This window comes from Lipophrys pholis (genome assembly GCF_963383615.2).
Source record: "Lipophrys pholis genome assembly, chromosome: 1".
NCBI classification, from domain to species: domain Eukaryota; kingdom Metazoa; phylum Chordata; class Actinopteri; order Blenniiformes; family Blenniidae; genus Lipophrys; species Lipophrys pholis.
In genome coordinates, this window is record NC_137635.1 from 39959691 (window position 1) to 40021306 (window position 61616).

General features: G+C 43.7%; 1 protein-coding gene across 2 annotated transcripts; it reads right to left on the reverse strand.

Annotated features, from left to right (window-relative positions):
• Window positions 1-20371: 20371 nt before the first annotated feature.
• Window positions 20372-56699, reverse strand: ephb3a (eph receptor B3a). 2 transcript variants are annotated; one of them, XM_080487370.1, is made up of 16 exons: window positions 56173-56699; window positions 49745-49809; window positions 46846-47518; window positions 44576-44731; window positions 39799-40134; window positions 38957-39081; window positions 36238-36394; window positions 35934-36042; window positions 35584-35636; window positions 33193-33315; window positions 32214-32461; window positions 28287-28502; window positions 27731-27880; window positions 24731-24924; window positions 21948-22055; window positions 20372-21622 (listed from the first exon to the last, which is right to left on the reverse strand). In XM_080487370.1, the coding sequence occupies exons 1-16, from the start codon at window positions 56234-56236 to the stop codon at window positions 21526-21528; spliced, it is 2874 nt and encodes a 957-aa protein (XP_080343496.1). In that variant the 5' UTR covers window positions 56237-56699; the 3' UTR covers window positions 20372-21525. The 2 variants fall into 2 exon arrangements, with proteins under 2 accessions (XP_080343496.1, XP_080343497.1); XM_080487371.1 differs by lacking the exon at window positions 20372-21622 and having other exon boundaries at window positions 21891-22055; window positions 56173-56284.
• Window positions 56700-61616: the final 4917 nt, after the last annotated feature.

Consider the following 61616-nt stretch of genomic DNA (forward strand, 5'->3'; position numbering starts at 1 on the left):
AAGGAGCGCAGAGACAGCTGACAGCATTTGCCCACAAAGAACAGAAAGGTGCTTTGATCATTAAAAGGAATTATGTTGGGGAAACTTGTTTAAAATGCTGCGTGTCTAGTCATATTATAAATTTCTGTAATTGCCATAAATTTCCCTGAACCAAAACCAACCACTGCCTGTGTGGCCACACCTCGACTGAACAAATCTCAGGTCTTCATGGTTGCAAATCTGCAACCATGAAGCTACACAGCTACACTGTTGCACCACCTAACATGTCCCTTTATTATAAAAACTCTGAACATGGGCACAGACCTTTATTTTCAGTCATCGCTCATAGGCTGCCGCACATTTTCACTTGAGCACCAAATGTATGTTAATCCTCTGCTGAAAATAATCCTCATCAAACGCTCCGTTTACTCCTCCTCGAATAGCGGGCTGAAAACTGCAGAGCTCAGCTGTTTCAAACTTGCGACCCTTTTGTAACATGACCATGAGAGACATATTTCTGTTGAAGCATACCGCCTTCTTAAGCATCGTGAGCCCTGCTGGGGGTACGATAAGGCTGAATGCCTATTGTCTGTTTACATCAGTCCTGTAGATATGGACGGGGAGGGTCCCAGCTGAGTGGACTGGGGAGAGAAAATACATTGTTGGGGACGTGTAGAGGCCGAAGTAGTTATGACAGAAGACGATGCATATGTATTGTAACCCAATGTGACATTTTGGCATTTTCAATTGCTTTTTGCTGCAAGTGAGCATCCATCCATCCATCCATCCATCCATCCATCCATCCATCCATCCATCCATCCATCCATCCATCCATCCATCCATCCATCCATCTTCAACACCACATTATGTAATTTAGGGTCCGAAGTTCCTCCCAGCTGATGACAGGTGAAAGCAGGTTAAACCCTGGGCCCATCCATCACAGACAGATGCTCAAATGCTGACGTTCAAAAATATGTGCAGTGTAAAGTGACCAAATAAGCTCAAACCTCCTGTTTTACAACTGTGTATAGAAACCCGAGGAAAAAAAGCCTCACAGAGCGGCTCCAAACTGAACTCAAACAGGATATGTTCTCACTGTGGAGGAATAACACCAACAACCACACCTCTGTGTGGACCCCTGCAGGCCAGTGCAATCTTTTTCCAAGTCATTTTTGTGAAAGAGTGAATCTCTCCAGAGTGGTGAGGTCCAATCTTATTCCACCATCGTATGGTTTCGGTATTGTCCTGCTCAAACACAAATGAATCCACAGGATTAATCATCATCAAGCCAACAGATAGCGATTGATAATGTCATGATTATGTGCGTTGAAGCAGGGCAGCATACATGCAAAGCATTAGTCCATAATTCAACACCAGTGATCTAGTAAGCAAACTTGCAATTGCAGTGATTAACAGAAACTCAACAAAATTCTGAAATACCCGCAGACGCTCAGAAATAGTCAAAAACTCTACAGGGGTTCAATAATAAATGTATTAACACAACTGACCAAAAGTCATTGTACGCTTAACCTTATTTGAAACATCACCGATGAAGCAAATGGTGTTCCTGAAAGGAGGAAAGCTTTCATCTGCTCATAAAAATCATCACAAAAGCCATCACGAAGCAGTTTTATAATCTTTTGCGAGAATGTGTGTGGATGCTATCTTGCACTCACTGCAACATCAACAGCAACAAATCATCTTTGGACATTTTACTACAGTGAAGCGCCAGAAAATTGTTTTATTTATCAGTTTGGATTCAATAAACATTACCAGAACGACATGGTGTTATGTTTATGAAAGATAAACATTACATTTTATGTTGTTCTTGGTGTTTGATTTGAAGAATAAAACTCAAGAATTTAACTGAATAATTTCAAGCTGTGTTATTCTTGCAGCATAATCATTATATTGGAAGTGGTCGTGACTGAAAAGATCGCTTTATCTTCAACTTCCAGTCGTTGTCGCATGAGGTGACAGCAAATGTTTACTGCAATGGTCGCAAGTGATGGGCTTTTGACATTAAAATTGAGTTTATTCATCAAAAATTTTACTTTTGCTATGCTTTTAAGATAAGATAAGATAAGATAAGATAAGATAAGATAAGATAAGATAAGATGCATGCCATTGCACAATATTATACAATGAACTTTTGTTTGAAGACCTTCCTTTTCACAGGGAAACAGTAGCATGTTATTGACCAATGTCTTTGTGCAGAACAAAAGCTATATTACAACAAAGATGGACTCCTTGATGGTTTGTTCGTCTGCCTCCTCAGACGCAGCAGTAGTGTGTTCACATTGTCTCAGACTCTGTCTGAACATCATGAACTATAACTGAGAATAGCCGCAGAGGAGCTCCAACTCCTGTATGAAGCGCTAGAACTTAAAGAAGGCATTACGTTATCTTATTTCAAGCCGTTATTGTTTCAGAAATCTGAGTACAGACTGACCGGTCAGAACAGTAATAAATGCCCGCTGAGCCAACCACAAGGTGCCGGTGAGCCTGGCTTCCACAAATCCATGTTGCTGATAAGAATCACTCTTTTTCGACAGATATTATTTGAAGCAGGTGGATTGAGCACAAGTGGAAATGTTATCGCCGTCTATCTCGAATGAGTGGATAAATTAATACATGAGCTCAAGTCTTTGTTGCCTTGAGGATAAATGATGACATTTGTGTTAAACTACACTGTGTCCCTTTATAATCTACATGTACTTTTCGGTGACATGCCCCAATTTCCTTAACAGCTTTAATCATAGGTGTAACGTAATTGAGCTGCAACACCAGTAACTTGGGTATCGTTTAGTCGTGTCCCTGGCCGCCATGGCACTTTCTTATCTGATCGTACGTAGAGATCTGTTGCCTTCGACAGGGACAGACGGTACCAGAGCAGAGATAAATGATTACTACACTTGTTGGAATGATGTTAGAAGGCACCAAAGCCAGCGCGTCTTTGTATTGAGGGAACTTCAGTTCTATGCCCATTTGAATGAACGGAAGACCTACATTCAACACACTGAAAGCCTATATTCTCTATAAAACATCTATGTGTGTGTGTGAGATGCGATGAAAAAAGTCCTTCCAATCCTTTTTTCACAGAATGAGTAATATAGAACATATTAGAATAAAATGTCATTACTAGTGTAGCCTTTCATCAGTGCAATCAATTCATAACTGTGATATGATCGGATCATGATACATTTGAGCAATTAAAACAAAGGATCTGTTGGTGAAACCTAAGAGAGGTTTTCATGCATTCAGGCCCTCAAGATCATCATTTATCTCCATCATAGCAAATTTTAAAAAATAATCAGATTCTCCCACTTTGATCGCTTAAGCGTTGATTCGAACGACTGCGTTAAAATCTCCCCAGCAAATACTTTTTAATTAGAAGCAACAAGCGGATAGTTTCGTCCTTCCTCTGTTGATTTGTGTCTGAGGCTGATTCTATCGGCGTTCAAAACTCACCCAAGGGTATTTCATGCAGAATGATCTCAGTGTGTAAATTCACTTTCCCTCCACCCCACAGGAAGGTCGCAGGTCAGAGTCAGTGTTTGGATTTGGTGTTTTGCTTTCCAGCAGGGGACTGAATGTGGCTCCCGTGGTCCAGGGTCTGCTTCTGTATGTAATACCCTGCACTCCTGCCATCCTGCCCATATGCACCCAGCCATGTGGATTAATGCTACAAATTGCAGCACTCCACTGAAGATTTTCTTCGCACCAAAATTATTTTTATGGTAATGTTTCAGGTAAATTGCTAGTAAAATGAATGATAGCATGAAATCTGCTGGTGTCAGTGCTGAAGGGTCTGTTTTAAGAGAAGTGCAATCAGTGACTGTGGTGTAAAACACTTCAAAGTTGAATTAACTGAGGTAGTTGAGCCTTCATTTCATAACCATCCGCCATTTTCTAATCAAATCACTTTCATCAAGAGCTCGTCTAGTTGTTTTAAACTATGTTAATGCATTGAGATCCAACCCGTGTGGTTGCAATCAGCAAGGCTTTCATTACCGTATGTTGGGAAATAATAGGAAGCCACAGCAGAGGAAAAACAAGACAATTGTAAGTCAGCAACAGTGGAGCAAAAAAAAACCCAACCCCTCTCTCCTAATTAAATCCTGTGCGCCCTTCACTCCACCAAACTTCCCTATCTCGTTTTGATCGCGCTGTGACTGACGGTAACCTGCGCAAGACGGCTGAAAAATAAAGTCCCAGAATTAGATTAAACTCCGTTCCTTCCTGTTTTCCACCAGTGTCCCTAAATGGAAATCACTCAAGAAAAAGGTGTGTGTTTCAAGCGAGACAGAAGGTCGACTCGTCTTAGACCTCCGACTGGAAACTGCAGCTATGAGATGCAGACTTCAAATGAAAGCTTAACCGCTGTGCTTCCAAAAGGCTTAAAAACAAGTTAATTAATCCTGTTTTCAGCCCTTTGTATTCTGAGAAAGAAAAACTAGAGAGATGTACATTCTTTTCTTGGAATTTAAAAAGCATTGTATTGGAAAAGATCGTCAGAGGAGAATAAGAAAATCTCATTATAGGACATTTAATGACGGCGCTGCCTAAGAGAAGTGAGTCCACAATCAGTTACTTACTGAATCCAAAATAAGATAAAACCTTGATTTACTAATGAATTATAGTAAGTTGCCAGTGATTTATACAACCCTTCTATTCCATTAGCATGAGGACATAAAAAAACAATCTCTTTGTGGGTGGGTGTCTGTCAAGTGTCTTTGTTCGTGCTAGTAGAGATGGGCAGGTGACAGCTCAAAGGAAAAGATATCAATAAATGAAAAAAAAACAACACATAACCAATGCAGATGTTTTCAAGCAGCTATGCTGCTTTTGTAATGAAGACAGTTTTCATGCATGCTCGATGGCACGATTTAAAAAACAAAAAAACAACAACAACTGAGCTGACTCTGAGACAAAATGGCAAAAAAGACTTACTGTCTGTTTCAACTGGAGCAAAAAACTAAATGGACGTCAAGAATTAGATCTGTGGGACAGACATCAGTTCATAGGGTTGAAACTTATGATGGACAGAGCAGATTTGAGGTCTGTGAGGCTCGAGCATTATTTCCAATAGTGTATACTAGTGTAGTGGTCTTCAGAGATACGACCAGGTGAGTCTCTCCACGCAGATCTTCATACTGCCGGGTGCAGTACACACACACACACACACACACACACACACACACACACACACACACACACACACACACACACACACACACACACGCACACACACACACACACACACAGAACGACGCAGGCATGAATGCTTGACCCCCGCCATGAGAAGGATCTGGTGGCTCTCTCTTGCTGCTCTGCTTTAGAGCGAAGCTTCACTGCAGAACGATGCAAAGCTGTTTTTAGTGATCACCTTTATCCTGTGACGAGGCTTTTCCATCCCAATAGGTTTTTTTTTTTTTTCTTTCAGAAGGACTCTGCCTCCATTCACATTACACAAGCGTTCCCTGAAAGGTCTGATGAGTACGAAAATAGTGTGAATCACTTGCGAGGGCCTTCACAAATCTCACAGATTTTTATGGCGCATTCAAGAGTATCTAGAAAGTGGGAGGAATGGATGTGAACGTGGGGGGAAATGGGGGCGTCCCACTGGGAAAGCTTGAAGAAGTTGGTCTGATGTCAATGAACAGTGCTGAAAGTTCAAAAATGTACTTGCGTCATGCACATAAATGTTATTTTTCATCTTCATAGGCGTGAATTACATTACTTGCTTTCATTTATTCAGAAGAACAAGCTTGTCGTCTGTAACTACACAGCGTAATAGCAAGGGTTGTAATTATTATCAGACGAATCAACAGTAGAAAACAAAAGACTGTTCTGCTAATGTGCAGATCTGAAAACAGATTTTACCTCACGACCTTCACCAACATCTGTTTGTCTTTTTTCCTTATTTACTTCTTAATTAATTCATTCTTTGTCCATTTTTAACGTTCACTTTCTTCTCTCATGAGTATTTTAATCGGGTTTTTATTCAACTAGAGTTTAGCAGTCTTTTGCTACTGTACTGTCTTTATTCTAAACCCGGGATTGAGGCCAGAGGAGCGAAGCAGGTATCAGGGCTCATGCAGAAAGAAACACCCACAGCCAGTCAACCTGACGTACACGTCTCAAAACATCAAGACCCATGCAGGGAGAACATACAAACTCCACACAGCAAGTCCCTGAATTTGAACTCAACCTGTTCTCTAACCTGTGAGGCCACTTTGCTTACGACTAGACCACCACGCCACTCCCTTTGTTATGCCCTCTAATTTAATCTTGTTTATTACAGCTTGTCTCAGTTGTCTTATTGCCCTCACATGTTCGGTCCTAATTTAGTTTTTCCATCATCTGCGAGGCACTTTGAGCAGCTCTAACTTGAATAAATTGCGCCGTACAAATAAAGTTTGATTGATTGAGCAGATAAAAGCATCAGCCCAATGAATCTATTATAGTGCACTAAATGTTCATCCCGAAATTTCAGCTTGGAGGGCTCTCCAGGTCTTGTGCTTAGTAAATTCACTTTAATGTTTACATTATTTGATTGGCTCACCGAGCTGACCTGCACAGATCAATACAACACCATATTATGATTAAATATATGTACGTCTCTTGACTCTGGACCTCAAAATGTTTAGGATCATTACGAATATTTACTATAAGAAAAAAAAAAACATATTTATATCCTGCAACACACACACACACACACACACACACACACACACACACACACACACACACACACACACACACACACACACACACACACACACACACACACACACACACACACACACACACACACACACACACACACACACACATCGTCTCTCGGTTGCTGTTTCTCCATCTGACTGTTTATACCAAAAAACAGCAGGGAAGTTTTTTTCTTCTGCAGTCCTCTTAAAAATCACATGACAGAGTCTGAATTTCTGCCAACACTTTGAAGAAAACATTTTTCTTTTTTTTTCTTTTAGAACCTCATGGAGACAGAAAACCTCTTTAACTAAGCAAAGTTTAACTTGGTAGAAAAAGAAACTGTCTGATTGTGCAGAAAAGAACAAGTGTGCAGGCTTCAAGAGGAGAGAGAAGACGGCCTTTGGACCATCTCATCCACATCTCATCCAGTATGTAAGGAGAATGAACATCAAGCTCGTCCCGGCGAGGAGTTTACCCGGCCGCGTAACAATTGGTAACATTGTCATGATGAATAATTCATCTTAAACAATTAGAGTTGCTTAATTATGATCATTTAAGAGGTTTTCTGGCAAATTACTAATTGGCGTCTCCTCTTGTAACACAAAAAGAAAATTAACTGTGAGCATGACTTGCATTATGATATTTTCCAGCATATTATGCAATTTCAGAGGGCTGATCAGATTAGTTATTTGACCCGAGATGTCGTCAGCTCTTACAATGTGCTGGGAATGAGGATGAATATGCAAAAGACGAGTTTAGAAATGAACTCCGGGCTGCATTATTAGCGTGAATCCTTCCAGGGTGATCATGTTGTTTGTCAGTTTTTAACTCGTTAAGCATCGACTCGGCGCTCAGGTCTGCCACACAGACGACTGACAGACAAACGGCGGCGATGCTTCTCGCTCTGTGTGACATGCTTCATCTATGTGTGGACTTGTCGGCGAGCCATCGTTAGCCCGATTAACGCCAATTATCGTGTTGAAACAAACATAGACCGCATGAGAGCCGCATCCGAGCACGCTGACTGATTTATAGCGTTTCCATTTGATGTCTGTGTTCCCCGTGAAAACAGGAAGCCTCCCTGTGGACGTAGAAAGACAAATTTATTGTATTTTACCATTTCTACTTCGCCTTCTGGCTTCTATAGTTTATTTTTTGGGGAGAATTTACATTTTCATTAGCATAGTGAAAAGCTCATTTGCATGCTTTTTTTTTTTTAGTGAAGTTCGGCTTTCAAGTTTGTTGTGCTCGTTCATTTAACTTCCGCAGCTGAGTCAGTCTGGCCGACATCCTTAAATCACATTTACTGTTCAAGACTCCCTCACTGAACGAAATCCAAGCAATCTCTGCATCGCGGACTGCCCATTCCAATGCCTCTCTTCATTTTTTAAAATAAAAGACCTTAAATGTGGGTGTAAATCATGCATTACCGAGCAGGGAAATTGATGGCTTTCTTAATGCTTCTAACGGCCCTTGTAGGACAAGGTGTTGTTTAGCAAAGAACAAGTCCTGAAGTCGCCCTTCTTTCATGCTTTTCTCCCCACTTTTCATTATCCTTACAAATCTCCCAGTGTGCTAACAAGCCGCTACGCTCAGTGAGTGAACAGACGGAGCTCAGGGGGGAGAAGAGGATCAGAGAGACTTGGAGCTCTTGGGTTGGTGTGTGCTTAGAGATTCACATCTCTTTTTTTTTTTTTTTTTTACTCCCCCCCCCAACATACAGCTGGGGCTCAATTAGTGTCCATTTTTGCTAATTAAGTACACTCTGTCTGAATCAGTGGTGCAAAAACTAACGTTGTTTGTCAAATCATGGGCTGTATCCGGCTTGCTGCCCCTGAGGCAGGCTGGAGGCCCTTCTACTGTACGTTGCTCTTCCTCTTCCTTTTTTCCCTCCTCACTTCATGTGTTCAGAGACCAGGGAGAGGAAATCAGAAATCCCCCCGGTTTTCTGTTGCTTGAGAGTGTTTTCTTCCCGTCTTGTTTACACAAAATCCTGCTTGCAAGAAGCGCCGTTTTAACAAATTAAGGGAAGGGCTGGAAGTGTCCATATTTAATTTGTTGCTTTACATGATGGTGTGCATTTCAAACCTGAGCTCCTGACGCCGGACTTCCATTTCTGCAGGACAATTTGTGACTGCGGCACCGTGCTAAAGCCCAGCGAAAGGCATGGTAGTGGAGTTTTGTGCATATTTTCCTAACAATGAGAAGCAGAGTAAGCTTGGCAAAGCAGATAAATCCTAAAGGACTTGAAGAAGGGACCCACAGTCACAGACATTTACAGTGTGAAAATACCCTCACTAGTGTCTGAAGTTAACACTTTGTAGTATGATATGTGTTAAATTGCTCTCACAGAGAGAATCGAGTCCAAGACTGTCAATCTCTACACACCATCTGCGTATGGTATTAATTTCCCAGACAAGACGACGGTCCTTCTGCAGAAGGGTCAGACTTCTCCAAAATGATCTGTCAACCCCTTCATCCCCTGTCGCACTCTTATCAATGCTGCACACTTCCCTCGCCACTGTTGCTATGGCTACAGTTTGGCAGGGATGAGCAGTATCAAAAGCGCTCTGGAGTTTAGCGAAGACTCCTCTCCACACTTACCTCTGTTATGTAGCTCTAATCCCTTTCTTTTGATCTCCTTTTGATGGAGACATTAAACCTGGAGGAATTCAGGATGTACCTCGCAAAACCTCACGCTACTGTTTGACTGGATGAGGCGGCGGCGACGCGCTGCGAGAGGATGCTCTGGTCCGGCCGGGCTGCTCTTTCCCAGCGAACAGATACCGCCTCATTATCTGCAGTCCACAGATAGAGGAACCTCGAGCAGTCAGAGGCACAGCTTTCTTCTACTCCGTTCTTTGAAGCTGGTGCAAAAAAAAACCCAAACAATGAACCTCACAACTTCAGCTTGACGAACCCTGGATAAAAAAAAAAAAAAAAGTGACACTCTTTTTAACTAAATGATGACTTTAAAGTACTTTGTGGGCTTTTTTTTGAAGGAGGGGAAAAAAGAGATCTCATGTAATTTATTTGAATAAGGCCCAGAGTCTACAGTCAGTGTCAATGGGAGCTTGAAGGGGCTGTGGATGCTAAGGTCAGCATCCTGTGTCTGCAATTGGAGTTGAGCTGTTGGTAAAAGTGCTAACGAGGCCTAAGGAAAAGTCATTTAGCAGATATTTGGTCACAAACCAAAAGTACTGGACACATATGCGGTTATCTCATTCATTTGCCAGAGAGAAGCTTCGATTCAAAACAATTATTCCACTATTTCCATTGTAACACCAGGAAGTAGTTGATTAAACATTTCAACGCACCAGAAATTCATCGGTGAATTTTACGACCCAATCTTTTATGAACGAGTAGGAATTGTTTTCATTTCATTTCATTTCTTATATTCTTTATCATATTCAGGATCAGATGTTTGCACGAGGCACAGATAAACAGTTCATCATGTCCTTGTTCTCATTTTAAATAATAAGATACCAGTTTACTGAATACTGCCGTGGCTCTTTAATGCTAATGTCAATTAGGAAATCATCTTTCCGATTTGAATATTGAAAACAGATTTTATTTAGAGCAGGCTTAGCGTTGCTAAATGCCAACATGATTTTGTTTCTCACCTTATGAGCAGCAGCTCTGACGAGCGTCGAGGTTTTACTGCGTGCAGATACACAATTGGAAGAAGCGAAAATTTCTGCTCGAGTAAATCGTCATTTATTTCTTGCGAGGCACAATTAAACCGCTCATGAGAGCAGAAGAAACACGAAGAGCCGCTGTTCCAGTCATGATTACAGAGGACATAGTGCTGAATGAATGATGAGGTGGATGTCGGCATTTCACGCGTCTAGTATGGCCGCTCTCAAAAAATTGGGAAAAGATTTGAACATGCAAACGTGGACCACCATCTTTCAGATTGCGCCCGCCAGCAAAACCAGGGAATAAAACCTGGTGCAAGGCATTTTAACGTGAGATTATGTTGATTGCAAGTAGGACCAGTAGGATCTTTGAAAAACGCAGTTTTTGCTGGGATGCTCAATTATATATAAACATTCTTGGAATCCTTGAGGCTGACTTCAGACAGAATGAATTATTTTAGTCTTGATGATTTGATGCATCACGACTCAGCACAATAACAAACAATCAGGGGAGGTAAGTAACAAAGTATTTATTCAGATGTATACTTAGGTACATTCTTCAGGTACTTAAGTATTTGCGACCATGATTTTTGCATTATCTCCTTATATTCTGACACAGATACCTTTACCTTCTGTCCGTTCATACTCAACACCGCCTTGTTACTTCTTGTTACTCCTCTACCAATGAGGATTCAGTTCCAGTGAAAGGATTGATGTGGCTGTTACATCAATAACGGTTAAAAAGTAAGACTTCCTGTTGATGTTTTCAAAATGAAACTTATTCAAAAAGATAAAGGGAGTAAAAGTAATTCATTGTAATTAAGTCAAACAATGACAACAAAGAGATTTCTGTGCAGTGGTTGAATAATATGCTGAGAATAAACAGAATGGATGTTGATCCACATATTTCCACATCTCAGAGATGAAAAACCCCTCAGGCCATCACAAGTCACATCACAGAACCTGTGGTATCACACACCAAGGAACGTGAATGGCTGAATTCAAAAAGCACATGACACGTACTTACAAGCTGACACACACTCACAGGGAGCCAGTCTGACCCTCTGAAAGTGACCATCGTTAGCTTTCCAACCCCTGGCAGTGCATTAAAACAGTCTGCTTGTGAGGCCGCCCAGCCTCAAAACCCAGATCCAGCTCGTCTTCATCCGCCATGCCGTTACACAACCATCTGCTGATCATTCCTGGGAGGCTGCCACCTTGTCTGGGACTCAGCAGGTGAGTTGAAGTCGGGTTTTACGATACAAATAACACAAAGTACTATGAATTCAGGCACACCAAGGCAAGAGAGTGCTTCCATCAGTTTCAACTTGCATTGTTGATGCAGGCGTTTTCACAAACCTAAAGTGGCTGTTGAGACATCCATCCATCTACTATACATTTTTATGTCATGGGTTGCTGGATGTGATCTCAGCTGACTATGGGGGAAGGCGACGAGCCACCAAACGTCACAGGATGAACACAGAGAGACACACAGTCACACCTAAGGCCAATTTTGAAGTCAACCATTAACCCCAGACATGATTTTGTACTGTGGGAGGAAACCAGAGCACCAGAAAATGCAAATTCTGTAATTAAAATATGCAAACAAACCTTGCAGATATTTTATTAGGTAGGCAAATAGATGTTCTTGATTAACCACGTTAGTTCCTGAGCTGAAATACATGGTTTTAAACACATTCTTTGTAACGTTAGTATTAATTTCATTAACTGGATGGATGCACGCGCCCACAAAATCACTTAATTCTCAATAATAATAATGATTAAAGTCTTCTATTGAGTGTTCGTTTAAATGCTTTTATTGAGTTATTCACTTATCCTCCCCCCTTTATTCAACATTTGTAATCTGAATGTTATGTGGAGGTTTGCAGAAGAGGATTTCCTTTTTTCTACTACATCAAAAACCAGGAAAAACTCAAAAGTTGCACTGGATACTTTCTGAGGTATTTCTTTGAGTTTTCAAGTAAAGTTAGCTCCTGCTCGTCGATGAAAACATGACAGACTCACTTCACATCATCCAAATATTTTCCCTGGGTTCTCTAATTCACTGGGGTCTTTGAATTCTTTGGGATTTGAAAACTGTGCTGCTGATTGAAGAGGCACAAATGCTGCCTGGTCTGTTTGATGATGTCTTTGTTCTTCCTTGGTAAAAATGGCAAATGTAATGTAATGATGACCAGCTTTCTGCAATGGGCACCTAAAAACAGCTATGGCATAGAGTTAAATGGGCACTAAAAGGGGAAAGGGGGAACATAAATGTTTATCCACTGCAATATTTAACAGAGCAAATTTTTTTTGGCCAATGTCTAAACATGTTGAAAATCAAGATAAATGCTCAGATCTCTTTATTTGTCCCCAGGCTCGGTGGGAACGACTGATGAAGAGATGTGTATGACTACCATCTCACAAATATTTCCTCACTGTCCATCCTTCCCTTCATCCAGTGCCCTGTAGCCCCCTGTGAGAAACATCAATATCACTGACAGATGGTTGGAAACACAGCGAGAGTGAGGAGTTAAAAAAAAAAAATAGACAGCTACATACAGAGGGACTATTTGTGCTACATGTGCATCCTCGTTTAGCTTAATTTAAAGCCACAGAATTTCCATTTCTGCCTCGTGTTATTGCTTAATGAGGCTCTGATCCCTGAATATTCATCCACTGACGCCGCTGCGCACTTGAATGACTGATATAAACCACAGCGAGACGATGGAGTCAGTGTCATCTTAACAAATTCACTCTCACCTGTCACATTAACGCAAACGACCGGCAATTACCATTGAGGGAGGTTTGTGTGATGCAGCTCAACACGTGCGCACACACGGCTGACTCGTGGCGTAAACTTTAACGGGGGGAGGATTTAATTGTGAATGCGTGGCCATGCGCTGACGTGTTTTGTGTGGCTACTTGTCAGCGGCGAGCATAAAAAGTTGACTGTGTGGCTTGTTGTTGTGAATATGCTGGAGTTTATATGGGCTGCATGATGAATAGCTGGTGTCAGGTGTTACCATGGGGATGATTACTTGAAAGCAGCCAAGGCAGTATAAGCATTTGGGATTTCTGGCCAACCCATCAAATGCTTGGCAGGCCATTTATTTCAAATATACAGGTAGTTTCAGGCGATAAGAATCAGCTTTGTGTGTGTGTGTGTGTGTGTGTGTGTGTGTGTGTGTGTGTGTGTGTGTGTGTGTGTGTGTGTGTGTGTGTAGCATTGCGATATAGACAAAACGAGATCACGCTGAATTTCAAACAGCCTCTTCCCATTTAATTACAAACCTGCAGTGACACATATCACTGTCAACATGCACGCCGTTGACCCCGCTAACAGGACGAGGCAGAGCGGCACGCCGGCTCGCCTCCACCGCTCTCAGCTCAGGACGGCGAGGAAGTGTTTTTGTTCCTTGTCTCTGCTCATCTTTCCAGCGAACTGTAAAGCCCTGCACATGTAGGGGAGAGTCCCTGAAGCCGAGCCAGCCAGCCTTCTCACTCACGGCCTTGTTGCTAACACGCCCCACAGGCCACAACAAAAGAGGCTCTGAAAACAACCTCTCAAAACTTTGACTGGCAGCCTGGCGGTGCGATCCGCCCCGATGCTCCACACAGATACTTTGCAGATTTACAGAGATAGGAGTTAAGCTCGGGATCCACCAATCCCTTTGGTCTTCTTTTCTTTTCTTTGCCAATTTGGGACATCTGCTCTGAGACCACACCATCAACCCCCCCCACCCCCACCCCCTTCCACGTTTACTCAAAAGCCTAAAGTCTGTGTCTTCCTGCTCTTCTCTGTCCACGGCCTTTCCCCTCCCCTGGTGGGGATTTGTGATTCAAACTGGGCAAACTGGGGACCTAAACCCCTCTATCTCACCAGCAAACATACAAATGCATAATCTGTTCTTTCTCTCCATCCCATTCACATGCATGCTAATGATCTCTATTGGCGACTCTTTTCACACAGAGCTCTCTGCTTTGAGGGGCTTTGAAGCAAACACTGGCAGTTAGATGTGGTCTTTCAGATGCTGCACGGGGCTGGATTCTGGATTCTGTTTTATTTTTCATGGCGTACAAAGGACAGTGTAGCAGTGTTTTCACCCTCACGGCAACATAACAGTGGCCTCTGAGAGACACACACACACACACACACACACACACACACACACACACACACACACACACACACACACACACACACACACACACACACACACACACACACACACACACACAAAGCTGTAAAATGTCACTTGCTTGCTCGGCTGAAATCACAATTAGTGTCTAACAATTAAATATATGACATTTAGGGAGAACAGTTTCTAGTCAAACGTCACGTGAGAAGTGTGACACCCCTCCATGTCTATCAGCCACAACATTACAACCACGTGACTGATATAGTATCTGTCTCCCTTGTGATACCAAAACAGCCTTGAGCTGTTGAGGCCACAAGTCCTCCGAAGTAGAACAGTGATTATCGGCCACAAGAGATGGTGGGGTTTGATTTTCCAGCATGACTCTACTGAACTTCATTTCTCTGTGGGAGAATTGTGATGTGTGGACAGGGGCCAGCTCGCTCACCCTGACTGGTCTGCTGCTACACAGTCTCATAGGCAACAAACTTCACTGCATGTTGTGTTCTGACAACTTTTTATGTCAAAGCAGCATGAAGGTTTTTTTTGTTTTTTTTAACACTTTCTGGTACAGTCACTCGTGTGTTGGCTCTAAAGCCAGCTGTCATCCTCCACATGTATCACTGAATGTTTGAGCCGTCATCCTCTCACAGGTTATCCCATTCTCTAATACCTGGATCATAATCACAGAACATCACAGTTTATGTGTTTGTATGTTGGTCATATCTGATCCCCTTGATCCTGAGACCATCCTTGGAAGACCAACTGCTATATTAACCAGAAAAACCTGACTAATAAAGCACCTGCTTCACTCTGCTTTTCTGGTTTCAACACAAGGACTTCAAGAACTGTCCACCCTCTGCCATATATATATATATATATATATATATACCTAATATTACAAAAACAGTGCACGTCTTTCATAGTTTGAAACTTGCGCAGTCGTTTTTCCTTTGTCACAGCATAACTCACCAGTGCACTTGGGCTTTCATGGGCGTGTTAGCAGGTGGTTTATCAGTATATAGTATTGTTGCGCTGCTATCTTGAGGCAATGGAAAGCAGAAGTGCAATTTTACCAATTCCAACCAGCCACCTGCACACTGTGTTCCTCCTTCAATGATTTGTAGACCTGCTCACATGCAGATGAGTGGCCTAATTTACTCTAGTCTGCTTGTAACAAACAGGAGTTTTAATAAAACATTTCCTCCAACTGAAATTCTGCTTGTTGGTCTTGGCAGCTGTTTGCATGAATCTTTTCTTCTTTTTTTTTTGAGTTTATTGAATATCTACAGCAGGACTTTTAAATCAGAGCAGTTACAAACTCAGTTACCTTTATTTATCCTTGACAAGTAAAGAGGACTTCCTCGTCGTTCCAGCTGTTACTTTCACTACTGCTTCCCAAATCTGAGTGCAGCCCCTGTGAAATCATGTGCCAGACTTAAATAAAAAGCCAGAGTGGACTTTTAATGACATTCTTTGGGGAAAGTGATGAAAATAATGGGATTATCATTGTTAATTACTTCGCCAGTGATCAACTGCAAAACCAGAAAAGCTCATTAAAGCTCATCAGCTTGCTTACTAGCACTTTTTTTTTAAATTTTTTTTTTACTGTGCTCAACCTAAAGTGTTAACTCAAGTTTTTATCCTCCTGGGGTTACATGTCGGCTTTTAGAAATGGTTGAAGTTACTTTTGGGTGAGCCTCTGTTCACACAGCTCATGTAAGTCTCATGCAATGTCTCATTTAGCATTTCATCACAACATCCAGCACAACAGTCTCTGTAAGAACAGGGCAGCCTTTGAGGATTTTACCGATAAGATAATTGGTTACTTGGTGGGTTTACCAAGGAGAAAAACAATAGATTCATCTAAAATGTATTACAAATGTTATCAAAAATTCACCAAACCGTCTTGTAAAAACAGAACAACTCAGAACAGACTTCAACCCTTCAAATCTCTCATGGACTCAGTTTTTTGTTTTTTGTCTGGTCTGACCTTTAACCCTCGATGTCCCTCAGTTTGTGGAAAATGATCAAATGGAGTATTCTGGAAATCTCTCTCTCTCTCTCTCTCTCTCTCTCTCTCTCTCTCTCTCTCTCTCTCTCTCTCTCTCTCTCTCTATATATATATATATATAGATAGATATATACACAACGTCAATCTTGCCAAAAAGCGTGATTTTCAAACTGAACTACAAATGACTTAGTGTTGTTTTGACAACTTTTTGGTTTAGTTTGTGATCAGAAGAGATCACAGCCAGACCACCGAGCAGTTCCTCTCCCCTTGTTTTCTGTCTTTACGCCGAGCTAAGCCAGCCTGCTGCTGGATAAAGCGCCACACAGACCCAGACAGGCATGATAGTCGTATCAATCAAGTCATCTAACTCTCTGCAGTAGACTGCATAAGCCTGTTTCCCCAAACTGTTTAATACAACACGGCTCCAAACTAACAGGCAGCAGCGATTTATCCCCAATCCCTCCTCATCCTTACATTTCCTCCTCTCCTAATTCCTCCCTCGTTCCCTTCCTCCTCCTGACCTCATTCGCCACTCTGTCCCCGCTGATTCTCCTCAAACTGTGGTGGCTGTGGCCCAGAGATCAGCCGCTCTGGCAGCAACAGTAGTGTATGGGGCGGGGTGGTGACGGTGGACGTTGGGGGGAGCACGGTGGTGTGATGTGGGAGGTTTTTTGTTTTTTTTTCAGCTTGCAGGCACTTTTCTGACGCCCTGCATCCTGTCCTTCAAACCCAACAGGGTACTGAGACCCACTAATCAATGGCCGGAGCTTCAGAGGCCATTTATTGGATCGGATGCTGCAGAGCTCCAGCCACACACACACACACACACACACACACACACACACACACACACACACACACACACACACACACACACACAGAGCACGGGTTGGGGGCCCTGTGCACAAAATGCACTGTCATGCTAATCATCTGTGCTGCAACACCGGGGGCTTTTATGAGGAAAGTGCTGGGAGGTAAAGGCAAAATTGGAAAGCATTATTTACCACCACAGACGTGTGTGTGTGTGTGTGTGTTTATTTTTTAATTAAATGTGAACAAATCATTTGAGGGGAAAATTGAGTATTTCTGTAATGAGATATTTTGCAGCTCTCATTTATATTTTTCATTAGATGTGAAGCCTCAGTAAAGATTACAGCTGCATTTAGTGCACACAGAAATGTTCACATATAACAGTGGAAGACCCGGCTGAGGGAGTAACGGATTATCTTTAACAAGATTACAATAATCTGGTTACAAGAAATGGTAATCCATTAATTTGGATTAAAAGAAGGAGAGCGTCTCACAACTTTATTATGAATTATGAGCAAATTAAGAATTTATACATGTTCTAAAGGTCTTAATGGTTATTTAATGTTTTTTCTAAAAGGAAAATTATAATCATTTCTCCAAGTGAACAATATGTAAATATTTTTGCTTCTTTTCGATAATACAGTAACAGCTGCAGCAGTTAGATTTGATGGTTTGTGAAGGGGTGAAAGATTACATGAAGATTAACCGCAGCTATTTGGAAGACACTTATTCTAAATGCTTGTACTTCTGCCGCCTGTTAGTAGTCACATGATATGTATAATCAGATCTTCCAGTTCAGGATTTATACAAAGTAGACTTGACGGATTTTAGAGTTGGAGACCTTTTTAATAAAAAAAAAACAAAAACAAAAAAAAAGCAAACAAGAAAGAAAGAAATTGAACGCAAGACTGTCAAATGAATCAAAATGGATTTTTAGTGAAAAAATATGACATCTTAAAAGTGAAAAACATTTCCCTCGACTGTCATATATAATTAACTCGACATATCACGCTCTATGTTTCAGCACTGCTGCAGCTATCTTGTCTTCTACGCACTGTTTCCTTCACTTGCTTGCTTCACACCCTTGACACAGCGCTGTACAGTATCTTGGAATAATCAATTAAAATACAGCCCATTTTACATCAAAATTATTGCTGAAAAGACTTTGATTTCCATTTGTGCTTGCAGTGCAGAGATGCAGAAATTCCTCCGTGCACAGTGTGTAAAAGAACCAGAGACAACTTGTTATTGAGATTGTGTGTGTGTGTGTCTCTCCTTACAGTTTGGGCTTAGTGCTGCATGCGCTTCACCATAAAGAGGGTAGTTTTCCATTGATGAGCCGGTGCAGGCAGCTTCAGCACCACCAGCAGCAAATCACTACTCTGTTAAAAGGCCCTGATGCGTAGCAAACTCTCCTGCCAAGCCTCCTCGCTCCAAATCTGCCTGCTTGCAGACCCCCTGTAATTGGAGGCATTAAACTTGCTTTGGACAGGATGGCAAATGAGTGCTTTGAGCTTGGAAGAGAACTGACTGCTGCATTCAGAAGGAGTGCACGAGGAGATGCAGCTAAATCTGACAAATCACTGCCAATCCGGCAGGTCTGTGCATGAGTGTGGGGTGGGGGGGAGGAGTTGGTGGTGGTGGTGGCGGCGCAGAGATATGCATTTGCTTCTGTGGCGGTGTGCTTCATGGGTTTTGTCTTGGCTGGAGTTGGTGAGCGATTCCGTACGTCCAGTATAACGGCTGAGCTGCTGTTAATCTCAGGGTAATCGTCGGGATCACCGCGCTGATGAAGGGCTTCGATGCTGAACTGCGGCCCCCGTGGTCAGCGATGAGCAACCGGCAGCCGCAAAATAAAAACTGTCTGTCATCCTGCCATCACGTCCTCGGCTCTCCCTTCACCAGGCGCGCTCATTAAAAATCTCGGTGCGAAGGCGTCGCAGCTGATTTCTCATTACTTAATGGTCCGTAATACGATAATGAGATATTTTCCTTGAGGTTTGCTGCCATTTTGCATCATTTTTAAGCGGCAGCAGTGAAAGCAAACAGCCAGCTCTGCTACGATGGAGCAGCGTGCGCGTCTCGTCTCTGGTGATCAGCGAGCTGGAGCGGCCTGCTCGCTCGAAATGCATTTATTTAATGGTAAACAGGATGCGATTTCCCACTTTTAACATTGTGTCGGATCCCAGATGTAAAGACAAATGCCAAGAGAACAAGATTAGCTGTTCGTTCTGTCTGAAAATATTTTCTCAAAATATTCAGATTTTCACTGGATATGACTTACTCTCTCCTCTGCAGGGTCAAGCTTTCCATATACATATATCTGTCTTTTTGCGCAAACGGAGAAAAAAGCAAACGGTTTCCGGCAATGTACTTATCTACCATGTACCTACAAAGCTTTGACACACATGGTAAATGCCACGGGCTTATGTTGTGACCCAGTGTGTATATCCTGTGAGAGCAGGGCGATTAGAGAACATGTAGAGAACACGAGTGCCAGGCGGATCGTACAGCTGCTGTCTGAGCAGTGAATCAGAGATGGTTAAGTATGAACCCTTGCAGTCCCTCAACAGATGAGCTTCCGTTCACTCAATAAAAACAGGAGGTGACAGCTTCACTCATCTGCACTGGTATGGAGAGACCAGATTTATGTCCTGGCTGACAGATTAAAGCCAAACAACACTGACATTTGGTGCGAAGCCAGATTAACTTTGCCTGGTTGAAGCCTCTCCAAGCAGCAGCGGAGACTGAAATCCCCAGCATGGGCCCGGGGTGTTGCTAATTGGAGGGCTGTGTGGACCGGGCTTTGATTAATCTTAAATCTTAATGAGTCCATCTGAAGTTGCTGTGATATTCCGACTGAGGAGGTAAAGCACACTCTCATTTTGGTCTTTTCATCCCTCGGCCAGAGGAGAAGAGACCTGGAACTTCGGCCTGGTGAACCCACCGAGAAATCAAAGAGAATACCAGAGATCCATTTAATAATTTATTTGCATATGATTATCGTAAAAATACTGAAAGAGAAATGCTTATTTTTGTTCTAGTTTTCTGGCATTTTTTTTTTTTTTTTTTTTTTTACAATCTAATACACCTTTAATTGCACAGGAAAAAGTCTGCCCTAACAGACACATTTTCTTCTTTCATTGTGACATATAGTTTCAGATATGTAATGACCATTAAACTGTAATTTCTCCATTTGTTTGCTCCGCAACAATAAACAAACAGGCATATAAACGAGGGTCATAGAGAGGCCAAAGTCAGGTCAGATAGTTGTAAATGCTGAGCAGATTGGTCTAATACAAATATAGTATTATATACAGGCAGTTGTTTTAAATAGGAACTGCACTGACAGCTGGCGTGCTGAAGAAAAACACATGTGAGGAGAAATGAACCAATGAGTGATTTGTTCTACATCGGCGTTTGTAGGTCAGGTCAATATTAAGGTCATGACGTTATCATCTGGATAGTGACCTTTTAAATTCCTGCTGATCTGCAACACGTTTGCCAAAGTAAAATACACAACACGGCACTACCACGGGCGCTTCTCGTTAGAAAATCGGAAGGAAAGAAGAAGGAAAAGGCCTGACGGCGATCTGCACAATTTGAGCTCTGTGTCTTTAAAGGTGATTAGCTTTGTCGGAGCAGAATGTTTCCTTCTCGTTTCACTCATTCATGCCTGTCCAGTTTGTTACAGTGTGAAAAAAAAAACAAAAAAAACAAGCTTCGTGATAAAAAAGGTAAGCTCAGGTACTTGTAAAAAAAACACAGAAAACACCTCTTTGCAATAATAGATAATAACTTAGCATTCAAAACAATGCATATATGAATCAAATGAGATTAAGAAAAACATGGACGTTAAAGTCCATACAGCCAAAATGCCACCAAAGCAACAGGAAAACGTGGAACTTGTTTGTACTTTTCTGGTCAGGAAGTTTCCACTTTGGCATGCACATGTCGTGTCCCGCACAGTGTCAGTCACATCCCTCCTCTGGCGGAGAGACGGTGTGAAGACTCGGATGCTTTGTACACATTTGTAACACGTATATCTCCCAGTACATGTGGAAGACAAAGTATTTAAGAGGAAGCGGATGAAAAGTGTGTGTGTGTGTTTTATTTTTTTTTCTTGTTTCCCAAAAACAAAATTATATATTTGGTTGGGTCCAAAAAAAAAAAAAAGAAAAAAGAAAAAAGAAAAAGAAAGAACAGGAAAATGCTTGATTGGGTTGAAGGTCTACAGAGGTCGTCCAGAGTTAGTTTGGAGCAATAATTTGCTTCCTCTTGGCACTGTTGCATCGGCTATCGTCCGTGTGAGCTCGTCCGTCCTCGGTCTGAGGGTGAAAGGAAGGAAAGGCTGATCCCCAACCAGCAGAAAACACATGCAGACATGCAAACACAACCTGAGAGGGAGCAATAAGAAGTTTGGCTTTATGTCAATAGTCACAAATCCACAAGTGTCAAGTAATGAACACACACACTGCAATTGAAAGTTCTCTTTAAACAGACATTAAGTCTCCAGTGGGAAAGAAATCTCCAAAACGGTCCTTGTTCACTGCGTAGTCAGCGCTTCCACCTCTTCTTTTCCTTCTTTTTTATTTTACACGTCAGAGTTTCTAGGTAGTGTTTATTCGCTCCTGTATCCTCCACACTGCTCACACTCTGATGGGGAGGGTTTGGCTCATCTGTTGCCGAATGATTTCCTGACTGTTGTCCGGACTCTTCCTGTTGTGTCCCGGCAGCGTTCCTCCGAGCCGCAGCAGGTCCCTGCCAACACAAAGCCACACAGGTCAGCAGCAGGTTACGGCCACTTTAAACAAAAGGTACAAGCCATTATTACTCCACTAAGTGCTCTCATTGAAGGTGGATAAAGGTCAAATCCATTTGAGCGTCCATGTGGCTAAGCTCTGCCCGGCCTATATGCTTAAATCTCGTAGTTACAGACAATAAAAATACAGCACCAGGAGAATAAGCTGGAAACTGCTGATGGAGAACTTTATCCGCAATAAACAAAGTCCAACTCAAAATGCCAAGCCAAATCTATTCATCACATTTCCAGCTTTAATAAAAGTTCAACATATTTCTCGGCTATCTTGGAAAAGCGCTGCAGCCTCCGAGTGTCCTTTGTTCCCCGGCCAGTGTCCTTGTTTTTAAGGCACTCGTGGCAGAAGATACTCCACAGATAGCGCCGCATCTCATATCCTCTCTCTCCCTCCGTTATCTGCGCCGCCATCGCCGAGCAGCCAATGGCAGGCGAGCGGCAGCGAGCGCTCGCCGCCTCGGACGCGCTCGCAAACACGGGAGATGCTCTCTAAATCATGCTCTGACAACATGATCCTTTCTCTCTCCTTCTCTTCCTCCTCCATCTATCCCTTTCTGCCGCATACAGATGAGGCCATAAATTAATCATAGGCATGTCATCTGAACACAACGACAGTTTAACATGCGTGTACACACACACACACACACATCAACACACACACACAGACACATCAACACACACACATCAACAGACACAAACACACGTATCCTTTTCCGATTCGCCCATCGCAGCGTTGGGCGCACCCTCCCCTGATGCATTAAAAAGCTCATTAGCAACCTAATTAAACACATTCCTCTCTTTTAGCTTCTCCTCAATCTCCCTTATTACTCACACTTCATCACCTCCTGCTTTTCCACATCAGCAGCTCTGGCTGCTGTCTGTCCTATCACCTACATTCCAGCATCCAGCCAAGTGTAGGGGGAATTAAACCGAGGTCAGCCATTACATTTCCACACACAATTAGCTTCACCGAGCCCAAACCCTGGCATAGGAATTGCCCTTGGGGCTCGGCGTAAGAGCGGAACTGTGAGCCAAGGAGCTGGCACCAGACCTGCATGCCGCATGTATGAATTCTGCCTTATGCGTCTGTGGGAAGCAGGATATCATCACCAGCGTCAGAGACACAGAGTTGGGGATGTGCGCTTGATTCATTATACATCAATAAAGAGCCGGGGAGCTCGCGTCTAAACCGGCGCTAATCACGCTGTTGACTGGATGGCAGGCTAACAAAATTCACAACAAACGCATCGGTAAAAAGGCTGCAACATATCAAGTCACTGCGCCCAAAAAAAAAAAAAAAAAAACTAAGCTGAAAAACAAGTCGTCAAGTCGAGGACGGCTACCTCTGAATAAGTCAACTTCTGCACTTCCAAGGGAAGTGACAGAGAAGAAGAGGCAGACGACTGTCTGGCAGCCAAACCGTTCAGCACAAAGAGGCAGCCTCCCCAGTCAACCCAAAGCATAAAACAAACCAAACCAGCAAGCAGCAACCTTGTTGTGCCTTTCTTCAGGCCAGACATTATTTTGTCTTTTTCTCTCACTGTGACATCTTATTCCAACAACCCAGAGGCGCAGGGCTGCTTGTCCGGGCACCGGGAGGAGTCTTCATCCTGCACGTCACAGCCGTCACATACGATACAGGCGACGATTTCACACAAGGTGAAAGAGACGCTTTTTTCTGCGAGCGTCTCTTGCTATTTCTACCGCAACTGTAGAAAACCCTCAAAAGCATTTTCAGGTTTAATGAAAAAGTCATTCACATCATGCATACATTTATAGGAAAGGTCAATTACAGTCCGAGTCAAGTCGGGAAAAGCACAGCCAACATTTTGCACTTTATCTTTTTTTTTTTTAAAGCTCCGGCAGATTTGTTGTCAAATTAAATTTGTACCACCGGTTCAAGATGATAGTTTTATTAAAATGGTCAGAGATTTGGTGCACATGCATTCGATTTGGCTTACTAAACACAGTCTACCCATAAGAACCCAGAGAGAGCTGTTTGGTTGTTTTTTTTTTTTATAGCTCCAGCTATTCAGAAAGTGAATTCAGCAGGTTTCTCGGAAAAGTTGCTAAATTTCACAGCCGACTTGCCAAGGTGGCGACAGTGAAGTGCTTTGCTCTTTCTTAAAGGACCCAAAAGAAGAAGAAAAAGAAGAAAAAAAAAAGACACTTTTGCAAAAGCAAACACTTTCTATCCACTTTGCAACTTCCCTACATTCACTTCAAAGCAGTTTGCAGAACAATACTGAGGCCCCAATTTATGACATTGATTCTTTTTTATTTACAGAAATCATGTGAGGAAGCTGCTGACGGCTCGTAGTGAGGGCTTCGAGTGTCGATACGCTTCAAAGGACGAGCTCGTTGAACGGCTGGGGAGAGTTTGAAACACCCTCTGCTCACACCTCTCCAGCAGTGCAAATCCATCAGGTTTTTTGTTTTTTTTTCTTCTTCTGCGTCTTTCAAACCGACAACGTGACAAACTAGCCGACTTCTTGAAGTGGAGCAGTGTTTCAACTTTTTGTTTGCGCAACGCTGCAAATGTTTTCCAATTACTGTGGACTGTGGATGCCTCGGACAGCTGCTGCCGGCAGGTCTTCAGTCCGCGTGCTGGTGGACTCACCCTGAGTAGGTGCTGGTCACCACCTTGAGGCTGGCGGCGTTGCGGAGCAGCTTATCCAAGGTGCTGACAATGCGGGTGAATTTAGGCCTCAGGTTTCTCTCCTTCATCCAGCACTCCAGCATCAGCTGGTGCAGCACCATGGGACAGTCCATGGGAGGGGGCAGCCGGTAGTCCTGCTCCACCGCGGTCATCACCTGAGGGACAACAGCCATCTATTAGGACAGTAAAAGCTCATCACACGCTGAGGGTGTTCCTTTAAATCACTTTGCAAGTATAATACCAAACAGGGCTTGCAGGGATTCGAGTATTTGTAGCTGATTCTGACTTAATTAATCCGGAGGTTTAAGAGGTGGTAAACTGGTCAAATCCTCATGAAGACTGGAGTGTCAGTGTTCGGTGAAAAACAAGTGCTGCACACTAGTCTGCTAAGCGTGAAAGATCAGAGCTGGACTTGACTGCTATCTAGCGACCTGCCACTAGTCGGAGCTACAGAGCTGACAGACTGCCGTCTAAAAACAACATGCCGGGACGTTCAGATGTTCTCTTTTCCATTATGAAAATCAAAGTAAAGTAGCATGTAGCACTGGAGCAAAAAGCACTCATTCGACTCAAACATTTAATTAACTATAGCGGCGCCTACTGATGCTACTAGCCACACTCAGGCAAATTTATTATTCGACTCCGAGACGCAGTGACGTTAACACAGCTCACCAGGACAGTGACTTTTCAAGATATGCGGATGATGAAGGTACATCCTTCGGGAAGTTCATTCAATATTTTGAGCCTGGACAGAAAGTAAAGAACTCCACAGGACTGCGCCGCACAAACACTTCAGCAATTAGAATTTTTTTTTTTATAAATCTGATACCTTGTTGAAGTGTGAGAGGAAAACTTTCAAAGTCCCAAAATAAAAGCCATATTTTTGGAAACCATGGTGGAAAAACTATTGTGCTGACTTTCAACTGTTTTCTGAGGGCTTTCTTTTTTTAGTTTTGCGAGATTTAATTTGGCTTTTTGTTTAGTCGAGGGAGACGTTTGTTAAGAAGTGAAGACATGATTTGAAAATGTGAGAATTACTGACTTCCAAAAACAAATCCATCAGGTGGGATTTCAGACAAATTCTGCAAATGAGCTGCTTCAATCCAAACTATAAAGGAAGATATTCAGTGTGTTCACAGACTTTCAAATGTGGAAAGAAACCAAAATAAATAATGTTTCCTGCTGAAATAAATTTGATTCATTGTTAATAACTGAGTCTTCACATATTTGACTATTTACTGTCATTAAGGGCAAACAGTGCAAATGTAATTATTCATACAGTCGGTGATAGGTCGCCCTCTGTGTTATCCTGAACCCTGGAAGCAGCTCCCAGTTCTGAACGATGAACCCTGCTCCAGAGGAAAAGCAAGAGGATCATCAAAATTCTTTCAATTCTTTCTCTAGAGAAGATTTACAGTCTGTTTTCCAGCAGCCGTCTCAAACTTCTGGCTCCTCCTGCTTCTGACCCACAATCTGATGTTGAAAAAAACCTCCAAAAGACCATGAGCCGGCAGTGCTGAAGATAAAACTCTGACATATTCGTCGACCAAGTCTTCATCTGCCAACGTGATCATCAGCTCACATCACAGCCAGAAGACAGTTAAATTCTTGTCCTGAAGCCTTTCAGTGAGGAGTTTGTATGTTCTCACTATGCATTGCAAAGGTTTTCTCAGGGTACTTCTCCCAACAGCCCCCAAAAAATGTTTTATTTATAATTTTCTAATTTACTGTTTCTATGTGTTTGCTCTGTGATGGATCAGTCTGAACTTTTCATTGCAAGCCTTTAAGAGAAGGTTGATATCGAAGGTGTATTGAGGGAAGTCTCGATCTCAAATAGTGTAGTGAACAAAGTTTTCTGCGGCGCCTCTACAAAGTGTCACCGTTCAGCTCGGACTCATTCGTATTATTGCTCACTGTGTTTGACCTTTGTTGGTTATAGTGTGGAAATAATGGCTGCTTGCCGTTTTGGTTCCATCTTTCTTCAGTTCCTGAGCAGAACTAAAATAAAATAACAGCATTTTGCAAGATTCTCTAACTCCTCTTGGTTTTGTGACTTTGTGATTGATACCAGAAACAATAAGTGGAGGAAGAACAAGTTGGTTCATTGATTCGAGTTCGCCTAGCAACTGCATTTGCCTCCATAAGCTCTGTAAGGGTTTTAACTCCCCACAACAATAAAAAATTGCCATTTGGGAACAATAAAGTATTTCTGGTGCACTCCTCTTCTCCTGCTGCTTGTCCTTTGATTTTTATGTCGTGCTTCTGGCCTGCGAGTACCTCTGTTTATATCTCGTATTTGTTGACTCTGTTGCTTATTGAGCGATGACTGTGGCACAAAGGCTATTGGGAACAATAGAGGGCCTCTACTTTGATGCTTTCATTACTGCATGTGGGTTTTGTTGTGAAAGTTATACATACATTACTGGCGTTTTTCATTTCAACTCTTTTTTTTTTTTTTTTTGGGGTTGCTTTATTGCTATCAGCCTTACAAGTCTCTTTTTGAAGTGCAATACTGAGCAGAAATTCCTCGGAGAATATAGTGGAGGTGTGTTTTGGTACTTTGTTCAGGGAGGAGGAACGGAGAGATTTCTTTTTTCTTTGAGCTCGCTGCTGTAGTTATAATGTCTGTGCAGTGCAGATAGCCTACAGGTAACAACGGCCGTTAAAAAAAGAGAAGAAACCCTCTTCCTGGCTATGCCTTTGTGAATGTGAGGAGGGAGCGTTTGCTGTATGGATTTGTAGGAGGTGGGCAGGCGAGGCCTGTAAATAAGGTGGTAAAAACCTAGAACACAGCTGCACCAGCATCTGCAGCGAGGAGATAAAGGCAGCGGAACAGGCCCGGGTCCAACGTGTCACGCCGGAAATCAAAAGCTGCGGCAGCTCAGAGGAATCTCAACCGGGCCTAAACTTTGACACAGAACTGCCACTGCGTGCGCCCGTCTGCTCATGAGGCTCACTCACATCCTGGTTGCTCATGTCCCAGTATGGCCGCTCTCCGTAAGACACCACCTCCCACATGACGATGCCGTAACTCCACACGTCACTGGCAGAAGTGAACTTCCTGAAGGCGATGGCTTCTGGCGCCGTCCATCGAATGGGAATCTTCCCTCCCTGTTCAGAGAGTGAGAGACGGGGGGGGGGGGGGGGGGGGGGGGGGGGGGGTCGTCTCAATGGTCTCAACACTCGGGAAAAACACTATAATCCTTTAACAACACACACATGCAGAAAAGAGCTAATGCAAATTTCACAGACGGCCTCGCACACCAATGTAAATATTGGCACACATGAATGGGCCCACATGCATCCATATGTATGTGTGAAACGAGTGAAGAGGATCAAATTAACAAGCTCAATTAAACATGCAGTGAGTACACAAACACAGTCAGCGCAAACACACACACACACACACACACACACACACACACACACACACACACACACACACACACACACACACACACACACACACACACACACACACACACACACACACACACACACGTGTCTCTCCACTGACCAGGGAGCTGGTGTAAGTGGGGTCAGCGGAAGTGTCGTCCAGAAAGCGAGACAGGCCAAAGTCGGAGACCTTGCACACCAAGTTGCTGTTGACCAGGATATTTCGTGCGGCGAGGTCGCGGTGAACGTAGTTCATGTCTGACAGGTACTTCATCCCCGCGGCGATGCCGCGCAGCATCCCCACCAGCTGTGTCATTGTGAAGCGCCCGTCGTTCAGCTACGGAAAGATGGGAACGGGTGGGGGGGTGAGGGTAAGAGAGAGGGCGTTAATAAAACAGGAGGCAGGAAAAGGAGTGAAAAATGAGAAGGAGAGAAATGTGGACAAACAGACGTTAGAGGAGAGTACAGGAGATAAGGAGAGCACCGGAGGGAGGCCCATCAGTCACTGAGGCCACATAAACATGACATCTGTCATAGTGCTTCCCGACTGCTCCTGACAGCCACTGACAGCTGACCTTTTCATGCATGCTGTCCAATTAGCTGATTAATTAGACTGTTTACGGCCGTACTAAAGCCATTAAGACGCCACACACAAACAGGAAGCCGGAGCGGCTCTGCTCAGACCGAAACCAGCCCACTGCAGGTATTTTTGTCATTCTCTCGCTTCCTGACAAATCAGTTGCAGATACACACTTTACACGGCTGTTAACAGAAATCCTCGCAGGCAAGACGCTTTGTTTGCTTTTTTTGTGCTTATGAGCATTAAGGCGAAATGGGCCTGTTGGGTAAATTACAATTTTGTGTCACTCAAGAGATAATTTCCCTCCATTCCCACCCCCACCCCCGTTTTTTTTGCAGAATCTAGCCTGTTTCTGTTAACGTCTCCCAGGAATGAAGCAAATCTTTGATTATTGCTTCTGGCGTCTTATTTTAAATCCTCCACGATTTCAGACGATCTTCATGAACCGAGTCGTCTCGTGAACCCTGACGAGCGAGAGCAGCGCGGAAATTAATCAATGACATGTCGATATACAATTAAGAAAACAATTATAAACTGCTCTGCAAGTAGAACATAGTGCGAGAGGGAAAATAAAAACTCTCTTCAGCATAATCAATTCATTCTTTGACTCTGCAATGAGAAAGCAAAGAACACAAGACGTGACACGACAAAACCATAAACACTCTCCTTTGAGGTCGGCACACTCCAGTGATGTCTGACAGCGGAACAAGCCGCGATGGACGGACAAATAAACAGCCGTGATTCATAGCAGGCATGTAAGCGTCTGTGTGAGTCCTGCATGTGCCTGCATGGTGTGTTTGAGTGGAAGCGTCTCTGCGAGGAGCCGAAGTTTCTCATGTGGGTTGACACACTCGGACAGTTTGCGCTCGACTTTAACTCTCTCCGATCTCCTCGTTAGAGCCCGACTCAGTTCCTCTGAGTCACAGGCTGTGTGACACTCGCGGGAGAGCGAGCGGGGGTGAGGAGAGCACAGGCCAGGCAGTTTTTTTTTTTTGTTGTTGATTTTTTTACTTTTGTTTGAAAGGACAGCTGGCTGAGAGGAGTCGGTGACAATGAGGGAGAAATCTCAGGCTGGACCATCAGATGTGGGGCTACAATCATTTATTATTATTTTTTTTGCCTTTGAGACCATTATGTGTTAAAAATCTTACCGGTAGTCAAATGTCACTTTCATACATCTTTTACAGTAGAAAATGTTCTATTTCTTAATAAACCAGAGGATCAAAGCACCATAACCAAGAAAAAAAAAATCTATAAAGTTCTCTAATGTCAATATTTATTATGTTTTCAAATGAAGCAGTCAATAAATAGTCTTTTCATCGGATCTAAAAGCTGATTCATATCACTATCAGACGTTAAGGAAATTAAATATTCCTATCTATTTTGTCCAGTGACGAATCATTTGAACATGTCTGCATCATACACATTGTCTGATATTATTTGATAAAAAAACCAAAAAAAAAAACATGGAATATGCGTCTGCTCGTCAAAACTCCATACAAACGTGGCTCGGCTTGATTTTCTATCGGAAAACGAATGTGAATCTAATTGTGAGATGATCGTTAGTGAATCCCCTTGTGTTTAGTCTAAGCAACAACACAAATCACAAAGACATTAAGAAGAGGAATTGAGAAAAGCTGCAAATTGGAGCGGCAGAAGCAATTCTGCTCAATAAAGTGCTTGATTAAAAAAGAAAAGTTGTCAATAAATTTAGTCTTAACTGAATGAATGATCTATCTAGTCTTAATGTGATTTTTTTTTTTTTCATGCCACAGATTCAAAACGCGCCTCAACACCACATATTGAAAACAATTAAATATTAATCTTCGGCCCTGAATGACTGAACAGCCTCATTTACTCATTCTTTAATCACATATTCACTAACTTCACAACAAGTTTAGACGACAGTTCATTCCAGCTTTTCTGTTACTTCTGGGCTAGACTCCATTTATCATTTTATCATCTGAGAAATCACACGTAGAAAAAAAAACTGTCAAGATTAAAAATGACCAAGAAAGTTGACTTTATACGGAAAAGCCTCTTCTGTCAGTTAAAACTTTCCAAGTTATTCAAAAGTAACAAACAAAAGCAGAAGATAAAAAAAATGTCTTTCAAAAGCTGTTTAATAAGTATTGAGTTTCCTCCTTCATGAATGGTTTAAAGTAATCGAAATGATTAAATTCTCAGTTGATATGAGGTAAAAGCGTAGCGCCTCTCACAGAAAGAGCAGCAATTTTTTATGTCAATTACTAATAAATGGTTTATTTTACTTTTTTAAGTGAAAGTGAAACCTTTTCCCCGAGATATGACAGGAAAATGTGAGAATGCCAATTACCAATTGAGCAGAGCCTGGGAGGAAAACGTCAAGTTCCTCATTTTTATTTCAACAACCTAAAATCTAAAGATATTTAATTTAGAAAGCCGGGGTAAAAAAAGCAACCCAAAACAGACAGAAACTGCAAAAATGGTGTTTGTTAACTGGCTAAACAACAGAGCTGAGCCTTAAACCGCATCTTCTAGCATTGAAGTTTCCGGAATCAATTCATAATCATTATATAATCACAGTTCAATCATAACACCTCAATCATGCTTTTCCTTAAAAATGCAAGGGTTATGTGCCTTTTTGTGTTTTTGCAGGGAGAAAATTCAAGAATCCGGAGTGCAGCATGTAGGCGAGCTTCAATAAAAGCAGAAAAGTTTTGTTATAGGGTATCGAATCCACTAAAATGAAGATATAGCAAGACGGCCGATCAATGTCAGAGCTCATCAATATCACTGATAACACTACCCAAGATATCCGGTGCCCGACACTGTTGTTAATACCAGCAGCAACGCATTGATCCATCACGGGCCTCATTCAGACCAAACAGCCGCGGTAAGTAGAGTTCCTCACAGTGCAGCCATGCAAGAAAACACATATTATTGAATGTAAATGACATGTAATGGCCCCCACGCAGCTGGAAATGTACCTCGTGATACTTCATTTCTCATCCCGCCTTTGTTCAGCGTTTTGTGTAGGTGGTGTGGCCTGAACCAAAAGGGCCGATCAGTAATGTATTCCGCGCTTGTACAAAGAATCTCTAATACAGCGAGGCAAACCTATCCAAAGGTCTGTGTGTGACAGTTTTCCACCAGGAGTTTGTACACTGGAAAGCCTGTCAGCATCAGTCAGTCACGTCAAACAGAGACACTATTCCTGTCTCCAGGCGTTATATTGCACATTTAATCTCTATCACTCAGCAAGTGAACGCCTCAGGGTGTTTTACAGAGAGTAAAACATTCCGATAACCCAGAGGTATCGTGAATGACTGTCTGTGTGTGTGTGTGTGTGTGTGTGTGTGTGTGTGTGTGTGTGTGTGTGTGTGTGTGTGTGTGTGTGTGTGTGTGTTCCTCTCAGCTTTGATACAAACAGAAAGTAATCTTCTCTGTCAGTGGTGCCGCGGCACACACCTTCTTCGCTGAGCTTACCCTGAGGAACGAATCGAGCGCGCCGTTCTCCATGAACTCGGTGATGATGAGCACGGGGCAGCTCCGCGTCAGGACGCCCTCCAGTCGGATCACGTTGGGGTGATCGAACTGACCCATGATGGAGGCCTCTGCCAGGAAGTCACGCCTCTGGCGCTCGGTGTAGCCGGCCTTCAACGTCTTGATGGCCACCACCATCTCCCTGCGACCGGCTTGCTTCAGACGTCCGCGGCACACCTCGCCGAACTCACCTGGACAGGGGGGACAAGGTGGGGGGGAGGGGGAGGGGGGTGGCGGCGGGGAGGGGGTGAGGGTGACCGGAGTGAGTTGAAGGGAAGAAGAGGAGGAGGCGTCGGGGGAGGAGTGCAGGGAAAGGGAGCGTCACTGGTCGGACATCAGGAGTGAAGGAGCTGATTTGAGTTGAGGGTCGGCTTCAACTGTGGGAGAGAATTCTAAAAGAGAGGCGGGGAGGGCGGGAGGTCAAGGGTCAAAGATGTTGGGGAGAGAGGGAGTGACCGGTATCGATCGAGTGTGTAACCTGGGAGCGGTGCAGGGCGACAGAGGATGGGCGAGGTACTTGGGGGTTTTAAATTTGGTGCCTGAGCGCAAAAGGTTTACGAGGGTAAGAAAGAAAGAAAGAAAGACGGGGAGGGAGGAAGGTTGAACGAGCAGGAGCAGAACATCATTTGAGGTAAAGTTAGGACACAACATGCTACTGGAGAGAGAGAGAGAGAGAGAGAGAGAGAGAGAGAGAGAGAGAAGAAGAGAGAGAGAAGAAGAGAGAAAGAAAAAAGAGCAAGTCTTGGGGGAAGAGAGAGAGCTACAGAGTTGAATCCTTCCCACGAGCCGCTCTCATCCACTCTGAATCCTAACCCTTACCGAGCAGACCCGGGGGCTTGATGGCACACTCCTGTTCAGATTAATGATTAATAAGCCTGAATCATTCTCTGTCCTCTTAGATGAAAACGGCGGCGTTGTTTACCTGCACCGATGACTTCCTCTATCTTCACGCAGGAGATGTCGATCTCTTTGGCGAACTCGTGGATGGCGTCGTTTGGATCCTCGTAGGTAAAAGGATCGATGTAAACTTTGACACCCGGAGAAACTGAAACAGAACAGTAAAGAGAAACCAGCTCCTGTATTGAACGTCATATGAATACATTCATTTAAAGACAAAGGCTTTGTATACGTCCACGGCTGAGTAATATGACAGAAATCAATAGTCCAGCATGAGTCAGACATTTTTTTTCGAGCCATGCTGGAGTTGCAGCGCTGGTCTATTGCTCCAAACTGAATTACTTCAACAGCTGCCGGGTGACAAATGAGGTTCTGTGCACATAATTTAGACTTTAACAGGACAAATCTCAAAGACTTTGGCAATCATCTGGCTTCTTGTGCTTTCATGAAAACTAAAATAGGTCTTTTTTCTTGTTCATTTTCACTACCCTATATATATTCACACGTTCCACTAGAGAAGATTTCTGACTCATCCCTCAAAAACATCGACGTCCCTTTATGCAACGACTCAGTTCATCCTCTGTCTAAAACACACCAATTTTTTTCTATTAGTAACCGTCCCTGATACAAACCAGCACCAAGGTTGGATGCTTTACACGCGGAAGGTGACCATGTGAAACTATCTTGTTGCTTGCAGCAGTCTAAAGGTTCCTTCACATATTCTAAAAATCGTATGTGTTCACAGCTAACCAGCCACACTGTACCACAGGAATCTAATAAACTTTGGCCACGCGAGCTGAATCGCAGCCTACGATGATGTGAGTCGACGTGATTACGCAAGAATAACATGTCATAAACATGAAACATGAACGGCGCCCTCGCCGTTGTGGCATTTATGTGTTTGGAGAGGAATCCCAAAAAAAGGAGGAGGAGGAGGCGGTTGTGGCAAGGGGGGCTTGAAGTAAGTACTTGTTAGCATCTACTAGCATTTCACATTAGCATTTATTGTCACGGTTATTTCATTTCCCGACAAAACTCACGACATGTAACCGTAACAAACAGTCTGCAGCAGCAGCCACGGTCACCCCAAATATCGGACACGGTCTGAATTTTATCACAGGTTGTTTTTGGTCGCAAGACTGTGACAAAGACCGTCCTTGAAGCAGTCTCACGGTGAGACATAGGACCACTGGTTTAGAGCAAAGACCAAAGATGTCGCCACGATTGTCCAACAACAACTATCTTTCTTCTGGGACGGACGAAAATTGCACAGCGTGTGGCGCGAGCACAAGGCCTGAGCTTTATCTCTTAGGAAGCTACTAAAAACATGCAGTTAACCTGGTTGAGTAACACTCTGGCCATGATCATCATAAACACCATAGTAAAGCATCACAGCATTTGTAAAAACCCATAGTGAAACATGTTTTACAAAGTTGACATTAGTTGATCAATGCTGACAAAACAAGCTTTCCCAGGTTGAGGGACAGACAGGAAGCTTTGCAACAAACCGCCTAAAATAATCTGGTAGATTGATCATGTGAAAATATAGAGATGCTCCATATAAAACTTAACCTCAGCTACAAGAACATACAAGCCATTTTTACGTCCTCCAACACCAACAAGCCGAATGAGCAATACCCATGTAGCGTCAACAAAATAATACAAATAGATGTCACGATTGCAGATATACTCTCTTCAGTGGCATTCAATCATGCTATTGTTGCGTACAAGGAACTTTGGTTTGCTCTTGTGCAATTTAACACATTATTCAAAAGTATCTTTTTGGTTTTTTGGGGCATTTGGGCTCTAATTAACAGCATACAGTGGTGGGGCATACATTACCTATATGAGGCTTCTCACTGTTCGCTTTACACTTTATATAATTGTTGTGTAGAACCTCAGGCAACGTGGATCTCCAGAATTAGCATTTTTGAAATTAAAATATGCTTCCAATCATTAATTGGAAACCAGAAAGTTGTATATGTAATAATTTAGGAGAAAAAGGTGGTGTGTGTGCACATCTAACTCAAGTCTGGTACAAGTGTGGCATTAAAAAAAAAAAAAAAAAAAAAAAAAAAAAAAAAGTACCGCAGGAAGAAACTGGAGTGGATGTCAGCATAAAGATATTTTGCCAGTGGGTAAAAATGTTGCATTAACACATTTTTTTTAGCTGCTTTCACATTTCAGTGTGCCGAGAGCCTCTCCTTCCCCAATACTGACTCATTACTCTCCTGCAAGTGTCTACTTTTCCAACTCAACTGATCTGTGTGGCCGGACTTCCTCTGAGCAAACAGGAAAATGTTCTCCTGATTTAAATGGGTTATCGGATAATTGATTGAATCAATCAGCTTAACAGTACTGGCATGACCAGAGAAGCACGGAGCAGACAGTTCCCAAGCTGAACACATAAACTTACTGTATTGCTGCAGTTTCTCGGTGTACTCCAGCTCAGACCCGCTGCGCTGCTTCCTGTAAACAAGCCGCACATGAACAAAGTCACATTCATGTAATCAATCCTGGCTGCTTTTTCCAGGTACAGCAAATTAAACTGGAATCTCTGCTATCAGATGGAAGCACAGACAGAGAGGGAGCTCCAGGCGAAGCCCTGGCGTTTATCCTTTCTGTAGCTAAAGTAGCCAGACTGGCTAAAAGTACTATACACCCTTTGAAAGCATGTTAAAATTTAATGAGCCTCTTTGTTCAACGTCTAACTAACAAAATGAAACATGCAGCTCGGGCAGTCAGTAATAAAAATCAAACACTTACTTAAGGCAGACAACGGCGATTACCACCAAGGCAACAATGACCACCAGACCTGCGGACGCCGAGCCGATGATGAGAGGCAGCTGGTCCTGCACCGACTTCTGAGGGTCACCTGGACCGCGTAGCAGACGCAGACACAAATGAATAAATAACAGCAGAGGAAGATTAAAGGGTGGCTTGAACTGCATGTGTAATGGCTTCCAATTAAGGCGCCCATAAAAACTATTAAGCTTGAACCCTCATTAGGAAAACTGCAGCAGCAGATCATCAAGAACAGACTGTAAAGCAGGAGAGAATTTATCCGTACTGTGCAGGCTGGTGCTGAAGTCCATGGGATTGCTGTAGCGTCCGTAGCCGGCCACGGTGCGAGCTCTGACCTGCACCACGTAAGGCGTGGCGGCTCTCAGGCCCTCCACTTTGGCGGAGCTGTGCTGGGAAGTGACGGTGTGCGACATCGCCTGACCCTAAAGTAAAGAAAGCAGCTGTTGAGGCAATGGCATCATGTGTCTGTGTGGTTTTTAGATTGTTGGAATTCATCCTCTAACCCTCAATTTGTATTGGAAGGTAAACAAATACAAATTGGGGGGGGGGGGGGGGGGGGGGGGGGGCAATATTTCTCTTAAACATGAATGGGTCATTCAAGTTAGTTGTATATCCTTTGCATTGACAGTCCTGTTTATTTTGCGATTTTCCGTTATCTCGTCAGTTGTAGCCACAGATGCTTGTGTTTTACAGAAACTACGCCAAGCAGGGGTACTAAGTAGGGTTAACAACTCTCATGCATTAAGCATGAGAGGCCAGTTTCAGTCCGTAACACCCTCTCTCTCTCTTTCTCTCTCTCTCTCTGCCCAAACAAAACCTTCCACCAAGCAGGAGGGAGCCTCCGAGCTCCTTCTTCAGGATGCAGTTTAAACAGACTTGCTCAGCATACAGAACGATGTCTCAACATCAGGCATTTCCCATTTTACCAGATGACATTACAAAGAGGCCATAAGAACACAGTTTAAATGGCTTCATTCGAAAAAGGCGCACTCGCAATGCTGATTTTATTCAGTAAGTTTTGCCTCATTCACTCCCTGGAGTTTCACATCCATCACAGATTTTAAAATAACAGCTCTGATTAACACTCACTTCTCTCTAACCGAGCAAATGTGGATTATTATAGCATTTTACAGTTACTGAGATTGAAATGTATTCAAACCAGTAAAACTGCGACTTGGGAGAAAACTGAGTTCCCCTTTAAAATGAATGATATGAATTACAATTAATAACCCTCATATCAGCTCAAAGAAACAAAGCTGAAAGAAACCACAGCAGAAATACCCCGATAACTGTGAACGTCTACGAGTGATCAAAGATTCACCATATTTTTCTGAATCTTCAAACTTCCTGCACTGATTTCCAAATGAAATCCTTTTTGTAGTTACACGATGATGTGCAATTGCCCAATCTTTTGTTGTTAAAATATTTGTCTTTCCTATCTTGAGTCTCACTGAATAGATTTCTGGTACTTCTTTGAAAGTGGGATCTGATTTTGGACTCTGCAATTAGTTTGAATGTCGCCACCCCTCCATTTCGCCATCTTCTACACTCTGTTCGTTCGGCATCAGGTCGTGGATCCTGTCCCAGTCACATCACAATGAGTGGCAGGTTACACCCTGGACGGGTCACCCGTCCACCACAGGGCTTAACACGGACAGACAGACAGTCAGTCACGCACACGTTCACACCTGTGGCCATTTTGGAGTCACTGGGCGACATGGACGTCTTCACATCGTGACAACAAGTAGGAGAAAAGCTACACGGCCAATGAAGAACATGCAAACTCCACACAGGCCTGCATCACTGAACCAACCTGAATGCCAACAATTATTCGTCATTAATATAAAGTTTATCAGGTAAATAATAGCAATGATGTTGATGTCTGAGAATTAAGTCTCGCATGTTATTTACATAATCTGAATGTTGTATCCAACATTTGAGGTAAATTTCTAAGTATTACTTTTAAGAACATTTGATTTCTGCGAGTTGTTTTTAAAAAAAAAAAATGTATATAAGAATGTTTTTTACAAGTCTGGACTAACATGGTTGTAAACCAACCTTATAAGAAAAAACCCCCAAAAAACAAAACCCCACAAAAAATGCTATAAAAAAGGCTTAAATCTGTAAAACTCTCTACTGGTCTCCCCTACTTGAATTTAACGTCCCGTCCTCTGTGTCTTGTAACTCTTACAGAGACCTGAGTTTGTAGGTGGGACATTAAAAGCCAGCTAGTGTTTCATGAATAGATACACATGCCAGGTTTTTACCTCATCTCATTAAATCAAGCCAAAGTCAGTCAATTATGTAATAAGCCACGGGTAATGAGAGTGAGGTTGGAGGAGAGGTGGTGACTAAAAATGAATTTGTATTTGCATTAACTTTTTAAGCTCATTAAAAAAAAAAAAAAAAAAAAAAAGGCTGTCCAGCAATAAGCAGAAGCTGGATCAACTTTTCTCATGATTCAATGTGAAGTCATCTAGAAAAGCTTGTCAAATACATGCAAATTACTTTTGTACATGAATGGGCTAATTCTACCATTTGCATTGCAATTGCTGAGATGGAGGTTTAACGGATAGGGACATGAAACTGCTTTGAAACTTTCAAGGTATTCTCCGCAGCGAGCACAAAATGCTCCGCAGTGTTTTATGTCTGCTTAGAAATCATGACCTTTTCAGTTAAGTTGACCTCGCTGGAGCCGACTGAGTCCCTTCCAGTCTTTTAACGCAGAGTCTGCAGAGTCTGAAGGTCACAAATTGACCATCAAAGTGTATAAAACGACCATATCTGCAGGGCTTTTCACTGCAATTTGGTCAATATTAATGATGCATCGCACACTTAACCAGTTGCTGACTAGGATTTAAAATCCAACAATAGAAATCTTAACCCCTTCCCCACACACAGCCCATCTAAATATTATTCAGCACCTCATATTTCTCCTGCCCGTACAAGACTAAGGTAAGAAGAAGAAGACAATCGAAGCTTACCCTCTCGTGGTATTTGATCTCATAGTCGAGGATGACCCCGTTGGGCTTCTCAGGAGGCAGCCACGACAGGCTGAGAGTGTCCGAGGTGGAGCGCATCAGGTGGACAGTGGGGACTGCTGAAGGTGCTGTGGGGGGGAACATGAGAGAGTGGAGGGTTCAACTCAACTGCTGCTGGATAGTTACTGTATTCGCTGACGTAAACTGCCAAGAAATTCTCATTTGGAGCTGCAAACCATCACGGTGAGATAATTATTATTCAAAATTCTACACCTGGAACGATTTAAGATTCACCTTCACTGTTCTGCAGTTTATTGATTTGTGAGGCCTGAAAAGGGACTCAATTGACAGTCATTGTGCCGGGTTCATAAACTGCAGTAAGGTGGATTAAGTGCAGGTTAACTGGAAGAGTAATTACAGTCCGGGAAAGGTGCTGAGCAGTTTGGAGTTTGGTTGATGATGACGCTGCAAATATTAAGTGGATCTGTTGAAAGGTGACATTGTCAGTGATGTAACAGAAGACGCTTGGTTGACAGTGTGCCGAATGCTGACGGTGGAGATATTAAGTATACTTTATCTGCTGTTTCTGTCGCTCTGACAGAGAAGCAGCGCTCCAGCTGAGTTTGTCCATCTGTCGCTTTCAATGAGCTTGTTCAACAGTGTTTACCCTCAGTGTTGGTACTGCTTTAGATACTAAAAACCCATTAAGACACTCATTGACATTGACTGAATGTAAGATCCCCTAACCAGCCTGTTTCATCGTGATGTTAAGTGCTATTGATTGCAGCTCCTCTATGAATTAACTTGTGGACACATCCTGTGTCATTGACAGATCTTCTACTAACCGGCCTGGTTGGTGGTGATGTTGACGGTGGAGTAGCTGGGCGAGACGGGGTTTTTCCCAGACACCCCGTTGACGGCCTGCACCTCGAAGCTGTAGCGCGTGTGCGCCTGCAAGTTCCTCACCACCACCTTCCTCTGCCTCAGGCCCAGCCTGCGAGGAGCGATGTCCACGTTGTCGTCGCAGCGCGTGCACGGACTCCGGTCCCGCAGGCACTTCTTGCACACAACGTTGTAGACGAGGTCACTGCGCCCACCCGTGTCCTCGGGCTCCTCCCACTCCAAGGACAGCGAGGTCTCGTTCACGCTGGATATGACACTGCGAGGCGCTGAGGGTATAGCTGCACAAACACAGACACACATGTAGGTGTTTAGGAAGGTGGGCACTGCAGGCAGAGTATAAAAACACACAAGTGAGGCTTTAGTCATGTTCCCTATTCAGTGCTGACATTATCCTCCCAATGGTGGATAAATATTTTAATAGCTCTCTAGGAGGACAAGGGGAAGTATTTAGCATAGAAAACTAGGCTGGGAGTATAATCCTGCTCTTTTTTTGTTCTTTCACACAAATAAATGTGGTAAATTTCCTCCCCGAGAAACTCAAAGAATGGAGAATGAATCATGAAGTCAGGGGAAAGCTATCATCCATCATGGAACATCATTAAATACAATGTTTAATACACAAGCAGAACACCAGGGTCACTCTGTAATATTATTCTTCATAAAAAGCACCTCCACAGTCCATTCCCATGCATAACTTTGGGTGCTTATGGAACTTGGCTAATCTGCTGCTGATATAAATTCGTGTTCTCGTGTCAGTGTAACCCAAGGCCGCCATGTTTCAATAAGCGGCGCTGCATTTTGAGTGAAGAGTGTTTGAAACCTGGATAACGTATGATAACCACTGAGGAGCGCTACAAAGATCGGCTCAGCGAATGTGCTTTTCATCCCATTACAGCGAGTGGAGTGAGGAGCCGTGCCTCGAAGCTTCCAGCAGCAGAAAGTCTAACCTGTCTCACAGCAGACAGAGGGAGGGGGAGGGAGAGAGAGAGAGAGAGAGAGAGAGAGAGAGAGAGAGAGAGAGAGAGAAGAAGGAGGAGGGAGGCTTCCAGGCTATCAGCACTTAACAGCCAAAAACTGCCTGTCCGTGGAGTTCAGCTCTTCCACTGGCTCGCCCTGAGCTGGGCTTCACTCGCCCTGTCCTTTCTAATTAGGCAGACACAGTTCAGAGTGGAGGTTCTTCTAATTGGACACCCATCTAAAACACACGCTGAGCCCAAGCTGCCAGCCATTGACTGGCTGAGCCTCTCTTGTGCAACACACAGCTTCCACCACAAAGCACAGGCTGCCTGGCACAAGCTCTGACAGACCGCAGGGACAGAGCTGTCAGGCCTGTGTGTTTGCATGTTTAGTCGAAGGTGGTGCTTGTGTCCCTGCCCGCCTGTCTGTGCGCACTGGTCAGTGTCAGAGTCCACAGTGTTCCTGTGACGAGGATCTGGGGAAGACAGTTGCGGGCCGTGTGTGTCATTTAACGTGGCGAAAGGCCCCTGGGGCTTGACTTTACACGGTCAAAGCAGCACATGTCGCTCTCCATCAGCATGACTGCTGGTACTTCTCTCAGACGCCTGTTGTCCGTGTATAGCAAGCACCGGCTCTGTGGTCAGCCCCAGACCGGAGCGCCTGCCACCAAATGCACAATTCCCATTTGAAGTGTTGACATCCAGCTGCAGATTTACCATTTATAAAGTTCAACCCAAGTATGAACTTTCAAAATATCTGTGTAAGGAAGTGTAAACAGCATCTTTGTGCAGGCCATGTGCACAACGTCTCATGTTTGATAGGAAGTTGGAAATTTATGGAAACAACTTCCAAGCTTTATAACTCTTATGTTCAAATGGCATGCAATAACAAGTCGGCTTCACTGAGGTGCTGCCAACAAGTTCACAAACATTGTTGCTTGAAGATTTGTGTTGACAAGGTGTTGGTCATGTTGCAATACTTGAAAAAGTGTTTCCATTATGATGAGGGAGGAGGGCAGAGGCTTCCAGACAACGTTTAATAGCTCCTGTTCACTGATTCAAAGCAAGTCAGCCCTCAGTTTGGCACTGATTTCATTGAAAGCAATGGAGGCTACTTTTTTCTTTTTTTTTTCTTTCTCCAATGTTGATTTCTGTATTGTGAAATCAATTCTTGATTGAAATGAGCCTCGTCACTACTTGATCGGTAAAAGAAACTAAATTTACTATAAAAAATGTTCTCGAGGTTAGAGGTTTGATTCCCATCACCACCTGTCCATGGGCCAGACACTGAACCCCCAGTTGCTCCCAGTGGAGGGAGGACACCATTGGTGTGTAAGTAGGTGTGGATTTCAAATGGATAAATGTGGCTGATTGTGTGAAGAGACTTTTTCCATTCCTGCACGCACAAGCATGTGAAGGCCCACCTCACACTCCTGGTGAGTGATTTACTGTGGGATTGTGAAGCCGAACCAGAACAAGCATCTCTCCCACTGAAAGTACAAAGCCTGGTTAAGCCAGTAGGGCCGTATGGCAATGGAGTGGTCTGCACTCTAACCCCACAGCGAGAACATCCAGAGTTTGAGACTAAACTTGAGGAATTTTCTGTGAAGAGTTGACTTTCATGATCTGGTTGAGCGTGTCTGGGTTTTCTCCAGAAACCCTGGTTTAACCCTAAAGTCTAAGAAGTGATGGCTAACTGGTGATTCTAAATTGCACATAGGTGTGAATGTAAAGTATGTGTGACTTTCTGTTTCTCTATGGTGGAATGGTAACCTGTACAGGATTCACCCTACGGTGATAGCATACATCCGAAGATGCTTCTCCTCCAGTCATCTTGTAATGACGGGAGCTGTTAGCTGGGGGGTTGTGTCATCAGATGGTTGATGATCTGGGATTGGCTCAAGATTGGCTCAAGTCCCCCCATGATCCTAAGCTGGATGAAGCAGTATAGAAGATGAATGGATAAATGGAAAAAAAAGGTCTAAATACTGTAGTTTCTGTAAAAGGCAGAAAGGCTGTGAATCCTTCACTCAATCTTCAACTGTGTTGAAATGTGTCAAATTATAATCAGTTTACCTTTTGTATCAAGTCTCTTAAACTTCTAATGAAAGCTGCTGAAACGGTAATATAAATGCAGGTGAGCAGAAAGAACAATATTTCCCCCGGAATTATAGAGGTTTAAGGGAACATCAAAGGGAAATACCAAAGTAATGTACAAGTACCTTTTAAGTGTACCTAACTGCAGTACTTAAGTACATATACTTAGGTAGATGACTGGGTTTATCAAATAAAAGATAATGACATTGTTGACATAATGACATATCCTGAGTAGGATAAAGAGGTATAGAAAATGATTGAATGAAAAGAAAATGGATAGATGAAGTTTCAAACTGATTCTCCATGACAAGTAATACAGAAAAAAAGATTTGCACATACAAAATGGATGGATGGAAGGATGGATCTCCTCTTCTTGACCAACACAGAGATCAAACCTTCAATTATATTACAACAATGCAAATTGTGTTTTGTTGCATGACAACAGACCTTGTTTAGTGAGGTGTATTCATGGCTGTTTCTTTTCATAATACGGATTCTGAAGGAAAGTATGTTTTAGAAAACAGAGAATGTTCTGCTGCAACTAGGTGACTGATCTTTGCAAAAAGTCAGTCGTATCTTAATCTGGGAATAAACATTTAGGGATTACACAACATGCTAGTACATTAACGTGCATGTCATGTTAAATAGCTTTCTCTAAAATATAATATGAATGTAGGTTTTTGAGCCATAAAGTGATTTTTTTTGGGGGACAAAACTCATCAACCTTGTCTTTGTATTTAATGTTCAGCCGACTAATGACCTTTTCTGAGGAATGAATTTCCATCCTCAGATTAAAATATGTTGCCGCCCACCTCCTCCAGCCCCTGGCCTTTGAGAATGAATCGAGGACACGTCCTCCATTTTTGCTGTGAGATGTTTGGCTTCACAGCAGCTGCAGCTCTTCTCCTCATGCCATGTAGCCAAAATGGCAACCACGGAGTGTGAAGAAGCATGCAGCGTTCTCCACAGTCGAGCACTGCTAAGTGTATGAGTGTTACATCCGGGGTCGTGTAGCACCCTACATGCTGGCATTTTAGAGTGACGGCACTTAAACATTGAAAATAGCAACTACAAGTATCGAAAGAGCATGACTTGAGACAGACCCCGGTATATTAATGCAGTCATATTCAACATCTGCTGAGTCATCCCCAGCTCTCACACTGCTGTGTTTGTGTATTTCTCTTTTGTGTGTCCAGGTGTGGTGACAGCAGCAAAAAACCAGACTGTCAAAACTCACAACAGCCCCACAAACAGAGCTCTCATTTGAATGATGACAAGAGTCATGCAGTACTTAAACAGTACTCAACGAGCTAAATGCAGTGTCTGCCCTCCAGCTGGTTAATTGCCTGTGTGTACATTGGAATTATTTTAGTGCTTGCACACACATTTCCCATGAAACGACAATATCATCCATCAAAACCAAATATTTCCACCGGCTGGGGAGCGCGATATAAAAGGAACCATCACAGCAGGGAAAAAAAACATATTTCTGGTGCCTACAGAAAATACAAGTAAAAAAAAAAAACACTAAGAAAAAAAAGTGTGTGTAGATTTTGCACAAAAAAACAACAACAAAAAAAACATTCCACTGTATGATACCTGAGCCCTCTTGTAACTTTTCAAAACGACTTTTTCCCCCCCGTCTGTGCAGTGGAGGGTGACTTACTGGTGCAGGCAGAGTCAGGGGGGTCGCTGTCAGCACGGTAGAAGCCATTCTGGCAGGGACAAATATTGGCTCCTCGTGCACTGGTGCGACTGTTGGACGGGCAGGGTGCACACGAGCCCTCTCCGAATTTGGATTTGAAAGTCCCAGGGATGCAAGCTGGATGAGTGGGAGACAGAATGAAAAAAAAGAACAATAAGAAAAAAAACCACAAAAAAAAACAAAAAAAACAACAACAACTGGGGAAAACAAAACAAAACAACAGTGCGCTGTCACTTATCTGAAAGACCAGCGGCTGTCACAACTGTCACAGCGTACAAAGCCGTCGCTGCGAAGCACCTGCGAAGCTTAATATTTACGGAGGAAATGCTGATATGTACATGAGAAATAGCAAACACTTAAGGCGTGAGGGCTTATCTATACATTTGCATCTGCTCTTTCATTTTGACTCCCTCTACTCTGTGACATTAATCTCCCTAAAAAGAGAGTCGGGATGACAGCAAAGTTTCGCGTTGAAGAGGAGGAAAAGGAGGATAAAGATGAAGACGGACTGCTGACAGGAGATTGCCGTTGTCAGACAAACAGGGATGGAGAATGCTTCGGAGAAAAGGGATACACCCTAAACCCATCAATCAGTGTCTGCTCGGTCCTCAGTTCTGCGAACCACGATGCTGAATACAAACAAGGCCGTCACATGCACGCAGGATGAACGCACCGATGAATCAATTCAAATGACGGGACTTCCGACCAGACGCAAATTAGCCCAGCAAAGTTATTATGAATGTATACAAAGTGCGGCAATCTTACGGCGATGTGTCCAAGTGATTCATTTGAATTCCAAAGTGTCATACTGAAGGTTGGCTGATATGGAGTCTTAAGGATAAACCTGCATAAGCCCAGACTAAAGAAGGATCCAGATAAAGGGGATTAGAGGCAAAAGGTCTGGCGCTATCAGCCTCCAGAGCCCCCCGTTTTTACTGTTTGCCACATTCCTGACCGCTGGTGTAAAAGTGGGGTCTCTGGCAAACATCTGTCGTGTCAGCGTGATGGCTCATAAAAAGCCAGTCAGCAAAATACAGAGAGAAAGACAAAGTGTGATTAACTGGTTTGGCTAAGTGGTCTTTTAGTTTAAACTCTTAACCACCCTAATTCCCAACAATGGCACTTTGAGGAAAAATCAGCACAGCTAATGGCTCCACAGCTGCAAAAAATGCCAAAGAATCTAAGATGAAAATGTACTTTATTCTCTCATAATTCACAGAGAACTTTAGGCTCTACAGTCTGATCTGATTTATTTTTCCTCCTTTTACACAGTGCGTCGTCATTTTCTTTTATTTGTTTGTTTTCCCCACTTCTTTTTGAGAGGGTGCTGAATCACCCTTCCTTCAATCCATTAACCCCTTTGAGAGGGCACAATGATTTTTCCTCTTTTCCTTCTATTGTCTCTCCTCGTCGTCTCCTCGTCGTCTCCTCTCCTCTCCTCTCCTCTCCTCTCCTCTCCTCTCCTCTCCTCTCCTCATGCAGCATTTGGCTGCGAGCGAGTGGCGGGACTGAGGTAAGAAATGAAATGTCTGAGTGATTAATGTTAGTGTGGCAGTGTTGGCTCACGTTGGTCTGAATGGTGTTAATGAGTGTGGCCGCCTGTAGATTAACTAACGGGAGGCCGTGGAGGAAATTACACTTCCTCATCGCAACCGCTGGCTGAAGCCCTGGAGAGCTTTTTATCAGGCATTGGCGGCAAGCTTTTAACCTTGAGCAGCCAAATGGCAACGAATGAGCTCTCCAGCACGTGTTAGACACCATTTCTCACGCCCAGGTGAGAGGAAGCTGCGCTGGTCTGTGTTTGACTCCTTGCAGCCTCCCTTCCTTTTCATTCTTCTGCTTTGAGCTGCTGTTTCTGCTCCATCTTTTGCGATTCACGCCTTTTAGCTCCCGCTATCTCTCCCCCTCTGTTCATATCACTCTTCCCTGGACTTCGTCTTTCCCTTCTATTATCTGCATTTTCCTCGTGCAAATCTATTGGCTCTCTGTTTTGTGCCTTTCCACTATCTTACTCTCTCTCTCTCTCTCTTCTGTCCCCCTCACACCATATTTGTATGCGGCTCCTTGCTGCAACACCTCATTAATTCATACTCTCCTCCACCCTCCTTCACCCCCTTTCAGGAGCCACACAATAAATGCAGAGAAGAGGGCACAGACTGAGGTGACTTGCACTAAGCATATAAAGGAGCTTTGGTTAAATAAAAGTCCAAATGTCTGTTAAATACACATACCCTGGCACTGAGTGCTGTCGGCAGAAGGTTCGAAGCCAGCCACGCAGGTGCAGGAGCCCACAGGAACCATCCACTCGCCGTCCCCGTTGCAGTAGAGCTTAAGAGGGACGGACACCTCCATGGCGTTGGTCACACAGGCTCCTGGAGCAATCACCAGGGAAGTAGCTTCCGCCCCTGTGGCGGTCTCAGGGAACACAGCAAAATTGGCGATGGTAGTGGAGCACTTCTTGAAGAAAACCCTGACTGAGATGAGAGACATGCAGGCTCCCAGGTCCTGGAAGGCCAGGTAGAAGCCGGCCTTGGAGAGAGGCCCAAAGCTGCGCACTTTGGTATTGATCCTTCCGGCCTCCAGCAGAGAGAAGCTCTCATCTGGGGCAATGGTATCCACCTTTACATAGGGGTTTTCCCTCCACAGTGGGCTGGTGTCTGTCGCCGTGTCCCCGTCTGACTCGTAGTAAAACAGATTAAAGGTCTCTTTGCAGGAGCCGGGGATATTGGGGATGCTGGCACAGTCGCGGACGGAGAACTTGAGCTCCACGTAAACTCGCAGCACACCCTTTCGGGGGATGAAATCAGTCCTCAGCCAGTTGTTCTGGTTGGGTTGTCGGACATTACACACCTGGTAGGTTCTGATTGGGCTCATGGAGTCATCATAGCCGCTGACCTCCTCCCACTGCGCAAAACAAAAAACAGTGAAACACACTAAGAACAGAAGAGATAAAGAGAAACTGATGCTTGAATGCACCACGGACAACTGATGAAGACAGAAATGGGTTTAAGAATTAAATGAGGACAACTTTTTTATTGATTATCTAATCATACGTATTCATATTGCAAAAACAGTTCTACTTCTCATTCAGCAATGACGGATCCACAACAGAAGCTCACTGTTAATTAATACTAACACATGTTAAACGCAGTGAATCCCAATGCAGACCATTGAAGCGGAGAGGATCTTCAAAACAGCAACGTCTGGTGCGAGCAGATTACAAAACCACAGCACATGCACACGGACACACATCCGTGCATTGTGTTGTGTACTCGTGGCCTGTGAGGAATAATTCGCTGCTAAAACGCTTCTAATTGCATGAATCATTCAGAAAATTCCAATCATTATGGACTATTAATAGAAGACATTTTTCCCATTAAAACACATTTCACGCATTACGACTGTTTGGTTCTGATGTCGATCAGGAGCTGGAGGTTTGGAGGAAAAAAAAAAAAAAAAGGGACATTTTGCAGCTCGGATCATCACAAATGCATTAGTCATGGAGCTTTATCAAAGTCTACCTTCAGTGGCTATTAAACAAACTGCAGACACCCTCATAGGAAGAACATCTCTATCTGTTGCAATGTGATCCAAACAGCCCCAAGAGGAGATTTGGTCTCTATAACACATAAATTTGTTATCTGTAAAAGCATATCTATAATGCAAACAGGGAGTTATTTATTAAAACAGCCATCTAAACGCAATGCTTTCAGCGTGATTGCACCATAGCGGCACTCCTGAGCACTTCAGGTTACGTAGGCTATATCATGGACAGTATATCCTCTCGTGCCTACACGTAAAGCACGAGTGCAGATATTTGCATCTCCTGTCGTTTATATACCTGCCAGACTGATATCTTTTAATAGCTTGAAGCTCTGGAAATAGTGATTTAAGTACAAATAAGACATGAAGAGTCCTTATGTGTTTACGTATGACAAATTAGGATAATGCAAAGTGTTATGGTATATTGTTAACAGTGGTGTTTGTATGTGGTTACTAACATTAGAAGCTCTGATAAATGGTGGCATCGGTCAATAAATTTAGTCCATTAGGAAATAACCTTGTGAGGAGTCAATCTTTTTTTGATTTTTCTTTCCTAATTCCCCATTGGACTGAATGCTTCGTTTCCATAACAAATGAGCCTCCAAGAAATTGATTATTTCAACTGGAAGAAAATAATGCATAACTCATCTCACGTCTCTGAGCTCCTATGCAATTTATTCCCAAACGATGAGCCCACGAGTCAGCATTAGATGTCGTAAATCACCGGCAACACGTTGATGCACTACCTGACAAATATGATAATTGCTGGCCCCTGAACGTATGGGCTTGTCAGGCATGAGGAGAGGGGCTGCCTCGCCAGTTGTGACATATGACTTCATGGGTGCTAGGACATTTAGAGCCGGCCCTTGTAGGCAAGGGAAGGAGCCGGGGCTGCCGAGGATCGTTTCCATGGAAACCCACCATTTCCATTGACTGACTTTGCGCTCACGTAGCGAAGACAAATTACACTGGCCGGGTGTGGGGGAGGTCTGTCAGGCTGTTAGCCCTGGGGTCAAATTCATGTTGTTTTATTTTCTCACAATTCCTATAGGGGGTATCAGCCAAAAACCTTAATTTCGGCCTGTAATGCGCTTATGGGCCCATATTATAAAAGACACAGACACATGCTTGCAATTATCAGGCCCTCTATCCTGGGGAGACATGCAAGGTAAAGCCTACCTAATAGTCCTCACACGCTGTGGGGTTTTGCCTCATGTTGCTGCATGTTTGCCCATTCGTATGTTTAGAGTACAATTTGCAGGGATTTGACGCACTCCGTCAAGCTTTTTAACACGGTCTAAATACTGAAATCTTTGATTTCTTCCACACAGTGTCACACAGTGTGGTTCTCATTGGCTTTATGGTATCTAAGAAAGCAAACATACACTGCAAAAACAAAGATATAAAACAGCAGGAGGTGTGCTGTTCAAGGCAGACTGGGCTCTATTAACAAGCAAATGGAACAAATGCTGTTAAAGAGTTCTGAGAAAGAGAGAGAGAGAGAGAGAGAGAGAGAGAGAGAGAGAGAGAGAGAGAGAGAGAGAGAGAGAACACACAAAAACTAAACATAAGCGCACATTAACTCACCCCACTCTCTGGGAATGTGGTCCAAGCCAGCTCTGTGGTAGCCCACCGACTGTCCATAAGGGTTTCTGCAAATTAAGAGTAGGAGGAAGGTTCACAAACTGGAATTAAACGGTGTGAGGAAAGAAAACCCAAATTGTTGCACAGCATTAAGGACCACACATGAGTTCCCTGTGCTCAACAAAGGAGCCAGGTAAAACTTGCACTCGCTCTCTTTTATAACCCTCCACCTACATACGCTCAGTTTATGAAAGAGCTGACAATGGTGGCATATCTCTGAAGTCGGCTAATTAAGGCTTTCTCTGTCAGTGTGTTTTGGCACAAATGCACTTCTTTCAATATTCATTTGTGGGACTAAGAACAAAGCATCATCCTGGATGCCTTCAGAGGGAACTATTCTCTTGACTCCCGTCTGCTTCTGAGGGGTCGCATAAGCACAATGACGTTGATTATGTCACGCTCGCTGCGTCGCTCAACTCAGATTTGTCAGATGCGAGTCAAGACGTGATCCGAGCAGATGTTTTCCTCACCTGGCTGTTCACAGGGAGGAGGTGAGAGCGAGGCACACAATCAGAGGACATGCGGGGAATAAACAAGGATCAATGAGCGCTGGAGTCACACTACTGTCAGTCAGGTGTCGCCTGAGAGGTGGTCCGGCAAGATCCTCACACCTCAGAGGAACTCGGCCCTCGCCAGGTTCTCAATATGCAGCTGTGGCCACGCTGGCTCACATTGTCCTGTTGTTGTTTGCACGCAATTACTGAAACAATTACACTTTCTTCGCGGAGACTCAACGACACGACGCCTGCTGTGCACCATTTGCTCACAAGTTGTTGATAACGGCGCCAAATGAGGGTGTGAGAGGCTAAAACAAATAGCGTGTCCTGTGCAGAAGAAACATGGCTTTGTTCTGGTGGCGGGCTGAAGACAGTGCAGTTACAGTACACCGTGTCCTTGGTTTTTCTGTGCATCAATATTCTGAATAGTCTGATTACACAGAGAGATCAGGCGTCCATCTGTAGCTGCTGAACCAGAGGTATGAGCGGTGTTTACAGTGTGTGCTGTGTGTTCATTAAACAAACCCCAGCGACTTTTCTCCTTTTCACAGGCTTTGAGATAAGGAACAGAGATCGGTCCATTCAACAGGATAGATCACTAGATATCCACGCTAAATTGCTTTGCTCTGTTGTTTAACCGCGTGCCACAGAGATTCAAGGATGAAGAAAGACACAGGTGCAACCGAGACTCAAGGCACACAGATGATCCACTCATGTGGTCATGTTCACGTCACAAGACCGACAGCAAGTAATCCGACTTCCGAGTTCTTAGTTTGCATGCAACTTGTGTGTAAATGGAAACAGTTGATCACTACTGTTGTGTGTGTGTTGTAAAAAAAACAACAACAAAAAAAAACACAATGTGTAAAATCCCCTTTAAGAAATGACAAGTTTATGCTGTGAAACTTAATTCGTTCCTCGTTTTCTCAAAAGAGCATGCAAAGTAACCTTTGAACGTCTATTTATAAGAACGTCTTTGCAGCTAAATGAATTAAAATGCTCTCCAAGTTTCTTTTTTGAACTGTTGTTAATCAGTACAATTTCTAAAAGGATACTTGAAAATTGTGGAAAATACAAACTCCAGCTGAACCGTGGAGATAACGGTTCAGAGTTCTACCAAATGGCAAATTAAAGAAAAATGCTAATTAAATTATTGTATGTTGTACTAATACCTTTTATGTTGTTAATATTGAAATTTGCTATTAGAGCATCTACCTATTCCACTTTCCAGGGGAGTCATTCCATTCGCTTGATAAGCCATTAGGCAGGTGATGATGAAAAACTGAGATACAACAGCAGCGTTTTCCTGAAGGAAATGTTGCCTTTTTACATTTTCTGCAAACCTCAGAGTTGCTGAACGTTAACATTTGGAGGCTGTAACCACCCATTCATTTAATGGCCCTCTTTCATGCAGCCAGTTTGTTTCAAGGCTGCTGCACCTTTGCTACGCCCCTCCGTCTGTGTGAACGACGCGGCGGTGGGATACGGGAGGGGGTCATGTCATTCCACCTGAGGTGCTGGTTGTAACGGAGGTGCAACAGACGTGAACAAGTGAGCTGGCACAGCAGGAGTGCGAACACACACACACACACACACGTGTGTGCGCACACACACACACACACACACATACATGCGTACACACACACACACACACACACACACACACACACACACACACACACACACACACACACACACACACACACACACACACACACACACACACACACACACACACACACACACACACACACACACACAAATCACACCTATTTTACGACTGTCTTGTAGGAAGTCACTGGCTGAAATCAGGCACAGAGGAGCCCTAGCTTGGTTTAGAAGGTTGGTGAAGCAGGATAAAATTGTTCATGTGCAGAAGTGGACGGACTGATTTCACCAGAATGCAACCTCTGGTGTCCGCCGTGAACACCGCCGTAAATATGAGAGGAACGGTGGGAGAAAAAAAAAAAAACACATAACAGAGACAAAGGGAATGGATGATGAAGTCTTGCAGACCTTCAAACTCTGATGTCCTTTTCTCTCTTAAAGGTTGAATCAGTTTACCTTCTCATGACTTGTTTTAAAGTTAAGTCCTCATCTTGAGTGAAACCAGTTCGTTTGCTCCCTCAACCCTCATCAAAGTCAAAAGGATCTCCAAGCATGATTCATGATGATTTAATCATTAATGTCTCATGAATTCCTATTGCTCAACATTGTGAACCGATCAAGTCTCTACAAGTTCATGTTGATTAGTTAATGCTTGATGGACCATCAAAGCTCTGAAAGCTCGTTTCTGTGAAACTGGATTCCAGCTAATTTGGTGGCATACATATTAATGTATGATGTAACTACAAATTAAACATCATTAAATGATGATTCATTAGGCGTTCGCTAATCACATAAACTCGATTATTTCTTTAAGGGGAGCCAAAGGAATCATACATTGGTTTAGCTTGTGATTAGCAGGCTTTGATGGGATTCCTTTAATGTACACATGACAATGTTTTAAAGAAGGGAGAAGTGGGCCCAACGTTTAAAGTAAACAAATCAAAAGGGCTTCAAAAGGTAAAAGTCTTTGAATTTAAAAGGGCATAAATGGCTGCATCCAATTTCTTCAACAATAGAAATCCCATTTACCGGCAGGTTATTGAATAAGCATTGCATAAAATTGATGCACATTTATATTTGGAGCTTTAAATACAAAAGCCGGGCTGTTATTCGTTTATAAAAGCACTCCGAGTCTTGCATATTTGTATGTGGAAAGGCCTGAGCGACAGCAGTTAATAACTTCAGTTGTCGAGCTCAAATTCGCGTTTGTGAACAAGGTTGTTTTACTGATTAGCACGACTTGAGCCAGAGAGGAGGAACTAATCAGTGAAATCAGCGACTGTTGTCTTCGCTTGGCTACACTCGGCCCGCAGCGGCACACAGCTGAGTGAATACTCTTGGACTGCGAGCTGCTGATCCACAGATTCAGTCCCGTCCCTGGAGTGTCTGATCCGGTGCGTCGGCCCTTCTTCCTCCCGTCTCCCGGCGCCCGCAGGCAAAACAGACTGAATCACTCACAACTCATCTCGCCGCAGACCTGAGCCTCTTTAAACAGGCTTCACCTCACACCGCGCACATGCCAGGGGCAGTGGGGTGACCAGCCTGCATCTGTAAAGGCTGGGCTCAAGCCCCCGTGTAAGCAGATTTGCACCCCGATGAAGCTGGATACCAAAGCCATAGCAGATGTAGGGGTGGACCTCTGACCTCCCCGTGGAGCGAGGGAGGGAGTATTTGTCTACAAAGATTTTTGAAGAATCACGGCGTCTTTATGAAAACTATTCTTAGCAGGCAGAGGAGAGGATAACACTGTAGCTCCCCGAGGTTAACATCTGAGTCCCAGCTCATGTGTTGCTCTGAAACAGTAAAAATGCAGCATGAAGAAGGTTTGCGTCTGCCAACAACTCTCCTCAGCAAAGTGTTACCGTTAAACTCCCAGAAACCCGTTCAGGTTGAAAAAGATCCCATTTGTTCCACAGTTCTCCCCCCTTCCTGTGAAATTTACAATGCCTCTGAGATGGCCTAACTGCTATTACTCAAATCCAGACCCCCCCCCCCCATAAAACTGCTGCAGCAGTGGAGTCATTCTGCCCCTTGGGGTAAGAAAACAATGCTTCAGTGGGAACTTTAGAGCATCACCACCCATGGCATTTATCCCCCCCCCCCGCCCCCGCCCCATCGCCTGCCGGAGTCCAAATGCCACACAACTCTGCATTCTCAGTGCGCTACAGGAGCGCACACATGCTAATGTTTTATTCACTTTGTGAGAGCGGGTGCATCATGAAAGGCAGGCCTCCCCTTGTACAACGTTGACACTCGCTGCCAACAAGCAAACATATGAAATATTAACAGCTCAAACATCATCATCGGCGATCGTAGGATGATCAAATGCGTGGCTATGAATAGGTGTTGAAAAACTCGGGGTCCTGGGCTCCTTCGGGGCGAGGCTTCATTTGGATTTGGGGGCTTGTTTCTCTCTCTCTCTGCAGACTGACTATCACTGGAATAGTTCGGCGTGATGCTCAGTTTGATGCCTGATGAGCAGTTTCCGAACAAGTCAAGCTGACCTAATTCAATTTCTCTTCAGGGCTGCTTACATCTGCTTTCACGGGTCAGCAAATAATTATTCCTGTTGATATCCTGATGTAAATAAAGCAGGAAAACATGAATGAATCTGTGTGATCATATAGGGAACTCTCCCGGAAACGTGCTAATGAATGTTTTTAAAATAAATCACACATATACATCGTGCAGATTGCCTTATAAAATGCCTTTATCAATCTCTTTTACGAGCTTTTAAAATAGGAGGACAGTAAACGTTGACTGTAAATGAGAGTATTACAACATTAAAACGTCACAATTGCTGAGGTTTTTTTTTTTTTTTACTGCAGTGTGATGGTGAGATCTGGAGATAAGTCATCACTGTAGATTTTGTAAATAAGCACACAAACCAAGTTGCGTTCCAGCTTGCACCATCCATGCGCAAACACTTGCCAGACTGAAATAAATAAATAAGTAAATAAAATCCCAGATTCAAGCCATGAGCCATGTGTTGAAATCCACTCAGTAAGCGGCTAAATGACAGGACATGGAAGTTGAACAAAAAAAAATTTAATTAAACAACAACCCTAAAACCTTCCATTCCCACCTCATTTCAACCCGTCCGCCGATCTGCCCTTCATGTTTATCCTCAGAGGACAAATATTAGTTAACCCCTGAGCTTTGAGTAACAGTTAGTGGTCGGGCTGTGGAAGCGGGGCTGATCGTCTCACCGTGAGAGCCCGCTGGGACTTGGGAGTGCTGCTGCCGCTGCATTGATTTACTTGCTGACACCAGAATTGATGAGGGATCAGGCTGGCCACGGTCCAGGAGAGGCAGATTGGACGGGGAGGGAAAAAAAGGGGGAGGCAAAGCAGAGAAATGTTGCCACAGCTCAGAGAGGAAAGGAGCAGCGGGGTGGGCAAGGGTGGGCTTCTCCCAGGAGCCACTCTCCCCTGTTGATGGAGAGCGCTTCGGGGGCTGCAGCATACTTGTTAAGCCATTGACCTTTAATTCACACTTGTCATCTAATATGTTTCACATGCATGTCCCTGTGGCGCGTCAGGGGCCGAGATTGATCCGCTCCGCGCTGTTTAAGCATCCACAGCGCTGACTGGTGCCTTGAACCCAACAGCCAGTGTAGACGAGGATCATATGAGGAGTCGTGTGGCTCTTATTTTACAGTGGCGGCGAGAGGGGCGCCCCTCCTGTACTGCCTCCATGGTGAGAGCTCTCCAGTGGGGAGGGAAGGTGGGGCAGGTGGGCATCCTCACTGGGCTTGTGGGTGTGACAACAAGGACAATAGCAACAGGGCAGTCCTTCAGCCGCAATGGAAACACTGGGATGTCATCACACACACAAACCAAACACACCACACACAGAGGGACTGGGGCGAGCTGATACATGTGTACATGGATTACAGTCAGAGCTTAGATTGATACTCAGCACAATAGACCATTGAACACTGCGCTTAAATTAACAGCTTTAATTAAAGCAAACATGAATAGAGTCTGGCAGAGCTCATTCATCCTATGGAGACAGCAAACATTAATGTTGTGGCATTGAAACTGGTGGGATGGTCTGACCTCATTGTAATTCAGATTTCAAAAGAAAAAATAAAACCACACACACACGCACTACCTTCTCCTACTCGGTTTTTCCTTGTGGTGATTCTAATTATTCTGGCAGGTAGAAGCGTGCGTTATTGTCAGATGTTATTGGATGAGCCATTCAGCCCATTGTTCATCCGCGGGAGACAAAAGTAATGAGAGACAAAATGTAACGACGTACCTTCTACAGCCAGGACCGCGGGGACAACGAGGCTGCACACCCACAGCAAGTAATCCATTGTCATAAAACAGGCGTTTGCAACATGAATAAAGGTGTGTAGACTGGAGCCCCTCGGATGGACGGATGGATGGACGGAGACTCAAACACGGAGCACCGCAGCGGAGCTTTTTGTTCCCCTCCCGGTTCTCATGCCTTCAGTGGTGAAGAGGGCTCCCGCCGCCCCGCGCGGCACCAATCCCCCAAACCGAGCGTCTGCTCCTCCTTTATTCCCGAGGAGCTGTCAATGCGATGCTACCGGAGCGCGACACTGCGAACCTTTCCCCAGTCCCATTCTCTTTATGTGACTTTATCCAGCCGCTGTCCAGGGGCGCATCTCCGGGCTGCTGCGCTCCCGCAGCGGAGGATGGAGAGCCGGGGAGAGGAGAGAGGCGCCCGCCGAGGATTCACACCAAACTCCGGCTGGCTGTTGCTCCTCGGCGAGGGACGTGCATTGTGCGTCGGAATGGCAACAGTGGGACAGAGACACCGAGGGGGTGCGGGGGGTCCCAGCAGCGTCAAGACACACGGCAACACATCCAACTTCCGGACTGGACCTTCACAATAACGACATGTCTTCTTCTTCTTCTGCTTCTTCTTCTTCTTCTTCTTCTTGATTTTTTTTTGATAATAAACTTTAAATGCCCCCTTCTCTATTCTAATATTTCACATATATAAAATGTTCAAATACTTTCTAATCAAATGACAGCAACTCATGTATACATGTTAAAGATAGATAGATAGATAGATAGATAGATAGATAGATAGAAGGTGATTTAAACTCACCATACGCTATTGTTTATATCAATCCTCTTTCTAGGATCTAGGATGTGACACTAGGGCTGATGGGGTCAAAGGTCTTGTTCAGTGACCCACAGGTGATCTATTCGCTGTTTGATTCAAACCTGTAACAATCTAACTCACAACAATTGCTCAAATAACCACTCCAAAGTATGCATAAGAGCATCTGTGTGATCACAACCTGTTGAAGCTGATTCGCAAACACCAGCAGAAGACTGGATTTCACTCCTGAAACTGAGGCTACGGTTCACACAGGCTCTCCAGAACTGACCAAGAGCAGATTGGAAATAAAACATTGTCTTGTCTGATAAGTCTCAATTTCTGCTGCCGCATTCAGATGGTAGGGTTCGAATTTGGCGTGAACAAAATTAAAGCATGGATCGATCCAGTCTGGTGTCGACTGTTCAGGCTGCTCTTGTCAGCTCATGTCCAAAACATTTTGGCCCAACCTCTCTTGTCTTATCTTTAAACTGCTCAATGTTTGTTGTTCCTGTCATTTAATTCTCTCTTTCTACTTTGTTCAATTAACTTGGGAATTAGTATGCATTTAGTCTGTTTATGTATCAACTTGTGACTAAACCTTTGTTTCAGATTGACAATTTAAAAAGCTGGCAAATAAAATTTTAAAAATTCAGTTTAAACATTTTTTTCTGCTGCTTTAGCACTGCCCTTGTCAAAGAATTGAATACAAAAACAAAAACCATAAACCAATAAGGTATAGTTATAAAAGATAAATAAATGATGAAAACGGGCAGAAGAGGCAACGTTCTTATTTTCACCGAGATATGTTTCTGTTTTTGTTGCTAAATATTTGATGACAGTTGGAATATTTATATCACATACCCAGTTATTATCCAATTATTTTAAAGGTACATTTTTGGATAGTAGGATAACTTAGGTATTGTTGAAGAAGCTTTTTTGTTGAAGAAGCTTTCATCCCTGATGGAGACCGTCTCCCACCCCCTACATGGTACCGTCACATCACTGGGCAGCTCCTTCAGTGACAGGCTTCGCCACCCGCGGTGTCTGAAGGAGAGATACCGCCGGTCCTCCCTCCCTGCTGCAGTCAGACTCTTCAACCAAGCCTGCTCCCAGTAGACCACTGCACACCACCACCGGACAATATCACTCCACTCCAACTGGGCAATAAGTGGTGCTATAACTATAATAATCTATAAGAACGTATTTACTATGTAAAATACATCCACCCCCCATATTCTGTACATGTCCTCACTTATAGGCACCGTGTGCATATTTTTCTATTATATTGTATTTTTATCTGCTTTCTTTTTTAGTTCCTGCTATGTGTGCTTCTTTCTCTGTACTACCCTGCTGTACCACTGCTAATTTCTCCACATGCGAGATAAATAAAGGGATATCTTATCTTATCTTATCTTATCAGATTACTGTATATCAATACATATCTGAAGTGGAGTCTAAAATTCAATATCCACCAAATTCCTGTTAAAAAATTTATATTGACAGCTGTAGCTTTCTAAGTAAGAATAAGAATGGAAACCATAATGAGCAGTAGAGAGTGAAAGGTGAGTCACACTTCTTGGAACTCATCAGTAAGTGTGTAAGGAACTGGAAATGACCCGATCCCCATCATTGATGTGACAGCAGCTCGCTTTCATCCCTTGATGTCAGTCACTGATGCTGTCGAGCTCCACATAAGACAACTCATTTTTAATTCATGCCTCATTATCACTTCCATCAAACGGCTCGAGCCGTAGCACTTATTGTGAAGGGAGACCCTCGCAGCTTCCTGCGCGCTCCTCAATGCTTTCCAGTGTTTTTACGCAGCAGGTGAGGGGGAGGGGGCGCGTGGAGAACAGGCGAGTGAGGAGGTGGGAGGAGGAGGAGAAGGAGGAGGAGGAGGAGGAAGGTTGGTTGGTTGGTTGGCTTGTTTGTCGGTGCTTGAAGCGGTCACCAGCAGCCCGCCCAGCTCCGTGTGTCCGTGCAGGCAGCAGCTCTGCCCGGCCCGGGCGCCGCGCCGCGCCGCGCTTCTGCGCGCCGCAAAACGCGGATCAATGGTGGCATTAAATGGACTGTGGTCGCATCGGTGGAGAACGTCAATACGAGCTTTGATAACAATGGATAGACAGCGCCTCCCGCGGGTTATCGAGTGGCCTTTGAGGCTGATACGGCATAATAAACATCTGTGACGAGTTACACTTGTGATTTTAACACAACCAGGGATTTTACTTTGGCTCATCAGAATTGTGCGCACACAATATTAATCATAACAAAGAGCCCACTTGATCAATTTCACTATGATTATAGTATAATTTCACAAACTATAAAACCTCAAATGTAAAGAAATTAATAAAGATATTAAGTATAACTTGAAGGACAATTCATTCGTTATTCATTCTGATGCATTTTGATGACATTTGAACCCCCACAATAAGTATAATCACCTAAAAGTATGTTTTCACTCTCGTTATGTTGGGTGCGAACCAATACATGCGCCAAGCTATGATTTAAAGTATCTCTACTGCATAAAAAGACTACTATGTATGCAATCCTTGACTCTACTGAGTATGATGAGGAAAGATAACATATTAAAGAAGAACTTAGGATGACTGGAGTTCAGGAGCTCAGTATTAAAACTTTAATGAACCTGCATAAATTTATGGGTGTTTATAGGAGGCTGATGAGGGAGGAACATGTAGGACATGATCCCCCAAAAAAGTCCAAGTTCTGAAAGCTTTTTAAGTGCATAAACTTAAGATTTCGGAGTCGACTTGCTTCTTTAATTGCTTTGAGTTCTGCTTATTTGTTGGGCTTTGCAGGGTAGAATTGCATATATATTCATATATATAGTGATTTCCTTTGAGAGAGTGGAGTGGGGATTATGAAAGGAGATATAGTTTACTACTCATCAAAGTGATATCTTAGCACCAAAGCAGTGTCTTGACAGACTGCCGACCCTCATTAGTTCATGTCATACTTTGACCTTTTGCAGACTCTGTCTTGCGCTCTCTCCCTTTACGCCCTTTTATACCAGTCCCACCCGCTCTTTTGTCCCCTGACGGGCTCCGGCGGAGAGAGTGTATGTGTGTGTGCTGGCTGGTGGTGGCTCTCAGCTCAGGGACAAGGCTCCCCTTCACACCGCTAATTCATCCGTCTGTGTGCCTCAGCTCCCACTGCTACACCACCTCCTCCCTCCCACCCTGCAAAGGAACACACACATACAAAGTTTCCTCCCAGAAGTCCCTCTGTGCTGAAGACTTAAGAACCCCCCCCCCCACCACCTCCACCACCACCAAAACTTCACATACCCACCACTTCCAAACAGACCCCCTATCACCTCCACCCTGCTAAGTCTCTTTTGTCCCTCCAGCTTTGTGTACTAATTAACTACAGTTCAGTTCCCAGCAGGCTTGGGTCAGCTTTCCCCACTGGATCCTCTGATGGACAACTCTTCTTAACAAGTTAGATTCACACTAAAAAAAGAGCGAGAAGAAGACGGTTCATGACCGCATGCGTCATGCATGACTGATGTAAATAATGCCGTGTGACAGTCGGGTTCAGTCTCTGCTCTTTTTAATGGATCCTTAGTAAATGTCCCCTATCAGCCGAGGACTGTTTGTTTGCACGTGTTTTGTAAGTGTTTTTGGAGAGAATTTACAACAGTGAATTTGATTTCGAGCTTTGCAATAGTCCTTGAATTCAGTCTCAAATTTCCTGGCAAGCTCAATTTCACCAAAAGGGTTTGTAGTTTGTGAAAAGTTATTTGCTTTTGTTCTTTGGGTAAAGAAAATGGTCTGGCTGTTTCTGTCAGACTGGTAAAGGGCCGACGCACTCCATGTGCACTGTATTTTCAGGTGTTGTCTCTGAGCAACCCCCCCCCCCCCCCTCCTTCTGACATGATGAACTGGCAGTCAAATCCGCAGCTTTACAGTTGCTGGCTGGACTGGGATTGTGCGTGCTTCAGTTGTTGCTGCGACAGGTGGAATAAAGAATTGCTGCTCTGGAGAGTCTTCCTATCCGGCTGCAGATGAGAAATCAGTTCTCGGGCTCAGGGGGGAAAATACATATTTCACAGAGCATGGAGTGAAGACATGAAGAGCCAAGGATGAGGTGGAGGGAATGAAAACTAGCTCTGTGGGACAGCAGTGTTAAGCTGACAAGAAGGGATGACAGAACATCTCCACAAAGCTCGACTGTCTCCTGCAAACTACTTGTGAATTATGGAGTCTGTCCAGTTCACCACTCTGTGTATGGATAAGAAACATCCATGTGCACACAGATTTTGTGTGTGTGGTGCTTGAGGATTTATTGTAGACCCATGCTGCGGTTTTTCTATTAAAATTACATGAGTGCAGCAAGTTTCTTATATTCTCAGCCTCTCTCCTCTGCGCATGGTATACTGTCTTTCGCGTTCACTGCAGCACCCAAAAGTCATAATCATAAAAAGGCAAAGCATTAAAAAATTAAAATCCATATTCACACAACATGCATAATTTACACAGATCTCAAACAGTGCAGAACATGGTTCAGCTAATCCCACGAATATTTCCAATACTTGACCGTTCGCTCCGTGAAAACATTGATGACATTTAGTTGAATCTAATCCACCTTTAAAGTCTTTCATGTTG

Coding starts and splice junctions, on each gene's coding strand:
- ephb3a (XM_080487370.1), bottom strand. CDS start 56,236: ATGACAATGGATTACTTGCTGTGGGTGTGCAGCCTCGTTGTCCCCGCG. Junction 36,043..36,237: donor CTTCAGCACCAGCCTGCACA/GTACGGATAAAT, acceptor TACGCGGTCCAG/GTGACCCTCAGAAGTCGGTG. Junction 22,056..24,730: donor GTGACCAGCACCTACTCAGG/GTGAGTCCACCA, acceptor TTGTGTTGGCAG/GGACCTGCTGCGGCTCGGAG.